This window comes from Mustela putorius, unplaced genomic scaffold (genome assembly GCF_011764305.1).
Source record: "Mustela putorius furo isolate JIRA1106 unplaced genomic scaffold, ASM1176430v1.1 tig00003834_pilon_pilon_pilon, whole genome shotgun sequence".
Taxonomy (NCBI): Eukaryota; Metazoa; Chordata; class Mammalia; order Carnivora; family Mustelidae; genus Mustela; species Mustela putorius.
This window is the reverse complement of record NW_025421987.1, coordinates 56396871-56457818: the sequence shown is the minus strand read 5'-3', so window position 1 is coordinate 56457818 and position 60948 is coordinate 56396871. Positions and strand designations below refer to the sequence as shown.

Here is a 60948-nt window from a genome sequence, read left to right as displayed (position 1 = left end):
TACATTTTACTACCCTTCTGGTCCATCAACTGGAAAAATAAGCAAATTATTCCAAAGATACTATTTGAAAACTATAATATACTTGAAATATCATTGCAAAAAATCTTACTCTCATCAGGGAGTAAAAATTGAATTACCATATTTCAACTTAAAGCTAAATTTTAAAATGTTCCATATCACTCTGTGGAATACATTTTGAAAAACATATTTAGATCTTACTATACTACTTAATTGTTGTTTTTTGCTCTAAATAATCTTCAGCCAAAAGCTTCAACTCCTATAAAACACAGTTAATAACACAGTAACTACAACATGTTTACCGTAACTTACAATCTTCTGAGATGATGTTTCACAACTCCTTCGGCTAGAGCTGGCAAATACGATTTCTGTTACTATTCTATTTTAGCTTTTCGGTAAGTGCCAGCAAACAAAATTATATTCCTTCCCTTTTATGGCTTTCTACAAGGCCCTGGCTTGTAGAGAAGGCATTTGGGAGGTTGCTTAACATTAATGTTAAACAGCTTATATTTTAACTACAGCTATTTCGCAGGTTGGATATATGCATGTTTTGATTCTTTGCCACACATTTTGGTAGTTGGAACTAGTAAATGATCATGCTTTTTTATTTAGTGAAATAAATGGCCTCTTTATACCTCCAGAAACATTAGTTCCTATAAAAAGTTCAGAAATACCAATTGACATGAAAATGAAAGTTCAAGCAGTCAACGTTTTTGTTTATTTTAAATAATTTAGAAGCCAAAAGATAAAATTAGCTCCCTTTGCCAAAATGTAAGGCATTTTAGGCTCTTATGAAAAAAAAAAGTAAACACTTACATGGAAGTCAGCAAACTGCTTAGAAAAAAAAAATGTGAAAGGGTGGTTTTTGTTGGAGGACAGGGTTGCTTGCCATTAAAAATGGTCACTGTTCCAAGAAGCCTGTTTGGCTAACGCCAGAGAGTCTTTATCAGCAAAATAAGAGAAGCACGCTGCGCCTCACACATGTTTCTACACATTTCTTTAAAAAGTCTGAGCAATCTTTAAAACAGGAGTGAAGGGTAGAAGGCAACTGATCAGTCATGCTTGAAATGATTCTCCTGTAATCTCCGTCACTTCTCTGACCACGCCTCCGGGTCCCTGCTGCGGCCATGTGACAAAGGTAAGAAACACAGGAGGCATTCCTCTACAGAATGCCAACAAAAGCTTTGACTCTCTTATGCTCTGGTCAACTATATTGGCATAGTTTAGATATAATCAAAGAAAATGAAAATTGATTGATTTTTATTCTTTTTTTTTAAATTTTTTTAAAATTTTTTATTTTTTATAAACATATATTTTTATCCCCAGGGGTACAGGTCTGTGAATCACCAGGTTTACACACTTCACAGAACCTAGATGTCCATCAACAGATGAATGGATCAAGAAGATGTGTCATATTCATTTATTTTTTTAATTGATTTTGGTGAGAGTCAAAAAGAAGCCAGAGAGGCACTGCGAACAAGTACCCACTCTACTGTCTGCCTTCGTATCATAAGATATTTTGAGGAGTACTTTAAGATTGCAACTCTTAAAGTACTCCTCAAAAATAACTTTGTGTAGAATCTATTTATTGAGCCAACTCAAAACTCTATACTATCAAATACTGTAAACAATTAAAATTCTGGGATAATGAAAACTTTCCTATGTAACCCTGTATCTTACGAGATATAGGAATATTTCCATTTGTTCTCCTTTACTGAAATAGCTGTTTTATTAAAGCTAATAGTGCTCTGATAATAGGATTCTTTTTTAACTAAAGTCTTTTTTTTTTAAATGCATGTTTTATGCTTATACCTGATCGACTATATATTAGATTAGAGCTATTTAATTAGTCTTTGGTCACTGGCCAGTTGGATTTATACGCTCTCTGGAGCTTTTTGTTAGAACTCAATAAATATTTACTAATGATCACTATAATGAAATGTGGAAACACCCACAATATAGTTCTATATAATCAGTGGCTATAGTTAGCCATGATACTTTATGTGTTTTTTTTAAAATTTCTAAAGTTTTAATATAACTAATATATAACAATATGATTGGAAAAAAACTGACAAATCTTTTAAAGCATATTCTTTCCCATTCACAAAAACAAAACACCTAATATAATTTTATTATGCTTTGATATTAAAAATCATATTAACCTTTCAGAACACAGAGATTCATATAAGGGCTATTATGGGCCTAAGAAATCATCTAGTTCAACTGTCTTTGCAGATTAAAAAACTGAGAGTCGCTGAATGAAAAATTGCCTGGATTCACATAGCAGGTGTGAACAAAGAGTCCATAGAGCAATTGGACTATAATAAAATAATAAAAAAATTACAATCTAAAATCTGAAATTTTCTTTCAGTTAGTATATAAACCTCTATCCATCTATCATTTGTATTAGTTTGTGTAAGATTAGGAACTGGTATTTCCCTTTATGAAAAAATACTTTTTATATCATAGAAATATAAAGACACAAAAGTCATCTGTACTCTCAGTTGCCTCAACAGGTATTAATAGAAGCTGATTGCCTTCCAAAGAATAACAAAAATGGTATGTCAGTGAACATTTTCATAATAACAAAATATAACATGAATTTACAAAACTATTTCTGAGTCACTGAATGATACTGAATTTTTGATATTTTAATTAATCATTCTGTTGCCAAATCCATAGCTGTACACTCTATACTTTTTCCAAATTACTAAGTAAACAATTATGAGATTGGACATGCATTCTACCATGTCTTTTCCCATTAGTCCTATTTTTCAAGCAATGGTAACTTAAATAGATATTTATATTGTGGCTTCTTTCATGGGGGGATTATAAACAAACAGATTAGAAGGCAGGGCTAGCTATATGATAAACACTACTCAGCCATTAAAAACTATGTTATTAAATCATAATGGCCAGGGGAAAGAATATGATAAAATTTCAAGTGAAATAAACCACAGGAACTCAATTATAAACACACACACATACAGACACATACAGGGTGAATACAAATCTGTAAGAAAATATTTGAGAATATTAACAACGCAGGCTTTTATCCTGGGTTGCAGGATTTTGGAGGATTTTTCCTTTTAAAAATAAATGTCTGTATTTTTAGTATATGCTACAATTAGCACATTTACTTTTATGATCAGGACAGATTAAAACCAATTTTGTAGAAATATACACATAAAAACTAAATTGTGGAATATGAGTATGCATGTGCAATTCCAGGCTGCTTAAACTTTGCATTCAGATGGCATCTTTTCTCCAGAGATTGTTACAATCTCGGCTGGTGTGTATTTTCTAAGGAGGTAATGAGACAAAAGGCATTTTTGCTCACTGGAAGATTAGAAGCACTGCAAAGCGGAAGAGACCAGCAGAACAGGAAACAAAAGTAAAAGAGTTAAGATAAGAGACTGCTGAGAAAAACAAGAGAGCTGCGAAGGAGTAGTAAAAACAGTTTCTGAGTGTTTGGGCTTATAATATCACTCAGAGAAAAGCAAAAGAAACCAGTATTTCTGTAAACTCTGAAAGATGGCAGGATTGATGCCTCTGTCACCTGGTTCTCAGCTGTGTCACTTGGTTTGATTATTCTATATAAATTAGATATGATTAGCCTCACCCTGGGTATGCCACTCAGAAAAACAGAGTGACAGCAAGTAATGAAACCAGGCTGTACACTGAGGTTAGCCGGCCCTAAAACTTCTGCCCTTTGCATTTCACAGGACTTTCTCCACAGTAATTTCCATGACATAACTAAACATACAGTCTCTCTGTTAGGATCTTCTGTCTTTGAGGATGGTAGTGGCTGTGTTATTTGTAAGAAAAAAAGGGGAGTTTGGTCATTTAGTTGCAGGTAGACCCGAAACTATAGAGGCAGACCTCTCAGAATTCTCAACTCTCCAGCTGAGGGAAAGGCAGTGATAGAATAAAAAACAAAATGTTCATCAGAGGAAAAGAGGACACAGTTCCCAGATCTCACATTTACTAAATATGTGACATCTGGCATGTTTCGTAAACTTTCTGAGTCTCAGAGTTATCGCTAAAATGTTTTAATAATACCACCTTACCGTGGTTGTAGGATAAATGAAAAAAACATTCAAGGGTACCTGGAGGAGATCACAGCACACACTAGGCTTCCAATAAATGTCGGTTCCCTTTTCCTTGCGACTGAGCCGTTGGCCACACATTACAAGGAGCTACTCATTGTCTCGGACTTTGATTAGTTGTTCCTGAGCTTCCAAGAGCAGGTGGTGCCCATCCTTAGATTCCTAAGTCTGTGTAACTATTTTTTAAAAAGTCCCTCTTGTTGAGATGTTTCACTGTGATTTTAGTCTTACCATTTTCTCATTTTCTCCATGAACTTCAGTTGTCTGCTATCAAAATACAGAGACCAAATTTAATGAAGTAATAATCAAGTTTGTCTTGAGAGTACTTAGAATCTCGGTAGTGTATAGAAGGACCCTAAAAGATCTAGGAGTTCAAGAAGCCAACAGGATGAATGAGGCTGATATCCTTTTAGTCGAGCTAGAGCAGCACTCATTACTTTCTTTCCCACGTGAATGTTTCAGAGAGGGTGTTATTTCTCTCCTGCGGGCTCCCTTACTTTCTATTGTGGCCACTTCCTACCTTTATTTTCCTTCCATGGCCCTGATTGCATTCAAACCCCTCTTTCAATGGTCTCCTTAGGAAAGGAAGGGTCACTCGAAGATTTGTTATTAATTCTTGGGCCCCACCCCAGACCGACTGAATCAGAAACTCTGCAAATGGCGCCCTGCAATCTGTGTTTGAACAGGTCATTCAGGATTACTTGCCACCATTTTGAGAGTCTGAACTAATGCTAGCCCTCAGCTTGCTTGACAATAACCCAACTCCTAAACCCCTACAGATCCAGCTTTTGTTTATAGTGATGTTTGACATCATTGCTTCGGTCAGGGCTTTTCAACAACCTTGTAATGTTTCAAGTTAGCCAATGGAGGGAGAGTTCATTTTTGCAATAATCTCGGAAAACTGACGCGCAAAGCGTGTCTTTATGCCTTTAAGACCTTCCCCTTAATCCGTTCCCTGTTCACCAAACCCTTAAGATTTCCAGAGCACATAACAACTTTTAAACATTAACAATTTAATCTCCTCTTTTGTTAGGAAGCTGTGACTCCCTTTAAAGATTAAAAAAATAAAAGGCAAACAAAAACAAAAGCCAAACCTAACCAAAACAACCAAAACAAACAGAAACCCCTAAAACCGAATCCTTAAAGTAACAGAGAATTTAAGCAGTATGTAAATGCCTAAGACCACTGATGGGTATGGGTATGCCTATATCACACAGGCATATTCGACGCCCACCACTTTTTGGTTTACAGAGCAGAATTTTGTCTCCTCTATACCTCTTTGTAACACCAACACAAAGAGCAAGTGCGGCCAAGCTTCTTCAACTGCCAACATGACTTGTCAATATGAAATAAATATAAATATGCTCCTAAAACAATAGAAAAGGAGAAGAGGGCTAAATTTCGTTTAGAATAATATTGGTAAATGTTGCTTTGTTCCACTGGGTTTTGTTTCTCTTCCACAGTTTTTTTCCAAGTCAGGGAAAATCCTGCTCAAAAATCCTACGAGCTTCTTTAAGACATGGGAAACAGTAGTCCAACTGTGGAGTAAAAGCAGTCAGACACTAAATTGCCTCACCTTGTCCAAAGATTGATGGTCCTATCATTGATGCTGGTGCTTGTTAAAATATCTGAGTTTTATTTATCCCACTTGGTAAAATTCCTTTCAACAAATTTTCTGCTTTATCTAACCACAACTATTTCTTCTAAGGTCAAGCAGATCTTACATCTTCTGTGCCTCATTGTTTTTACCAGAAACCAAGGGGGGATTTAGAAACATTTCACAAAATTTTTATGTATAAATTAACAACGATTTAATGGAAAAAAGTAAGCTCAATGCAATTACTACCATTTAGAGAATTTCTTTGCAGAAGGATATCTATTCTTCATCTCTCTGCTCACTAGCTTGTAGCAGAGCCAATCTTTTCCCTCCAGAGCTATGAGAAGATATTTAGGAATATTGTTTATATTAACTGTGGTATCTATTTTGCTTTATTCAAACCTCAGAATCTATCAGCTGCTTAGTGTGAGAAGCAAAATATTTATTGTTACTTATAAGGTGAGACCAACCAAATGTTTAATATTCTCCCAAATAATTATCAAAGTAGAAGACTGAACATTAGTTTTGGGCAACATTATCGTATTATTCTTTGTACCATCCTACTTGGCACAGTTCTTATCACATTATAGACAATTAATATGTGTTGAAATCATAAGTGAAAAATCACTAATATACATTGCCTTGATTAATAATTTGGGTGGTTTGAAAGAAAGTCTCAAAATGGATGAAAGATCTGAAGCAGGCTGTGATTCATCTTCATAGATTAACTAGTAGGAGTTTAAAAACTGAACAGCAACAAAAAAATAACCCTATTAGGAATGACGTCTGAGTCATAAGCCCGGTAATAGAAGCCTTGAGTTTTAAAGCATGTGTTGTAATCATTAAATTTCAACAATCCTTTTACTATCATCCAACTTCACGTGCCATGTTCAGTAGCAATATGTCAAGATGCGAAATGCCAGCCTGTCATGGATAGTACAGAGATATAATTCCTCTTCCACATTAATCTAGCATTTTGTTTCCTTTTAGCAGAGGTAGTGGCTGCACCTTTGCCTTACATCAACACTCGAAAGCACTATAATAAATATGTTTGAGAGATGCTGATTGAACACACAACATTTTTTGTGTATTTTAAAAATGGCTTTTTGGGTTTCTGTTTCATACATCTAGTTTAAATAAAAAGTCTTTTCCAAGAACTGACATATTTTATTTTTATAGTTTATTATTGGGTCCTGAATTTTTTTGGGGGGGGTGGGATTTTTTTTTTTCCCCCTGCTTAAACTTCCATGTCAGAATGTCTTTGGATGCTTCTGCATAATATGAATCCCTAGTAGATGATAGTTTTCTTCATAATTCATTTAAAGTTACCCCCAAAGTGACAGTATGAAGGATTTTGCCTCTCTTTGCAGTTCTGTAAGTTAAAATGACTAAAAATGAAACTTTTGTATGTGGTTATTGTAGACTGAACTTACACATGTTTCTCAACTTAAGTTCCTTATTTTAGGCAAATGTACTACAGCTAATAGTTTCTCTATTAATTCAACTAGGGGCTAGAAAAAAGGAAAATGCTCGTTTTAAAAAGTGCTTCTCAAGACTGACATGTAAGATGACTAAATTCACTCTATTAGAAAAATGTCAAATCTTCATATTTGTTTCCACATTTCCTACCCAAACCCTCTCCCTCCATCTGCATTCGTGCCTTAACGTTTTAAAAAATCGGCCCCTGAGACAATCACCTCTTCAAAAAACTCCACTCCAATAAGCGCATAATTTGCTTAGAAGCATTTGTGCTTCAACCACTACTCTGTTTTTTATTTTCTTATATTCCTCTAAACAAAGTTACTGGATTAAAAAATATCCAACAACAATCCTCATTACCTATAGTTACACTCAAAACTCCTCCATTAGGGTCTCAGGCTGTTCCATAATATGGCCCCACCCACCTCCCCAAGGGCTTCATTCCCTCTACTTCCTACCATAAATCAAGCCCACTCTGCAGCCAAAGTGGGCTCTTTGTTGTTTTCCGATGATAACTTGTAGTCTTGTTCAAACTTTTTTATTTAAATTTTCTCCCTCTCGGTTTATAATCTCTACCTCTGCCAGGATTGATATTTAACAGGTACTGATTTAACAAATACCTGCTAAGTGTGACCACGTTCCTGGCCCAAGCTAGGAAGGAGGATGATGCCAGTGAACAACTGAAGAAGAGCTTAGAGTAAATAAAAGTCATCAAATTAAATATAAGTTAAACATTTGTGACAGATGCTTAGAAGGAAAGATCCAGAAAGCCATGAGAGCAAGCAGGGGGACCTAATTTAAATCTGGGGATTTCTCAACTGGTAATACTGTGAGATCTAAAGTAAGAGGCAGGATTAGCCAAGCAAAGATTAGGTGGAAATTGGTTCAGTCAGAAGGAACAGTGCTTTCATCTGCACTGAAGAACTTCTGAAAGTGACAAGTGTGGCCATTGCATACCGCAAGAGAGGGAATTGCACCTAGAGAGTCACTCTTGCTGAGGAGCAAACACAGATATGCTCCTCCGCTCCCTCTTCTAATCGAAGCAGCAGACACATTTTAGGTAATTAGCTATCTTTGATATCCTTGACTTACGGATTTGGACATGTCTTTTATCCCCTACTAGATTTTAAGCTCTTTGAAGGCAAGAACTTTTTCTTATTCAGATCTTGTCTTCTGTATCATTTGGCACAATGCCCAGTAGGTAACTAGCACAAGTCCTGCTTCCTGAGTGCAGAACGTGTGCAACCATACAGGGGCCTGAACTTAGAAAGACTCACTCTTGTTTTAATGCGTTGCTGTCACCATCTTCAATTTCCTTAATATTTTTTTGAACATAAGGCCCCAGACTTTGATTTTTCACTGAAACCCCCAATTTAGGTAGCCAGTGTTGAATGAATAGAAACTCTGAGTGAATGAGTGATTCAAGGATTAAAGAGATCTAACTGGGACAATACCATAGGGCATTTCTCTCTTCTAGAGTCTACCTTATTCCAGGAACATCATATGATTCTCAGTTATGGGATGGATGGCTAAGGAATGGGCGGTTTTCCTTGAGGAGAAGTTTAGTCTTCTAGTGTACTGTTTCTTAAATACTAAGTTGAGTTTCATATTGACTTATTTAGATATTCCCAGAACCCTCTTCACTGAAGTGCATTCAGTTATCAAGGATTCATGACTGAACAACATTGAGTGAAACTGGACCTTCTGGGGCTGAACCTTGTGACTCTGGGGACCCGAAAAGCTAGTTTAGTTCTTACTCTAGACAAGTACAGTGCTGACAAGTATTTGTGAGAACCTGGGATAAATACTGAGTTATTTACTGACTTACTTTTCCCCACTGAGGAGCCCCTTAGAGAATTCAGAAGGATTTTTAGCTCATCCACTGGCTCACCAAGCTATAGTCCACACTTATTACTGAGCTTCCATAGGACAGGCTGAATTCTCACTATCTGTCTAGTCAATGATCCACAGATTATGGCCTCCTGCGTGCAGATGACAACTTAAACTACCGAAGCTCAAGAGTTTTATAGTTAGTTAAAGCAATGAGTCCAAAAGGTGCCTGCAGAGTAAATGGGACTTAAACATACCTGTCGATTCACCACCCAATGATACAGTGTGCAGATTCCAAGTTTATTTTACGTAAGCCTTTTAAGGACCTTGGTGGACAATCTCATGCATGCACTGAGTGTGGGCTTACGTTCTCTCTCTCTTAAATGAATAATAAAAGAAAACTCTTCATTAGTAATTACTACAGTGCTTTATCATCTTTCGGAAGAGCTAAGAACAGACTGGAAAATTAGTGATTAAAAATATTGTTTTGAAAGAAGGTGAAATTTGAACCTATGTAACCAAGCAGGACTGAATAAATCCAGGATTATGTCTCCTGGGTGATTGCTTAGAGACACGGAGTTATCCACTTGCTGAGGGATTGCATTCACGTTGTAATGGTGCAATGTAGCAAACCTATATTATTATTATTTTTAAATAAATAATTATTAAATTATTATTATTAATTAAATTATCAATTATTTTAAAATAAGTAATTATTTAAAAATAATAAGTAATTTAATTATTAAATAATTCCATTTATCTAATTGAATAAATAATTTATTTGAGAGAGAGCTTGAGAAGGGAGAGGAAGAGGGAAAGCATCTCAAGCAGACTGTACATGTTAAGTGTGGAGCCAGACCTGGGGCTTGATCCCATGACCCAAAGATCACAGCCTGAGCCAAAGCCAAGATTTGGATGCTTACCTGATTGAACCATCCAGCTGCCCTGATGAACCTATATTACTTATGAACAAAATATCATCCCCCAATGTTTTATTTTCTGACCACGCTCAGAGAATCCTCCTTGGTAGTCTACTCATACACCGTAGATATTTTGTGGCACCTCTTAATCTTCCTGTACTACTTTTTTTTTTTTTTTAAAGATTTTATTTATTTATTTGACAGACAGAGATCACAAGTAGGCAGAGGGGCAGGCAGAGAGATAAGAGGAAGCGGGCTCCCTGCTGAGCAGAAAGCCCAATGCGGGGCTGGATCCTAGGACCCTAAGACCATGACCCTAGGACCCTGAGACCATAACCCGAGCCGAAGGCAGAGGCTTTAACCCATTGTGCCATCCAGGCGCCCCCTTCCTGTACTACTTTTTACCATTTTATTTCTTTCTTGCTAGCTGAAAGTTCTCAAGAGCAGGGACCACTTTGCAAGTGTAGACATACTCTTGATATTTTTATCCACAGCTCCTGGTAGATAATAAAAATCTTATGAAATTAATAATGAAAGAATGCATGGGTCATTCTTCTTTTAAATTATACTATGGCTCTCTGTATCTCCTTAGCCCTGACACCTAACTAGCAAGCCTATGAAAGGCAGTCTGAACTGATGGGAAATTTATACCAGGCCTAGAAGTTGTAAAGACGTAGGAGAATGTGCCCATGTGGAATGGTGGAGTGAACTCTGGAAAGCAGACTGATTTCTGTCCTGGAGGCTAGACTATCTGGCTCATGTGGCAGGGGGAGGCAGAGTTTCAGGAGAGCATACAGCACAGGACTGCTTTGATGCCTCTGCTCACTGTGAACCACATCCTCCCCCGTGGGGTGACGTTCTCTCTGAAGTGCCTGGCTTGTGCTTTAACATCTGAAAGGAGGCACTCCTTTTTAACTTCCGCCCCCAAAAACTGAGCCTGGAGAGGGCATGGCGGAGAACAATTAGAGCCCCTATCAAACAGTTCTTTGTCAGATGATAGAAACATCTGATTTAATGAAAGGGATTAGGAAGGATTCATTTCCACTCTTACATTTCAAATTTACTACCTTCTGTGGGGCAGAGTGCCAACACATTCATTTATAGGGAGATAAATATTTCACAGGTGTGTATAAAAGGCATCTTGTAAAGTATGTTTTTTATAAACAAGATCAATCTAGATTGGGCTCTGCTTCTCTTCTGATTCTTTAAGAGCCAGAATTAGTTCTTTAAAAAAAAGTTTCTATACACACATGCATTATGTATATGTGTGTGTGTGTGTATATATATATATATATATATATAATCTACACATAAAGTAACCAAATTAACTAGAAAACTTTAATCTGTGAGTCTGATCAAGTCTATTGTCTGGATGCTAATTGAGGACCAATTTCAAAAGTCAGGATAGAAGAATTTCAACAAAATCGTGATAATTTTTATAGCTCGCTCTTTCCCCCTAATATGGCTACAGAAAGTTTTTTTTTCCAAGTATTTCCTTTTTATTTTAAGTTGTATACATTTTCTCTCAACATAATTTCTGGTAGCAACATAAAATGCAATCTTATTTATTTATTGACAATTTTTAAAGTAATTTTTAATTTTAATTTTCCTCAGATTATTTTAAATTTGTTTTATTTTTTATTTTTTTAAAGATTTTATTTATTTGTTTGACAGACAGAGATCACAAGTAGGCAGAGAGGCAGGCAGAGAGAGAGGAGGAAGCAGGCTCCCCTGCTGAGCAGAGAGACCGATGTGGGGCTCGATCCCAGAACCCTGAGATCATGACCTGAGCCAAAGGCAGAGGCCTTAACCCACTAAGCCACCCAGGCGCACCTATTTTAAATTTATTTTAAATTGTCCTTTTCTTTTTGTAATTGGTATTTTTAAGGGACTTGTGGTAAACACTGCTGTTCCCTACTCCCACTCCTTCCATGTCCACACAGAAGCATGGTTTTATTGAGATATCAGGAGATTACCCTGTCCACCAAAGGAAGGTAAATACTGGTTAACTTAAGACATCTATTCATCTTTCCAGTAATAGAAAAGGAGCTGACCGTGTGATGTGACTCCAGCCAAGGGAAGGCCTGTCACAAGGCACCTGGGAAAATTGTTATAACCATGAATAAGAGGTACCAGGAAAAGACATGGCCTTTTGTAGTCCTTTTTGAGTATGTGTGTGTGGTAGGGGGAGGGGGATGCAGTTTTGGGGCTGGTGTAGCCAATTTGCAATTAGGTGGAAGCAATAAGCCCGAGGACAAAGCTGAGGAATTAGAAAGAAAAGATGGACGGATCCTGGGTCAATGAGAAAATCTATGTGAGTCACTGTATCGTCTTATGTTTAAGCCACTTTCAGTAGCATCCTCTGTTACTTTCATTGAAAGCATGTTAACATATATTTACCATCTTGGGAGGCTCATGGTTTTTGTTGAGAGTGAGGCTGCAAGTCAGAAGCAGAAGGTGTTATTTAATTCAGTATCTTCTACTGAATGTGTGGACTCAGCCAATTAAGATGAAGGCCATGTTAGGCTGAGGCTGAAACTTCACCATTCCAAACATCTGTATTTCCAAAAATATTTCAGTGTTTTAAAATTACATATTCATAGGGTTAAGCCACTGTAGTCTTACCCTTAGAACATCATTCACATTTTGAAAGCTTCCTTTCTCTGTCTTTCTTTCTTTTCCCAGTAGATTATTATAAAGTGAATCTGCAGTGTTTCAATCCATTATAATATTGAGACCACAAAATCACCATGGTGTGATGGCTGACAAATTGATCAAAAAGACGTAGGTTTTGGGGAACTTCACACAATCCTGGACATTTTGTCAGTCCTTGCTTATACAGAAAATGCAACTGATAGTTGCATATCAATGATCTGCTGAGAATATCGTCAAGAGAATCAATAAAAGGATTATTGGGTAGAACATCTGGAGAAAAAATTCCTCAGAATATCAAAATTTAAAAAAATATTATAAACTACTTTGTTAATTTCTTTTTTAAAAGATTTGTCTTTATTTTAGAGAAAGATAGAAAGGGAGGGGCAGAGGGAGAGGGAAAGAATCTCAAGCAGACTCCCTGCTGAATGTGGAACCTGACATTGGACTCGGTTTCATGACCCTGAGATCATGAATGACTTGAGCAGAAACCAAGAGTCGGACACTTAACTGACTGAGCCACCCAGCGCCCCTCAATTTCTTTGTTAATGCTTAATTTCTCTCTTCAACATCATTATAAATAATTCTATCCCAGGAATTCTCCTACTGGAATATCACATTTTATTGGTATGTGACATTTTTTTTTTTTTGTGGTTTCTTGGTGTCTATGGCTCAAGTTAATAAAAATAGAAAAATTAACTTCATATGCTTGATTTTTAAACCATGCTTCATTGAAATCTGCCTGTACTTTCTAGTATTTTTCATAGGAAATCTGTGAAGAGTATATTAAACAGAACTCCAAATCAAAGGACCCTAAAAGGGAGTTTAATTGTGTTGTCTCTACTACAGGTTGATCTTACTGTGGGGCAGGCCATGGCTGCCAGCAGGTCTGGGTTCACATCCTGGGACCTTGCTAAGCCACAAATCTTACAGTGACTAAAATGTTCCAGAGCAGAAGGTGGTGTGCCCTGCTGTCATCCCTGGGTGAATAGCAGCTTTACCAGCTGCACGTGGAGTGGGAGGAGGAGTAATGCCCCACAGCGTGGATCCCGTTACCAGAAAAGGATGGCAGAGAGTCTGAATAAGACAACACATGTCCTCTACACAGGGGATATTTACGGCAGTGTGCTGAGCTTCCCAAACTAATTTGCCCGGAAACTCTTTCCACTTAGAACATCTGTTACCATTTCTGGGAAGTAAATTCTTGATTTAACACTTTGAAGAATTAGAGTATGTGGAACATTTCAATACAGATTGACTCCCCGGACCTTCATAACAATCCTACTGGATTTGTCAGCCAGGTATAACCAATTTACCTTAGGAAACCTGGATTCAGAGAGATTTAGAGACTTGTGAAAAGTCACATAGATTACTAGGATAAAAATTCAATACCAGTTCCTTGTCAAATGTGAGATGACCTCTGGACTGTAAGGTTGCCTGTTTTGTAAGTTGTTTCTAATTTTGAAAGTACCGCATGTAAGCCTGTGCACACAGCACTATTAATGCCACATGTTGGCTTGGCTACAATGGCATTTTATAATTCATTAGTGCAGTTATACAGTGTTGGTTTGGGTATCAGACCACTTAGGTAAGAATCCTGGCTATTACTTTTGCTAGGGTTGTGTCCTTGGGCAAGTAAATTCTACCTTGGAAAACTGTGTCAATGCAAAGGTTGGCCCTATATGGTGGTTGTTGTGATTAGTAAGGATAATGAATGTAATTGCTTAACGTAATGACTAGGACATGCTAATTACTCAATAGGTCTTATTTACGCTTTTAGGGACACTTACCACAACTGAGCCATCGTGGAGTACAAGATTCCAGAAAGTTTTGTATTAATTGTTTATTTCTCTCTTAAAACACGTGTTTAAATACAAAGTCTGATCTCTGATATGCAAATGTGTTCCTTCTCACCCTCTGATCTGTATGTTCTAATTTATTTTGGACCCCCCCCAAAAAGCTGGAGAGACACCCACACAAATGGAAATCAATTAACCCTAACTTGAAACAGATGTCACTAAAATGTGCTATATGTACTCTTACCCATGAACAGTTAACACATCAATTATGGAAAGGGAGAAGTGTCCAAAGCCAGATGTTTTGTACGTCTTTGGAATTTATACACTTTCTTAACTATGGCCAGTTGAGTTATTGTATGTTGATAACTGAAATAGCTTCTCCTTAATTGTACACCATTGTAATTTCAAAGGCAGCTCCTGGTCTTTTAATAGTCACAGAGGGGCTTCTGCTCTCTGTGAAGCAAATGCCAAGGTCAGGTGCAGAACATATAGATGATATTTTTCTAAATTATTCCATCCGAGAAGGGATTCAAACACATTTCCTTGTGCCAGTCTTACTTTATACCTTGGTGCAGCTGACAAGTCTCAAAGGAGCTCACAACCCTTCCACAGAGAGACTTGTTCCAAGGCAGAAAGAAGCAGATACAGTGTATTATGATTTAGCGTCTGTTGCTCAAAATAGGATATTGTGGCTTAAAGAAATATTTAGACATTACTTAAGCTAACTATTACAGGATTGAAATGAAGGTCCAAATGTTATGACTGGAACAGCTCTCGTGTTTTCAAAGCTTTTTAACCAAGCTGGTAGCTTGCAGAACAGACTTCACTCTTGGGTAGAAAAAAAAAATGGGTACACACACACACAAACACATGTATGCAAAATCAGGCCCAAATAATAACATTAATTTATATGAGTCTGATTTCTTAATCTTCTTTCAAAACCTAATTGGTACTGTTTAGCTCATTAAATATGGATAATTCATATCTAAATATTCAAGAACTCTGATTGCCTCTGAGAATTTGAATCATGAATCTGCAGGTCGGGTTGTCTGGAATGTACACCTATGATCATATACTGCTTCAAATTCTGACTTATTTCATCACTGTATTATTCTCGTAGAAAATTTTCATAGAGGAACTCTATTCTTAAATAGGGTCCCTCTTGAGTTTGGACTCAAACTCCAAAGCTTCCAATCTCTAAGAAACAAGATTTGGCAGTGGCTGGAGGCAGCATGTGTCTCTGAGGAATGGAGAGCAGTGGCAGGATGGAGAGTGTGGGGTGATTTGGGACCATAGCTTGAAGTTGCCTGCTTCATGTATAAAATTACTTTGAAGTCTTGCTTTAGCATAAATTCATATGAATTTAATAGTGATTTTTAGTTCAGTCTTTTTAAGTATTTGATTTTGGGGGGAAAATGTTAGTGGGTGATTTCTCACACTTATTGACCCACTCCCACATATGTAAAAACTCATATCATATCCCAATTGAGAAGTATGGGGAAAAGTGGGAAGATGTTTACTTGACAGAAAAATCTTTTGGGGCGCCTGGGTGGCTCAGTGGGTTAAGCCTCTGCCTTCGGCTCAGGTCATGATCTCAGGGTCCTGGGATGGAGCTCCACATTGGGCTCTCTGCTCAGCAGGGAGCCTGCTTCCCCCTCTCTCTCTGCCTACTTATGATCTCTCTCTCTCTCTGTCAAATAAATAAATAAAATCTTAAAAAAAAAAAAAAAGAAAATCTTTTATGAATCTGAAATAAAATCATATGCAGGATTCAACTCTCATGCAATTTTCCTGCAAATATTCTTAGGTAGTGAGCAGAGGACCATGTTACCTTACTGCTCTTAAGAACCAAAACCTTTAGGGAGGGCTCTTGGTTATGTCTCAGAGACAAGGTGGAAGTAGGGGAAGGAAGTGGGACCATTGCTGTCTATCATACAAGATAATGCCCTCGGGCCCTTTTAAGGATTTGGGGGCCAAAATACATTGAGTCCTTAATAGGAGGAATAAATACAATATAGTTAGACCTACATGAGTACCTTTCTTTTCTTTCTGCTAACAGAGTTTGGGTTGTTTCATATGTACCTATACAGGCTTACATAGTCCATCTCTTAGGAGACATAAGTAGGGCAAGGAGTGAGGAGGCTGTAAAGATAAAAACAAAACAACAACAACAACAACAAACAAAAAACAGGAAAAGTGTTGGCCTAGTGGGCCTCAGGCTAAATGTAGCTGTGAAAATTTCTTCATTGCTTGGGCTCAGTTCATCAATATAGCTAATGAGGATTTGGAGGCAGATTTGGTTATTCCTAAGTATTAGTCCAAAGTAGTTTTATTGCAGAATACGTAGTATTTTATTTCTTTTTCCAGGATGTTGAAATGGAAGAGCAAGTGATTGGATGGGATTTTGCATCTAATAATGAGAGTCAAAACCTATTTCCTACTATAACTCAGATAGGTAAAGACAGCCCCCACCCACCAAGGATTGGGAAAAGAAATGACTAAATACCAATCCAATTTAAAACTTAACCCAGTTAGATTTATATAATTCCTTTAGGTAATTAATATTCAGTTTCTCTGGAAAAAGGAATAGCTCAGTTTGAGTCACCCCTTTTCTTTTGCTTTTCTTCTTAAGTGACAAATAAGTATCTGGGGTGAAGGGTGAGACAGGAAGGCATTGTTATCCTTGAGCACAGCCTGCAAACCCCGCCCCCGCAATCTCTAGGCAATGTCCTCTTTCTACCCACTGTTGCTTATCCACTTAGCATTCTGTACCAGTTTGAGGATGGAGTGAGGTGATGCACACCCTAGTCTTTCTGATCATTAGGTAAGAGTCTAGTGGATGGAATAAAGAAATGGATGACTTGGCCCCACCCCAGTCTCTGATGGTGCCAGAGACACCTCTAATGTCATGCTGTGATGCTTACTAGGACTCCAAATGGTGGTCTATTCTGTAGTTCTTTCTATAAAGTCACCTGTCCTGCCAAAGCCATCCCATTTGCCAAACCCCACAGCAGATTCTCAACCATGTCAATGTCCTTTTCATGTCATATAGAAATCAAATGTGGTGAGGAAAACTACATCTCAGGGCCTCACTTGACATGCCAAGATTCCAGTAAGTATGGATGATCAAGGCTCCAGGCTTAGTAACATGTCTGATAGTCTTGCTTGAAAGTCAATCCTTATCGCCTTTCTTTCCTCTTCTGTTATCTTTCACCTGTCCTTCCTGTGAGCTTTCCCCTCTAAATGCACCCTTTCTTATGACTATACCTCCTTTCAAACCTTAATAATACAGGGGTGTATTCTCTACACTGGGTGAAAACAGAGCCTCCAGGTGAAGCTGATTCTCTAAGCTTGGTTATTGCAATGCAGAAGGATAAGGAAAACAGATGAAAAAAATTTAGGAGATCATTTTTCAAGACGATATCCTGCCCTGCAAGGCACTTTTCTACAGCATTATCCTATTTGCATATCAGAAGCAGAATATCTCCTTCCTTTTTTCATTCTCACTGTAATAAATGGTTTCCTCTTGTAATAAATTCTAATCTTCCTTCAGCAGATGGATACTTGAGGTCTATTAGTGCCAAGCTTATGAGTTCAAGTATTTAGAAAGGCAAAAGTGGAAACTACATTAATGTTTCCAAGAGGTCAGATGCTATATCCAAACTTCTCTCTCTCAGCTTTGACCCAGAGAGAAGCAGTATATTTGATAAATGAAGGTAATACCAAGGTATTACCATATTTCCCTTCTTGGTGCCTAAGGAGGAGATTGCTCTGTAGGATTATGGGACAATGGGACCATGGGACAGCCTAATTCATTTAAGAAGGCAGAAGGTCATGGTCAGACACATAGAATTTCAGGGTCGTTCCAGAGCCTCTTTCATTTCTTGTGTAGTGTGGACATTGAGTTGAGAGCAGAGGCAATTCATGGGTTGCCAATTAGGAAGCTATATTTGGGATAGGGAGATGGTGCATTGGTCTATATCGAGTCAGAGCTAGAGGTATACCAAGAAGGCAGAGATATACCATGCTTCACTGTAGCCAAAAAATGTGCTATCAGTTCAATAGCTACAAGCTTTGGCTCTGAGAGCCAGCAAGATATCTAAGTAGCAGGATGTCAGGGACTGGGTATGGGAGATGTGTGGGTGTCGGCAAAGACCCACAAAGTTAGGGGATTGCACTCCCCTGTCAGAGACAACGACTCACTCAAGCCACACACTTTTTCCACCAGATTACATATCACCTTAGAGATAGAAGCAGAGGGAGAAATCAAATGTAGAAGAAACTGAGCATTTTTTTCCCAAGAGAAGACTGAACATTAGCAAAAATGATTGTTTAGCGAACAGCCACATTAGACAAAGGGTTAAGAGGGATTGGTTATTTACTTATTATGTCCTATTCTGCTTATCAGAGGAAACTCAATTCCAGAAAGGGCCCTACTTTTTATTTCTTCCATGAGCCATCTTTTGACCTTGAAAATTGAAGCCTTATATTAAAGATGGTGAAGCAAAAAACAGAGGAGCCTGGGCTGGCTCTTGATGACATCATGGAAATATCATACTTATTCTAGAGGGTCTTCTTCTAAACTTCCTCTACTGAAAGAATAAAACCTCCACATTTAAGTCACTCGAGTATGTTCTTTGTTCCTAGCAGCCGAACAATTCCTAACTGAAACAATTAATTTGTTTTTTCTCATTGAAAATATTCTGGTATGAATTTATATTTTCCCCCACACATATGTTATATACTCAGCGCAAAGGTTATTACTCTTTCTGAGATGTAAAAGAACACATTTGAAAATTTTAAAACATTACCTGAGTAACCAGTATGTAAGATTGATACTCAAAATTAATAGTCTTTATTTGTTTGTTTGTTTTGAAAACCCTTATGTCTAAAGGGCATAGAGATAAGGTGTATGTGTGCACAGATATGTGCTTCTGTTTTCTTGGTTCAATGAAATGGAAAAAAAATAACAACAACTGTGGGAGATTATGGCAATATTATGAGTTCACAGAGAAAGTTACTGCATGTACTTTATAAAAAAAAATGTTTAGGCAGTGGCACCCTCATCAAGGGAAAAAGAAAGGTACTCTGTGACTCTGAAATCTGATCATATTAGAATATAAAATAAAGTTTGGAGAGGGGCGGGTACCCAAATCCTAGCACATAAGCTGTTTAAAGAGATAGACTCTATCCGGGTCTGCCTCCTAAGTCCTGAAGACAAAGCCCCAGGACAGGGCCTTACCCTGTGAAGCTGCAGGGGTCGCACTTCGCAAAGCAGGAAATGGAATAAGAAAGCTACAGCAGGCAGGGAGCTATGTTGAGACCCTACTGAAAACCTCTATACCTGAAATCAAAAGCTAGAAGCCCCATTTTTTTTTTTTTTAGCAGAATATATGAAAGTTTTCCTGTCCCAAATATCTACTCTGTATTACTTAAAATTTTTACTTGCCCTGTTATTGCCATTTCTTTTAAATAGTACATTTCATAATTGCACAAACCTCTTTTAAAATGAAAATGTTCCTGGGGGACAGCTAAAGTGCCTATATTATTAGGGAACATTAATCTCGTTTGAGGAAATAGAAAGTAGATGGTAAAATGGGAAGCATGTTGATGAATGGAAAGGTAATTTTAAGAATATAAGACCGGGCAAGGGTGGTCTAGTCACTTAAGAAGCATGAAAGCCCAGCTTAGCAGAAGTATTTGGGGGCAACTTGTAACCTTTGTGTTGTTGAAGAAGAAGTCTGTGTTTTTTTTTTGTTGTTGTTGTTGTTTTTTACCTTGGATCTTACTTAGGGTGACTATATTTTCCAGGTTGCATGCAGCAGTTCCAGCTTAGATCAGTTGATTTGCAGTAATATTTTACTTTTTCTTTTCATTTTTTATGGAGAAATTTTATTTTCTTAATTGTCCAGAATGTATGATAAATCTTACGGAAAGTCTATTCTTATCCCATTTTCCTCCTTTAGATGAGAGGGGAAAAGCCTCTAATACTCAGAGATACAAGGTAACTCTGTGATTTCTTTCTCTAGGAGAGCTACCTGTCTCATTCCTCTGTTCTGGTATCTCTGCCAAGGCTAGCAAGGCTTTGGGAGATAGAACAACGTGTTGTCTTAGGACACTGTCCTCCCGTGTTTTGAGTGGTTGAGAGCCTCAGAACTGAAAAAGAATACAACTAAGGATGACCTCTCTCCCTTTCACCTGTTCCAGCAAGGTGGAACAGGGGAATTGATAGTTGAGGTGATTTTGAAAACCTGGGAGTACTGAGGTCTGTCCATGTACATTCATAGATATAATCACCATTGCACACATAAGTATGTTGGAGGGCATATAGTCAATGCAGAGTATCTTAAACTGGGTTTCCCCAACAGCAGAGTACCCCTACCCGAGTACGGGTAGTTTACTTGATGAAAATGGTGAATTAGGATAGGGAAGGAAGCCAATAAATGTCTATTATTGTTTATTATTGAACAGGCTACCTTTGTGGATATAGTAGCTCAGTCTTACTAGGGACCTCTGATAGGCTATGTGTCATCTCAAATAAGGTATGAGGGAACTAAGGTATTTATTTACCAACTTCTGACAGCCATTAATTGAGACCTGTACCCAGAGGGCATTAAGTACCCAGATATTCTGGCCTACCAGCCCAGGAGCAGAAAAATCTTCAATAGCCTGAAGTCCTCAAAGAATCTCAGGTGATTAAATATGCAAGCCAGTGGTTCTGCACAATGTTACTACCAAATGCGGATCGGGCATTGACAGTGTCTGGGGCATAGGCAGGGAAATCAACTACATATGAAATATGACTTCAGAAGTATCAGGAAACTCAATCAAAACTGAGTGGTAACTCCCGTGAAAACTTCTTTTTTTTCCATAATGTTGAAAACAATACTCAATTATGATCTTTTATTTGCAAATAAAAGATAAATTAATATATAAGTGAATTTATTAGTTCAATATAATGGAAAATTTCAAGGCTTTGGTTTCAGACAATATGCCATCATGATTTATTCTCCTTTTTTTGGACTATTTTCATGTGTTTTGGCTTTATGCTTAGGTAGGTTATCTCCACCGGTGGCAAAGTGAACTACCAATTGGATTCAACCTATTTGGTAAGTCCAAAATAAATAAATCACCTATTTCCCAAAAGTTCCAGAATGCATGTAAGGAGGCATTCACCATACTAAACCACATCACTTGCACATCTCCACCAGTTATTACGTATGGGCAGAGAAATGAGATTTGATGATTGGCTGGACTTAGGTCATAAATCCTCCCTAGAACTATGGGAACTGGTTTGCCTGCATCACATAGCATGAGGTATGGGCAGAGTAGCTTCTTAGAAGGAAATCAGGTTGCTGTTATTAGAGAAGGGAAAGTGGGTTGTAGACAGATTACAGACACACACACACACACACACACACACACACTACTACACATGCACTACAGATATCCATATCTGTTGTCATTTTACCCTTTATATCTCTGAAAAAAATGCAAATTTCTCTGGAGATTTATTAACTTAATTTTTCCAGCCAGGTGACAGTTTTCTTTTTCTTCTTCCTCTTCTTCTTCTTCTTTTTTTTTTTTTGAAAGATTTTACTTACTTATTTGACAGACAGAGATCACAAGTAGGCAGAGAGGCAGGCAGAGAGAGAGGGGGAAGCAGGCTCCCTGCCAAGCAGAGAGCCCGATGCGGGGCTCGATCCCAGAACCCTGGGAAGGCAGAGGCTTTAACCCACTGAGCCACCCAGACGCCCCTCAGGTGACAGTTTTCTTTCTAGTCTTGCAACTGGGTATTTTTGTGATACTGCAAAATTCACTAAATAGAATGTTCAATTGGGATATTTCCTCTCTTGGAAGTTTTCAGGTGAGACCTTTAAGCTGAAAGTACCAGGTACCAAGTCCCCCTATGTTCTAATTGGAGGTTCTAGGCCATCCGAATAGGAATTACAAATAAGGGGATTCCAATATTTGTTCTTTGAATTTTACTCCAACAAACCATGTGGACTCTATTAGAGTTCATTAATGAGAATTTCTTTAAAGGCATTAGGATCCTGCTTATTCTCCTCCTCTTCGTGGGGGAACACAAGTGGTATTTTCCACTTCCACACTAATGGGTGCGGCAGGCCCACGTGAGGTCGTTGTAGAGCCTAGTATGTGCTTCTTGGTTGGGTTTCCTGATTTACACTTGGAAAAGACTGGAACTGCCTCACTGAAGGGTGAGGAGACAGACTGAGAGGGAAGGAAGCATTCTAGGCTATTCCCTCAATGTGCCATAGTGATGAAGTACGTGGGCTCTGAAGCGTTCCTGCTTTAGTTCAGATCTCATCTCTACCAGGTATTAACCGAGTGTTTGTGGTTGTGTAACTAATTTTTTCTGTGGCTTTGTGGAAATAATTCAAAGGAGTATTGTGAGAATGAAATGAACTGAAATACATTAAGTGCTTGGCACATAGTAAGAGTTAGCTTTGATTATTCTTTCTCATAGGCTGAGGTAGATATTTCTGAGGCCCCACAGAAGGAAGCAGGATTTGAGTTATCTGGAAAGGGAGCCCAAATAAGAAGGTCACTAGAGGTGACACAACAGGGAGAGTCTCTGTGGGACATATGAACCTGGGACAGAGGGAGATGTCATACACAGTCAGCTGGAGGAGACATGCAATATGGAGTCTTCAGCAGGATCTCTGATAATAACAGGTATCTTTGAAGAGCCCCAAGGATACCCTAAAGTTACTAACTTTTACAGATCTGCCCATAGGCATGGACAGCTAAGAGAACTATGTGGTACCACTTCTTTTTTTCCCCATCCTTCCTCCACACCACGGACAAGAGCAACAGCTTTGTGAATAGAGGAGGAATGCCAAAGCCAAGAAGAAGGATAAAATAAACCCAAACAAAGCTAATCCCTTCCAAAAACTTTAGCTCCAGGAAGTAGATAAGAGTGTGAAGCTTTGATATTGCCATGGACTGAACTGTGTTCCCCTGCCCCCCACATTCATATGTTGAAGCACTAACTCCCCCCCCCCCCCACGGTGACTATAGTTGAAGAGAGTCCTTTTAGGAGGTAATTAAGGCTAAATAAGGTTATAAGTTTGGGGCCCTAATCTGACAGGACTGATGATTTTATAAGAAGAGGAAGAGAGAGAAGCTATCTCTCTCTATGCCATAGCAGGACACTTCAAGAAGGTAACCATCTGCAAACCAAGAAGGGAGTCCTAATCAGGAACAAAACTGACTAGCACTCTGATCTCAGAATTTCTAGCCTCTGAAACTGTAAGAAAACAATTTCTGCTGTTTAAACCGCCCAATCCATCTTGTACTCCAATTTGACTAATACAGATACTAAGCTGTACAATGCCTGAAAAATTAGACTACTCAGTTACACTATTCATTGTTTGTTTATAGTGACTGGAAAAGCAATGCTTTCAGCCTAAGATTTCATCCCAGAGCAGGGAAGGATACTTCCTATAGTAGACTTCAAAGGGCAGTGACGAGGAGGAATGGACACACTTTCATGAATCCAGATTTTAATAATTTGGTTGCATACTTAATTTCTTTGGACTACATTTCATTTCTTTGGAATTATAAAGGAGTTGGTTTAGATGAGATTCAAGTCCTGAGTGCAACTCAGCTATGTTACATTCAATGATTCATTTCCATTTATGTGAAAGAGCTTTAGATATTTTCCTGAAAGAAGTTGCTAAAAGGTAAATAAGTTCAGACACTTCAAAAGGAAGATGGGGAGAAAAGGAGCACCTTTTAGAGAACTAGAAGTCGTAAGGTTTCCAACCACAAACCACACTTCTCTGAGGCCTGACACTGTCAAACGGTACTAGCCATTTCATTAAAAGGCCCTTTTTAAGAATGAATGTCATTTAGTGAAATTCCAACAATGCTTGACTAACAAGGAGACACTTAGTGTTCTCAAAAATTTTCTTGATAGCCTAAAACTAATTTGAGTGAATGTAATTTAAATGATAATGAATGTATGCACGCATACGCTTAAACACACACACAACAATCACAATGGATCTAGAACTCTAGGACGTCTGGTTAATAAAATTAAACTCCTGATTTCAAGCAAAATACAGCTAACTGTCCAAGTTTTAAAAAGTTGCCGTGGTATTCTAAAACATGTGCCGAGAATTCCATATTCACTCTCAGGCAACTCATCCTAGTAGCATTTCCTTAAAGATAATTACTCCTTTCCCATACCACACATGTCCATATGCTTGGGGAAACTGCAATGACAATTTTAAAGGTCTGCCATGCACTGGTGGCAGGTTTAAAGACATTTCCTTCCAATGTGTCAAAATCTTAGGTCTCTGAGGAGGAGAATCCAATGAAAATGTACATTGAAAATTCCCAGTTAAAAAGAGCCTGCTGCATGAGGGCATTTTTACATTTAAATGTTGCCAATGATACGTAATTTGCAGCCTGCATGTATAGAAATTTTCCCTTGTAGGCCTGCCCATACCAAGAGCCAGGGTTACTAAAAAGTCTTTGTACCTTTTTCACATAAATCCAGTGCTTCTTATAAAAACATTTTTCTCATGTTGGAGTGATTCATAAAGCCTCTAATCCCATGGGTGTAATAGGACACCTCTCAATTATGCATCCCAGGGATGAGTAATTTCACAAGCTGAGCGAAAGAGATAAATGCATTAAAGTGTTCTTGCAAAACAAATTCCAGGGAGAGAAAAAGATGAAAAAGGAAGTGAATGTAGAAAATGAAGACTGACTTCATTGTGCAGAAAAGACTATGAGATTTACCATGGCAGAACTGCTTAATTCATAATTCTGCAGGGACAATCCTGGTAAAGCACTGCCAAAAGCCTTCCTAATCTGCAGGTACCTACCAAAGCTCATCTTTGTCTCTGGTAACTGCAGAGTATGAGAACTGTATAATAATTACATTTTGTAGTGAGTCATGGGGCAGAGAATCTGTGAGGAATTATCTCATTATATTATTTCATTCAGGATTGGTTCTATTCAGAGGCAGAACAGTTGGTCACTCCTGGACTTTTTGGCCTTATCAGAAGCTATATATTGAGCCTCTGGTCTGTGGGAAGGCACAAGGTAGGTAGATATAACCCATGTTATGACCATCATAAGAATCAGGGCTGGAGTGCCTGAGTGGCTCAGTTGGTTGGGCAACTGCCTTCAGCTCAGGTCATGAACTCAGGGTTGGGATGGGGTCCCACATTGGGCTCCCTGCTCAGCAGGAGTCTGCTTTTCCCTCTGCCTCTCTCCTCACTCATGCCCTCTCTCTTTCTCTCTCAAATAAATAAATAAAATCTTAAAAAAAAAAAAAAAAGAAGAGTCAGCGCTGATAAAAATCACCATACAAAGCAATATCATTTGTCCTGGGTGAGAAATATTAAAGATACATGGAGGTAGATATAATCACTGTTGGAATCATTTAAGAAGCCTTCATGGATGAGTAGAACCTTTAAAGAAAGGTATTCTTTAGATAAGCAGTGGACAGAGGGTGTCCTGGAGAGTCACTTCGTGTTGGAGAGATGGAACCATATATGCCTATAGGTTGGAAGGTTTAAAACATGCTTAGAGAACATTTATATTATTAGATAAAGCAGGAGGAAATTCTTCTTGTAGGTAATAAATGATCAAGTATCCCCAGTTTTGTAAGACACAAACCTGGCCTAGTGGAAGACAAAGGTGGATATGTGGGTGGGAGCCAGGAATCAGGAATTGGGACTGTCCTGGCAAGGTCCTTTCCAGTGAGGCATTTCCCTTAAGCCTCATCAACTACATGGCATCTGAAACCTAAAGAATTATGAATCTGAGAAATTTCTAAGGAGAGGACTTAGGAAATACTTAGTTTAGCTTCCAAACCCTGAATGACCCTTCTTTTTCTGCTTTTATCACCCCAGTGTCCATGAATGTACACCTAATTCAGTTAATTGTCTTTTGAGACAATTGTAATGGGTTTATTTGTGTCTTTATTCCTGTGGGGTGTGTGTGTGTGTGTGTGTGTTTATTTAATGTTGAACCAAAGATTAGTGCTATAGGCAAGGTTAAAACTTCAGGGCATGCCTTTAAACATCTGAATACACCAGATCAAATACAGATCTTCCTCAGTTTATAATGGGGTTATGTCTAATAAACCCGTTGTAAATGGAAAATATCCTTTCAAAAATGCACTTAATACACAATATCTACTGAATATCATAGCTTACCCTCACTGAAATTAAATGAGTTCAGAATACATACATAGACTAGAGTTGGGCTAAATCATCTAATACAAAGCTTATTTTATAATTAAGTATTGACTGTTTCATGTAATTTATTGAATACTGAAAGTGAAAAACAGAATGGTCACATGGGTGCAGAATGGTTGTTAAGTTATTGCCCTCCTGATGGTGGGGCTGACCGTGACCTGTGGCTCACAGCCCAGTATTGTGAGAGCGTATTCTGTGAATAACACTAGCCCAGGAAAGGACCCAACTTAAAAAATCAAAGTACAGTTTCTGCTGATTGTGCATTGCTTTTGCACCATCACACAGTAAAATAAATAAATAAATAAATAAATAAATCTGTTAAATCTAACCACCTTATTAAGTCTGGGACTATCCGCGCTCCCTTTCTGACTGATTTTATTTTTATGACTCAATTTCAGGCTCCTCACCTGGCTGGTCTCCTTTCAACATGCTCCCATTTGTAAAGTTTCTTTGAAAGTTCAACATTTAACACAACACAACACACTATCTGGAAATTGTATGCCTATATCCACCCACCTTCTAGACATGTTTTAATATAATATAATTAAAATTTAATATAATATAAATATAAATAATATAATATAATTAAATTTTCTTGGCAGTCGCAATGCAAAGCAGAATCATACTGAGTTTACTGTCTGCTAAATCCTAATGTATTTCCTATCCAGGCTACTAAGCCATGAAACTCCTATTTTATAGCTGTACAAATGGTTTTGTATACCACAATTAAGATTTTTCATTAAATTCCTGTTAGGTGACACGTAGGCATAGTTAGCTCCTGTTTCAAGCTTTTAAGGTCACTATTCTTTCAGTCAACATATCCGTTGCTCTCTAATTTTTCATCTACAGGCTTAATCAGCATCTGACAAAGTCCTTACAGCAGTCTTTAGTAAAATTATTTAATAAGGTGGGGCTCTAACATACACAACCAGATCAGTAGCTGGGTTCACATAAACTATTTAGAAAATAATATTTGTGGAAGTCACCTAATTTTGCTGTACTTTAGCCAATATGTCTCGCTCTCAGTTATAGGTATAAAGTGACCTATTTGTCAGATAATCTTGCTGAAATACCTGTGCTTTCAGCATGCTGCATTTTAAAAGTTTTCTCTCAAAATTATTATCACAACTTTCGCTTCATGGGTTGTTTCTACAATGCTTTTGTAAAATAAAAGTGAAGAGGAATACAGTGGTTACCTCCTGTTACGTAGTAGGACCCTTTCAAATCCATTACCACCTAAATGATGCCTATGTCCCAACACAATGATAGACCAAAACACAGGTCAGCAAACTTTATATAAAAGGCCAGATAGCCAATATTTTAGACTTTGTGGGCTACTTGCTCTCTGTTGCAAATACTCAACTTTGTCATTGAAGAGCAAAAGCTTCCAAAGACATTACTAAATACTAAACAAATGGGTATGGCTCGATCGAAAGAAACTATATTTACAAAAATAGGCAGGAGTTTATTTGGCCAAGACTGGAGTTTGCAGACCCCTGTGTTAATATATTAGTATTCATGCATTGTCAACGATCACATCTGTAATATCTGAAAGTACAGAGGAGTGTCTAAAAAAAATGGGAACTATAAATGGGAAAAGTCAGGAAAAGAATTTGAAGATTATAATCCCGCGGTGAGGAGAGTAGATGGAGCCACTAGGGAGAGCTGAGGGCTTTAAAGAGAAGAGGATGGGCGATAACATCCATCTGTAAGAGAGTATGCTTTGCAAAAGATGCAAATTTAATCTATTTTGCACTTTTGCTGAGGTTTGGCACAGGTTTCAGTATTGATATTACCCAAATATCACACTCCATTCTCTAGAGGCATGATATGAAACAAAAAAGTATGTAACATTCAGCTACCAGCAGCTTGGGGTATTTTTTAACTTGGCTGGTGACAGTTAGAAGGCCTTGAGTGTATGTATGTAAAACAGCATTTCAGCTTTCTTACTGTTTTACTTTACTGTTCAGTAAAGCTTGACCTATGAACTCACAAAGTACAATTGTGAATACAAAAATAAACAAATGAAACTTCCTCCTCGGGGAAGAGTTAGCCTGTCACATGAACTGAAATGGGAACTGAAAGATTCTTTTGGGAAGGACATTATTGTTCTGTACACTGTATGGAGTTCATATGCCATCTTTCTTCAATTATAAAATACCATAGATTGTAAGATGTGCAATAGATTTAATAATAGCCAAACAGGAAAGGAACCTAAGCAAACTAAACAAAATTCTACCATATTAAATGTTCCCATCAACTGTAGACAACATCCTGGCTTTAGAAATTTAAAAGTGAAAAAAGAGCATCATAAAATGGAAGAAATATTTCATATTATCTCCTCCACTGTCCCTCCTCTCCGCCCCCAAGACACACACACACACACACACACACACACACACACACACACCCTTGGCTTTAGGGAAAAATAAAACAAGCAAGAACCTATCACTCATGCTTCAGGAATAATGAAGCATAAATGAACTTCACTGCTTTGTCCCAACTTGTCTATACAAAGATGAGATGAAATCTTATATCTGGATTGTTTTAAAGTTGATATGAAGCTATGAAGAATTTTGTAAAAATAAACATTTATTTTAGAACAGTTTTAATTTTATAGAATTATTTCAAAGGTAATATAGAGTGTTTTAATGTTCCCCACACCTGATTTTTTTAATTTGCCTCTTGTTTTATGTTGTTGTTAAGTTTTAAGAGTTATTTGTACCTTTTAGATACAAAGTTCTAAAGCCAATGTGAGGATTGAACTCACAACCCTGAGATCAAGAATCTCATGCTCCACTGACGGAGCCAGGCAGGCGCCCCTACATACAGATTCTTTTTCAGGGATATGTTTTGCAAATATTTTTTCCCAGTTTGTGGTTTGTCTTTTCTTTTTCATAACTGTGTCCTAATTTCCTTTTTTTTTTGTTCTAGGATACCATCCAGGATACCACATTAAATTTAATAGTCAAGTCTCCTTAGGCAGCTGTTGGTTTTAACAGTTTCTCAGACTTCTCTTGTTTTAGATGACCTTGACAGTTTTGCAGATTATTGGTCAGATACTTTATACAATGTCCCCCAACTGGGATTTGTATTACATTTAAATTCTTTTGCCACTTTCTACATTCCATTCCAGGGTCCTCCAAACTCTGAAATTATTTCTTAAAAATTGCATACATTAAGATTTATTCTTTGTGCTATAAAAGTCAGTGGATTTTGACAAATGCTTAACATCTTATACTCACCACTGCAGTATCATACAAAGTAGCTTTACTACTCTAAAATCCCCTTGTCTTTTACCTATCAACCAGGCCTCCTTTGCCACCCACTGAACCCCTGGTAACCACTGGTAACCACTGATCTGTTTACCAGCACTACGGTTTTGCCTTTTCCAAACTGTCATACACTTGTGGAAGCATACAATAAGTAGCTTTTTCAGACTGGCTTCTTTTATTTTGTAATATGCATGTAAAGTTCCTCCATGTCTTTTCGTGGCTTGACAGCTCGTTTCTTTTCATTGCTGAATACTATTCCATTTAATCGTATACCAAGTTTGTTTATCCTGTCACCTGTTGAAGGAACTCATGATTGTAGTTTTTGAGGAGCATAAAGACCTTCTAAACATTTGTATGTATGTTTTCACCTGAACATAAGTTTTCAATTCATTTGGGTAAATATGTAGGCGTGCAATTGCTGGATCTTATGGCAAGCCTAAGTTTAGCTTTGCAAGAAACTGCCAAAGTATTTTCTGAAGTAGCTGTACCATTCTACATTCTCACCAGCAGTGAATGTGAATTCCTGTTGCTCCACACCCTCACAAACTGTTGTTGGTGGTGTTTTGAATTTTTGTCATTCTAGAAAGCTTGCAATGATGTCTCTTTTTTGTTTTAACTTGTAATTCCTTAGCAGTAAATAATACTGAGCGTATTTTCATATGCTTATTTCCATGTGTATATCTTCTTTGGTCCCATGTGTGTTCAGATATTTTTTTTATTTTTATTTTTTGCCTATTTTTAAACTGGGTTGTTTTCTTTTGGTTGAGTTTAAATTTTTATTTGTGTAGTTTGGATAGGCGTCCACTATCAGACGTATCTGTTTTAAAAATTCTCTACCAGTCTGTGGCTTGTCTTCACATGCACTTGACATTGCCATTCACAGAGCAGAATTTTTAATTTTAATGAAGTCCAGCTGGTCAATTATTTCTTTCATGGACTGTACTTTGGTGTTATATAAAAAATGTCATTGCCCTAAAGTTTCTTTTATGTTACCTTTTAGAAATTTTATAGTTTTGCATTTTATATTTAGATCTGTGTTATTTTGAGTTAATTTTCTTGAAGGATGTAAAGTCTGTATATGGATTTTTTTTTTCATGTCGATGCCCAGCTGGTTTTGTACCATTTGTTGAATGGACTGACTTTTCATTCTCTCCATGGTACCTTTCAATGAACCAAAGTTTTTAAAATTTTAATCAAGTCCAGTTTATTTTATCTTCTGTTGCCTATGCTTTTGATGTCATATTTAAGATTCTATTGCCAAATCCAAGGTCATGCATATGTTCTTTGAAGAGTTCTATAGTTACAGATTTTAAATTCATGTCTTTGATTAATGTCTTGTTAATTTTTGTATATTGTACATGATAAAGGTCCAATTTCATTCTTTTGTATGTTGATATACAGTTTTCCAGAATAATTTGCTCAAAAGACTGTTCTTTCCCCATCGAATGGTCTTTTCATTCTTGTAAAACATCAATTGATCATAGATTGATAGAACATTGAGTTTATTTCTATGTTTTTAATTCTATTCTACTGGATTTTTATATATTCTTAGGCCAAAACTATACAGTTTTGATTATTGTAACTTTGTAATAAATTTTGAAATCAGGAAGTATGAGTCCTTCAAATTTGTTCTTTTTCAAAAAAAATTTTCCCCCATTTTTACTGGAGAATGGGTCCATAATGCTCCTCACACTGTCATGTTGCAAGTGGAATTCTCTTTAAATATAATTTTAATATAATATTTATAATTTATTAAGCTCTCTAGAAAGACTCTTCTTTATTCATCAGTCAAAGGACATTTGGGCTCTTTTCATAGTTTGGCTAATGTTGATAATGCTACCATAAACATTGAGGTGCATGTACCCCTTTGAATCTGTATTTTTGTATCTTTTTAGTAAATTCCTAATAGTGCAATTGCTGGGTTATAGGGTAGTTCCATTTTTAACTTTCTGAGGAACCTCCATACTATTTTCACAGTGACTGTACAGTTTGCATTTACCTTGTTTTTTAAAATATTCTCCATTGATGAACATTTAGGTTTCTTAAAAAAAAAAAAACCCTTTTAATTATAATTATTGGAAATTAGAATTTATTAAACACTGCTCACCTCAGTGTGTATTTGGGTTCAGCTACATGTGACAGAAACTTTGAATAACAAGTTAAGTTCTAAATCCTTCCCCCTCCTTTACCTCCAATATGTGCTTACCAAGATGCTCAGAAGTAGGGTTAGTTGATGATATTCTTGCAGTTTGAATATGGCAGGATCAAAGATTCTGAGATCTCTTAGTTTTACCTTTAGGATCACAAAAAGGCTGTTCCAGCTTCAGACCTCTCATCTGCATCCCTGCCAGAACAAGGAATAAATACAACATGAAAATAGGGCTTATGCCCCTGTAAGGTGCTTTCCTGAAAACCCTGCTGTTGTTGGCTGAACTGTGCTTTCCCCTACAAATTCATATTTTGGATTCCTAACTCCCAGTGTCTCAGAATGTGACTGTATTTGGATATAGGGTCTTAAAAAGGTAATTAAGTTAAAATGAGGTCATTTTGTTTATTTTTATATGACTCATGTCCTTATATGAAGAGGAGACAAGGACAGACACGCACAGAGGGAAGACCATGTGAAGATACAAGGAGAAGGTTGCCATGTACAATCCAATGAAAGAAGAGGCTTTGGAAGAAACTAACACAACAGACACTTTGGTCTCAGACTTCTAACCTCTATAATTGTGAAAAAATAAATTTTTGTTATTTAAGCCACCAACTTTATAATCTTTTGTTATGGCACCCTAGGATCATATACCCAGTGATTTTTTTTTTTTCTTACATCACATTAACTAGAAGTGTGTCACACCTGGTTATCCTTAGACGGAAGGAAGACTTGCATCTAAGAAATATGTTTTTTTTTTAATTGATTACATTTCCCCCCCTAACAAAACCAAGATTCTAATACTAAAGGAAGAGAGCTTAGTAAATAATGAATATTCTCTGCTCTGAATTCTAAGCTCTTTACCTGTATATTCTTATTTAATCCTTATAAGTTTGAAATATTTCACAAATATATAAATCAAGAAGTCAAATAAAAAGTCACCTAGTTAGTATATAAAGCAATCTGACTGGACCATAAGCTATCTGACTCTAGAACCCGCAGTCTAAGTTATCTCAATATTTTGCTCTCTACTAAAAGTAATGCCATATTTAAGCTCCTAATACATGTAATACATGTAATACATACATGTTTTTGCATATGAGAAATAAAATATTTAGAAACTGGATTCCTAGAATTCCTAGGATCATAACTACTGGAATTCATGTTGTTATTAATGTTTAAATGAGAATGTGTTGGTTAAATTGCCTTCTAAAAAGGAATTATCAAATGACACTCCCACCAACAGTTTATATGTGTCCATTTTCTCTCTGGTGCTGGGTATAAACAATTTTGTAAGCATTTTGCTAATCTAATGGGTCAAAAAAGATAAAACATTATTTTTATTAAAGATTTCACTTATTTATTTGAGAGAGAGAGAGAGCACGAGCAAGTGCATGCGTAAGAGTGATAGTGAGAGAGCACCACCAGAAAGGGGACAGAGAGAGAGGGAGAAGCAAACTCTCCTCTGAGCAGGGAGCCCAATTTGGGGCTCAATCCCAGGACCCTGGGATCATGACCTGAGCCAAAGGCAGAGGCCCAACTGACTAAGCCACTCAGGTGCCCCTAACATAATTTTTTAATCTCCCTTAGTATCAGGGAGGTAAAACATCTTTTCATACATTTATTGGCCATTTGTATTTTTTGTTCTTATATTTTTCTATTTGGTTATTCTTTCATATTTATTTATAAGGGCTCTTTATATACTCTGGATATTAATCCTTTTTATATTTGTTTTATGGATTGTTACTCGATTTATAATTTATCAAAATTATGTTTAAGGAATCTTTTTCAAAACAAATAATAAATATTTTTATGATGGATTCTGATATTTCTGTTTTTTCTTAGGAAGAGCTTTTCCAGCCATAATTGCAGACATATATATGCCTATAGTTCATTTTACTTTTATAGTTGTTAGTTTGTGGTTTTTATCTGAGTTTAATATTCAGCTCTTTTATCTACTTGGAATTTTTTTATATGCATTGTGTGAGGCAGGAATCTAATTATTTTTTTTTCTTACAAACTTTTGGCTGGTTATCCTAGTGTTATTTTTGAAATTGTTAACTCCATAATTTTTTACAAAAATATAAAGATAATATTTTTGTCTACACAGCATACTTTTTTGGATCTTTTACACCAAAACCTCATAGCCATATTTCATTTATATGTAAACCTGAAGATGGGAAATATGTTTTGGTAGTTAACACTATGGTAGTTAACACTAACCATTTGTGCTCTTTCCTAAGTTTATAGCACAATTCTTTTTCACCAGTAGTTTTAATATTATAATTGTATTCTTTGTGAGATGTGTATTGCCTTTTGGGGATTCTCAAGTGGTTGGTGAATTTGACTCTTTATTTGGATTTTCTACTGAAACTTTTATGCCAGAGTTATATCTAGTTCTCATCTGTCAGCAGATAAAGATGTTTGATGGAAACTACTTTATCTCAAAGATTTATTCAATCCCTTTAGTCATCTGAAAAATTATGGTTAATCACAAAATACGAACAGTCAATATAGTCTTATTACTTAAGAGCATACCATTGGAAGGGTTAATATTTCCACATTACAGAATAGAAGAAAACTCATAATTTCCAGGGAATTAACTGAAAGAGAGGAGCAGCCTGACCCAGGGAAATTCCTCTAGGGTCCTATAAAAGGTTTATAAAAAATAAAAAAATAAAAAATTAAAAAGTAAAAAAAAAAAATTCCAAACATTTTGAAAATTGGTACTCAATATAGCCCATTTTCTTCTTTTCTTTTCTCTCTCTTTCTTTCTTTCTTTCTTTTTTTCTTTCTTTCTTTCTTCCTTTCTTCCTTTCTTTCTTCTCTTGTCTGTTTTTGGAGCCAGTCACTCTGTGGAAGAAAACATTTTCTCTGATCCTTTAAGATGGAAGAATCGGTATATATTTTAATGCTGCATATACAAAAAAACCTTTCAAGTTCACTTAGAAATTTAGGCAGGAGAATGGCTTTTTGGGAGTGGGCGATTAAGGAGAATTCTTTTAGAGCAATTTGAAAAATGAACAGTCAAGTATAAATGTTCTTCAAATTTAACACTCACTAGAACCTGGGAAATTGGACTGTAAATATCCTGCTTTCTTGATAACCTGAAATCTGTTTTAGCTGTATTATAGTGAATGCAACAGATGTTTGTATAATGAAAATAAAATATAATTTATCTGTATATAACTTGTATATTTAACATGTATATATTTGATTTTTCAAGATGATAATTGCTCATATATGTTTTTCTATAAACCTGGGGAAAATGATTCTGTTAACACTACTAGTTACAGACCTCACACTAGTCTATTTGTTTTAGAGTCAGGTATCTGATCAAAATATCATGTGCTAAAAAAAAAAAAGAAGTTATTAGAATGTTATTGGAATGTTATTCTAATGTTATTAGATTGATATGTTATCATATCAATGAAGGTTATTAGATTGATGAAGTAATCACATTATTTATTTATTTTTTAAAAAATACTTTATTTACTTGATAGAAAGATGGAGATAGAGAAAGCATGAGCTGGGGGTGGGGGAGGTTGGGAGTGAGGGACAGAAGGAGAGAGAGAAACAGACTCCCCACTGAGTGGGGAGCCTGACTTGGGGCTTGATTCCAGGACCCCGAGATAATGACCTGAGTGAGCCTAAGGCAGATGCTTAATGGACTGGGCCACCCAGGCACCCCAGTAATCATATATCTTAAAAGATGGATTATGAACTATTAGTGTGGACGTTAATACTATATTGTTTAGGTGAATTTGCATGAAGTTCTGAACAATTTCATTCAAGGGACAGATACCTATTTAAATTTTTAATGAGCATTTCCCACTCTGCCTTTTGAATTCCTTAACTTTCTTTATCCAGCAATTCATACTTTGCAAGCTCTTTCCTTATTGCTGGGGTTGCAAAAACTGTCATGAATTAAATATGTCTTCCATGAAGTGCAGCTAATCTATAAGCCAACATCATGTGATATAGCTTTATCTTGATTTTCTTTGACAGTTGTCATAAAAATTGCTTTTGATTTCAATGCCGTTCTCTCTGATAACCAAAGTTTGCACAGCTTCTCGGAGCAAATTCTTTCCTATGATCTGAGTAAGGAAGTTCTAAGCTCATTGTATCTATGACGTTTTCTACTTAAGTAAGTGAAGATAATAGCTATTATAAACTCCTAGCTAAAACAAAACAAAACAAAACACAGAAAAAAATAGATGTTCCTATACTTCTGAATGAAGGTCAACTTAACAATGCAACAACTTTCTTCAGAAAACCCACGTCTCAGAACAAGCACGCTTGCAAGCATTCTTCTAGAAAATGGTATAGTGGAAACATCCCAGACTTGAGGCTACAGGGATGTTGGGTTGAATCCCAGGCCCCCACCTCATATTAAGGGAATTTTGGCAGCAACAGATCTAACTTTTCCATATCTCAGTTTGTTCATCCTGAAGGGCAACTGCAAATGCTCAAATCATAGATTGTTACATGTAATAGAAGATTAAGTTAAAACCTAGGGAGGGAAAACTTGTCAGGGAATGGATTTTCTAGAATTTAAGGGCCCTCTATTACTAGGTAATAGACTGGTCCTTTAAAAACTCCAAGTTTTTCAGAGTTTTTAATACTGTGAGTTCCCCAAATCTACTGTAATAGGATTCAGGATAGAGGAACACTAAGTTCCCAAATTCTACTGAAATAGGATTCAGGAAAGAGAAACAAAGCCTAGGTAGGGAGAGTAGGGAGTGTTTAGCTATCTGGGGCAGAAACTGGGTTTTATGGAGTTTTCAAAAAAGTGAATTTCAGCATACTGTTAGCAATCATGAACAATGCTAAGAATACTGGTGTGATGGTTCATTTTATGTGTCAACTTGACTGGGCTAAAGGATACTAATATAGCTGGTAAACATTTCTGGGTGTGTCTTGGAGGGTGTCTCATGTGAAAATAATCATTTGAATTGGTAGACGGAGTAAAGATCACTCTCACCAATGTGGGTAGGCATCATCCAATCTTTTGGGGCCTGAATAGGACAAAAAGGTTGAGGAAGGATAAACTTCCTCTTTCTGAGATGAAACATCCATCTTCTGCTTTTGAATTTTGGTGTTCCTGGTCCTTGGGTCTTCTGTCTTCCACTGGGTCTTATACCATTGGCCTCCTCTATCCTCAGGCCTTTAGACAAGAACTAAATTATACCACTGGTTTTCTTGATTTTCCAGTTTGCAAATGGCAGATCGTAGAACTCCTAGGCCTCTATAACCATGTGAACAAAAACCTAGAATAAATTTCCTATTGTATAGATCTATGTATCCCCCCGTTGGTTCTGTTTGTCTGGAGACTCTTGACTAATACAACTGAGTTTTTGCTGTCTTATATATTCAGATTATATTCAAACATGAAATTTCCGGGCACCTGGGTGGCTCGGTGGGTTAAAGCCTCTGCCTTCAGCTCAGGTCATGATCTCAAAGTCCTGGGATCGAGCCCCGCATCGGGCTCTCTGCTCAGCAGAGAGCCTGCTTCCCCTCCTTCTCTCTCTGCCTGCCTCTCTGCCTGCTTGTGATCTCTGTCAAATAAATAAATAAATAAATAAATCTATCTATCTTAAAAAAAAAAAAACACATGAAATTTGGAGTAAGACGATATGGTTCTATGTCCTACCTCCACCTCTTACTACCTAGTGCTTAAATAAATATTTTCACCTATTTAGACCTCAGTTTTCCCATTGGTAAATTGGCAACCAAAATTATTCACACTGTGTCGAGTTCATTTAACTGGTTATTAGGAAAATCAGATGTATTAGTGTAGCAGATAGGGCTTTTAAAATATAAGGCACAAACAGTTGTATATATACAATATCTATATATGAATATCTATATCTACATATAACATGTATCAGAGGAGGTGTAAAAATTAAGGCAAAGTAATTATATTTAAAAATAGTACATAAACTCCAAGGGAAAATCCTCAAGGAGATAAGTATTTTCAATATATAAAACTAATTTATACAGATCATATAAAAATTCTCATAGCTTTGTAGCTCACATACACACACACACACACACACACACACAGACACACACAATATTTATTATGAAAAACTCAGGACTTCTTAGCAAATAAAACTAAACTGTATCACTAGAAAAACTAGTGACCTGGAGATTTCATTACTAGATTTTATACTTATTATTAATACAAAGTGTGATGTATTAGCAATTTGATAAAATTTTAAGCTATTTCAGAAATTTAGATAGATAATTCTTTTTATATAATCATTCAATCAACCTCTTAATATGGAAATAAATTTCAGAGATTTGGACTCTGGACCTTGATTCCCCCCAAAAAAAACAAATAGTTCCCTATACTTGATGGTATGATTTAGCCGCAGGAAACCTTTATGTGGTACAATGCAGAAAACACGCCCCAGTTAATGCAAGAATATAGGCAAGGACAGTGCGCATATGCATTTAACTGTCCAGAGGAGCTCCTTAACTTTAAAATTGTGTGTTGGAATCAGAACATTTTAAAACTTTTAATGGAACCCAAAGGAAAAAGAATGACAGAAATTAATTAGAGCTGGAGAAAGAATAATACCATTTACTCAAAAAGCATGTACTAAGAATCCAAGGGAATAGATAGGTTACACATTTAGGGTCATTTAATGAGGTTTCAAGAAATCACTCTAAAAATTAGTAGCATGCTTTGGTTACATTTGCAGAACGTAACTGCTTTTTTTTTTTTTTTTTCAATCCAACTAGAAGCCCATTTTTTTTTTTTTTTGTCAAAGAGACCCTCAAGTGTTTTGTAAGTCCTCTTATAAAAATATTTCTTCATTTGGTTCTAAATGTACAGTTGAACCTTGAACAATAGGGACCTGAATAGTGCAGATTCGGTTATATGCCTATTTCTGTGTTTTTTAAAATTAAGTATGCCACTCTTAATGTATTTTCCTTATGATTTTCTTAATAATATTTTACCTCTAGCCTACTTTATTGCAAGAATACAGTATAGAACACATATACAAAGAATGTGTTAATCAATTTTTTATGTTATTGTTAAGACTCCCAGTCGACAATAGGCTCTGAGTAAAGTGTTTGGTGAGTCAAAAGTTATACTTGGATTTTCAACGGTGTGGTGGTTGATATCTGTAACCCCAACATTATTCAATGGTCAATCCTGTTTCTAATCAACTCAAAGTACCTTGCATTTCGGGAAAAGAGAAATTGCTAGCACCAGGATCTATTATTTTAAACCTACTATATTTACCAAGTATTTTTGACTCCTTAATATGTTTTTATGCATCAGTATTTATTAATATGGAATTTTATGTATATACTATTGTTAAAATTTTTATATCATGTTGCAGTATGTATGCATATTATTTTAAGAACATGAAAAAAGATTAAGACAGGTGATTTACTGTAAGCAAGTTTTCTCATTTCATATAAAAGGGAACTTTATGGAGGTCAAGCTTTTTCAAAAATTTCTTCCTTTAAATAGATAATAGCTTTTCTGAAGTATGAACACAGGTATCAATACTTGAAAAAACAGCTCAAGACTGTTGGAGAGGAATTTATTATTTTTACAACCTCACCACATGGAGTTTTATAGTATAACTCCATTACTTGCCAATAACCATATAACATTAAAAGAAGAGAAGAAAACGGACTAACATCTTACAGATATTTTAATTAAAACTTAGCATGCTGATTTCTCACCGGAAGAATGAAAAATGTGAGTTAACAAGAGACTCTCAAGGAAGTGCAATTACCTCCTCCTCTATGTTCCCAGGGAATTATCTGTACTCTGTATCCAGAAATCATCTACATCATACTAAAATTGTGTCATACTGGTTTCTCTTAAAAGAATGCTACATTCTCAAAGAGAGAGGCAATTGTATTACTTTTTAATACTTCCGGTATACTCAACATATTGAATGAATTAATAACTCTACATATGAGTGAGTATAAACACAATTTCAGTAAATTTAAAAAAGCTTTTATGACTGTGATCCACAGTAAAAAATATATTTCACATCAGGATGCAAAATACAAATGTCTACATTGTTATATCTCTCTGTCTGTCTATCTGAAACAAGAGTTGCAAATCAATACTCCTCCTTACTTTGGGCACTACTCTCTGATATTTTCTATCCTATTTTATTTCATTTTTTAAAGAGGTTTGTCAATGAACTAAATTGATTTTATAAACCAAGTGAGTCATGACCTGAAGTTAAAAAAACTGATTTGTGGGGAAAGAAAGGGGATATAGGAATCAATCCATCCTTAATTTAACTTACATACAGGAAGCTAATAGAAAATAGGGATGTAGAGGTTGGGCACTTCATAAAATGTTCTGGAAATGCTGACAGTACAGAAAAGATACTTGAGGGTAAATTTCTGGAGAAGACTTCAGAGAAGTTTAACTGTACTTGAGCCTTAAATTTCTTAAATTTTGAAATTTAGATGTATAGAGAGAAGCTGAACATTCTAAGGCAAAGCAGGTAAGAACAAAAGCCGGAAAAGGCAGTGAGGAATAAACAGCTCTAACCTGAGCAGGTGTGACCCAAACACAGGGCTCTTGGAAAGATTGGCTAGGAGAGATAACATGGATTGAACACTGGAGTGAGGACTCTATCAGGATTTCAAACCATGTACTTTTTGTATGTACGTATCACTTATCTATTTATTTTTGAAAGATCCATGCACCATCAGCAAGCAATATTTTCCCTTTGGTGAAAAAGAATATATACAGGTAATGCAATTAGCCTATTAAAGTGCCATGAGAAAGGTGATAAAGATCAGGCTAGTTTGGAAAAATCTGGGGAAAAAAAGTCTGATTATTTCCAAAGCTGAGCAATGTATGAAGTTAACCCTTTTTGTTGTGAGACTGGCTAACAGGGGAAATACTGACAACAATGACAGGAATGGAGAAATTGGGAATGATGGTCTGTTTTAGTGGACTGATTGGAGTGTTTCTGAGATTCCTCCATTATTGAGTATTTCAATATCCAAGCTTATCTTTCTACACTGGAATGAGTAATACTTATTTTTAGCTAAAGGTTTTCAACCTCTCTGACAACTGGCAGTTTGTCTGTTCACCTCTGGCATGACATGACATAAATATGGAATTTTCAGGCTAAGAACGGTTTCTATTTGCATACTTGGAAGTAGGCTAAACTTTAGTATCTAGGTAGCCTGTTAGCAAATAGGCAAATGAGCTGAACCAGATTGTTCTTGACTTGGATCTCCAAATCTCATGGTTTACCATTGTGGAGATTCAGCATATAATTCTAGGTTCAAACAAACATATCAACTACAAAAAATTAAAATAAAACAACAAAAAAATTCCTCCAACAAACTACATCATGGACACATTTTGAATACTATACAAAATTTGGCTGAAGTTATTTCTTTCTATCACAATGAAAAAAAAAATGGCCTTGAGCAAGATTTCAAAAGACCATTAGGTTTCTATCTTTTAGACTTCAAACTTTCTCCATAAGGCTGTCCTCATGCCCCAGCACTTTCACCTCCTTTTTTCTCTGAGTCATTATACTAAGAAAACACAAGATTTCCCTCTAACAGATGCTTTTGGCAAAAACTAAATCCAGCAGATACAGAAATGTAAAATGGAGCACCATTTTATTTTAATTCTTTAAACACTCAAGTTAATTCTCATTGAGCCACAGAATATTTGACTGTTATTTTCATGACCAGTTTTAAAATTTAGGATCCATCCATCTGAACCCATCAGATGGTTTATAAATAATCTTTTCTATGACTGATTTACTTTAAAACCATGATTTACGTGAAATGACAATATCTATTTCGTTAGTTTGGTTTTCTCAGGGTGAAAAGATGCCCATGAGGAAGGTAATAGTCAAAATAGTAGAATAAAACATTAATATTTACAGGATTATTGTTAGTGGATAGTGGTATTGTACACAGAAGAAATGTACATCTTAAAGCCTTAGAATGTGTTCAAAAGTTCATAGCATACAATGTATCATAATATTTCATAATTATATAGCACCTTTCTTGATACTCTATTTCATAAGTTCTCATGGTTTCTTTGGTGTTGGTACATTATTTATGAGGTGATGTGTACTTCAAGCAAATTCCCACAAAAAATCCATTTGAGTTGAAGAAAAGAGAACAAAACTAAGCTAGTTGAGCAGATGTTTGTGTGTGAGAAGGCTTTTACTGTTGATGACCTACAGGACTGGTGTAAATAATTATTCCAAATCCTAGTGCAGTGTTGCAATAGATTCTGTCCCATTGCAGGAATTAACATTTCAAAATATCCTTATTGAATGTTGGGTGATGTTCTGCTAAGAGCCATTTTTGTCCCTAGATCCTCTGAATGTAATTGCTAACAATAATAACCTTTACAAAAAACTGAGACACCCGTCGTGGATGATTAAAAGATTGCAAGGACAATTTGTTCCTTTCAGGTAAAACAAAATGGGAGCTCAGTAAGCATTATTACTCCGGTAATCCCATTTAGAAGTAACGTTTTGTGGATTCGTAAGAACATCTAAAGCATTATTCTTCCCAGATGACAGTAAATCTTATAAAGAACTAATTATTCAGAATCTAGTCACTCTCAATGTAAGTTCTTCACAGTAAGTTTAAATGATAGAAAGAGAAAAGGTAGAGCCAGCTATGACAAATTCTAATACCATAACGTCATGGAAGTGGTTTAATTTTAGATAAGAGTCTGAAAAATGCATCGGAATCATGACAAGAGAAATAATTCCAAGGCGCTTGAAATGTGATACTACTGCTGATTGCTGAGAATGTAATTATTATAAAAAGTCAACAGTGAGTCTGCACAAAAATGTGATTTAGGTGATCTTTCCTTCTTAGTAACACAAGAAGGAGCATAATAAAAAATCAACTCTGCTAAGGCTTTTTGAGAAAATATTCAAATGAAGCAGCAACAGCAATGAGAAACCAAATAGCAAGAGAACAAATCACAAGAGTACTTTTTCAAGTCCTTAGACACTTGGGAATTGAAAGCATATGGAAACAACAAAGTGAGCAGAGTTTGGGAAATCCATCAGTGATGAAGTCCACATAAATCAGAGTTCGATAGCACCAGCTCTACATGAAATTGGGAAGTAGGTGCATTTTGGTTTTGGTACCACCCAATCATTTTTTGTCCAGAAATGGTTGGGATGTGTGTGGTAGAGCTGGGTTGAGGAAAGGGAGAAGGGGAGTAGGGTGTGTTTTCTCAAATTCCTTTAAAATTTTCTGTTTTGGGGCGCCTGGGTGGCTCAGTGGGTTAAGCCGCTGCCTTCGGCTCAGGTCATGATCTCAGGGTCCTGGGATCGAGGCCCGCATCGGGCTCTTTGCTCAGCAGGGAGCCTGCTTCCTCCTCTCTCTCTGCCTGCTTGTGATCTCTCTCTGTCAAATAAATAAATAAAATCTTTTAAAAAATTTTTTTTCTGTTTTGGGTTCCTTAAATTAAAAAAAAAAAAAAGATTTTGTTTATTTGAGGAAGAGAGAGCTCGAGAGAGGGAGAGCTAGAGCTGGGGGGAAGGAGCAGAGGGAGAAGCAGCCTCCCCGCCGAGCAGGGAGCCTGACATGGGGTTCAATCCCAGGACCTTGGGATGAGGACCTGACCTGAAGGCAGACACTTAACTGACTGAACCACCCAGACACCCTTTTGGGCACCTTTCTTCACCACCATCATCTGAGTATCCATTCTATAATGCCTCAACCCAGAAGGCTGCCATCAGGTCAGCTTCTACTTCCAAAGACTTTACGCTGTTCTTCTCAACTAAATACTCCTCCATCTATCTATCTATCTATCTTTCTTTTTTTAAAAAGATTTTATTTATTTATTTGACAGACAGAGATCACAAGCAGGCAGAGAGGCAGGCAGAGAGAGAGGGGGAAGCAGGCTCCCTGCAATACTCCTCTATATTTCTGTCTGATAGGCCTTATGAGTAATAGCAAAACACCATAAAGCCTTCTTTGTGGCTTAGCTGGACGATCCCTTTCTTTAAGCATCTCTCTGAGTTTTAGATATCTATCTCATTGGTAAAATGGAGCCAATATGCCAACAGTACAGGATTATGGTAAGGATTCAATGGAAGTGCTTCTATAGTAGCTTGTACCCAGGAGTTGGCACAAAGTTTGGGCTCAGATATACTTCACCTTCCACATCATGCTACTAAAGACAGCATTCGAAACAACCCGAAAATATGTTGTGTAGTAATTCTGCACTATTATTTTTCTTTCTTTCTTTCTTTTTAAAATCCCAGTTCATCTGAAATATAACATGATATTCTTTTATTTATTTATTTTTATTTTTTTATTGTTTTTTTAGAGAGAGAGAGCATGCACAAGCAGGAGCATGAGAGCAGAAGGAAGGGGAGAAGGGCAGAGAGAGTAGAAGAGAGAGAACCCCAAGCAGGCTCCATGGCCAGTGGGGAACCTACCACAGGGGTTGATCTCGAAATCAAGAGCCTGAAGCTTAGCGAACAGAGCTACTCGGATGCCCCTATAACACTTATCAGTCACAGATATGTTTTTCACAAAAAGAATCCTCAAGGTTGAGGTAATTAATTTCAAAATCTGGTGAGCATATTTCATAAGCAGATAGAAAAAAAACCTCACAGGTGGTATGGTACATCTGGAAGATGAATCTCTGCCCTGCAACTCCTATGTCACTGCTTTAAGGGGAGCACTTTATATCTGAAAACTCTCCTGGCACAGAGAAAAGTGGGGTGGCCTCGACCACAGAGAGCTTGAGAGGGATCTGGGGTCCTTCTGCTCTATTGTACCCAAGACAGCATCAAAGAACACATGCAACTTGGAAAACAAAAACAAAAATGAAAACAAAAAGATAAAACTGCTTTTGATGTTGATCTGGAAATAATCATTCCTTTCTGAAATTTGCCTATTTTTTCACAGAAATAAGATAAAAACGTATACATGAAGGCAGGATCTCAATAGTTGAGTTTCTAGTTATAAGAAACTCTCTAGCTTTTAATTGAATAAACAAAAGCTGGTTTTTCAAAAAACCATATGTATTCAACTTTCTAAAATTTTCCTAGAAAATAAGGCCTTTGCTTTTTTAAAAAATATAGCCTCATGTGACTACAAAGCCCATATATCTTTTATACATTTGATATTTATATCCACCTAGAGTCCAATGTACCTTAAATTACTCTAAAGTAAGATACAGGCATCATTTTTATTCAGAAAACACAGTGTTATACAAAGAGGTTGTGATATTAAAATCACAGATTTCTTCAATTTTCCCCCACAGGTACATGTTTTTATGAAGGGACACAATATTCTATTATAATTAAAAGGTACATCATAATTTTAGAGAAAAGCTTAAATATTCCCACATTTGTAGATTTCTAATATACATAATTTATTAGTGAAATTTAGAGCATATGCTACTTTGGATATCTAAAATGCTATAGTCAATAATAATGCTATTTGCCATAATAATAAAATCACAGAATCAGATCATTTTATAATTTAACAGGTGGCATTTCTGACAGTTATGTATGTCAGTTTATTTTTGGTAAGTTTTAATGGATTGCCTACAAATTTTGTGATTTCATATTATTTAAATTAGTATCCTTCAACATAATTATTTTCGGTTCATTTCTGTGCTTAGCACTTCTAACCAGTTTGATCCAGGACCAGGTAAGAAGGCTAGGAGACGAGGTCAGCCCTCCATCCTGCTGTGGGCCATGTCAGAAAAAAGACACAGGCAACTCATCTGGAGAGCGTGTGCTCAGGTTCCCGCATCCATAAAGATTGGTATAAGTCACTCCTCCTTTTATTTAGCAGACATCATAAGGATAAAGGACATAATTAAAGGAGCCTGAACATATGGGAATAAATATATGAACCTGAGGCAGGACTATTCTCACTATGATGATGATGATGAACAAAGATGATATTCCTACCTGAATAATTAATACAAACTATATAAGACCGTTTGTTACACTGCATGCATAGAGAAACTGTGAGGCCAGACAGGGGAGGAGTCATGAGTTGGGCGGTTGGGAAAGTCTGAGAGCCAGACTCCTGCCAGAGGCGCTTTGGGGTGTGTTCGCTTGCGACACTCTCCCCTGGCAACTCCCTGGTGAGTGCTTCATGGCTTTGAATCTTTCCCAACAGGCATGTTCCCTCTCACTTGCGGCCGGAGCTAAGGCCAGAGGCCTGGTGGAACACGCAACTTTTCTTCCATGATCCCAGAAAATGTCCATAGTGTTCGGAACTGAATATGGAAATGCAATCTCCTGTAGCATCTTTTTACCTTTTAGGGCTAAAATATGCAGCCTCTGGCTTCATTATCAGTCAGATGCCAAATGGAAAAGATAGGCTTGCTGGGTAGCCCCTGAAAAAAGGCTTCCTTTCTGAAGTGTTCTGCGACACAGTGAGCAGTCAGGCTTTCTACTGCTGGTACCATTAAAGTTAGATACATCCTGCTGTATATAAAATTGCCTTTTAAAGGTAACATTGTGAGAGCATCTCTCTTTCCTTCCACATAGTGCCTCAGGCCCATAGTCACTTCCACTTATCAAGTTTTACCTGCAATTATTCCTTGATGTCCCCTTCCCAGACAGGTTTCTCTCCCTTTATTTTCTCCTTCTTAGCTCTGTACTGGTCCTTGGAAACACTTACAGCAATTTTATTTTTTCATTCATCTACCAGCTTCTTTGATTAGCATCTGCCTTGCCCACCAGACTTCAGATGATAACAGGTCAGGAACGATATTTTTACTAGGGCTGTCATATTTAACATGTATGTAAAATAAATAACATAAAATGAAGATTACAAGATACCTGGTTATATTTAAACTTAAGATAAACAATAATTTTTACTATAAGTATCGAAAACTCAAATTTAACTGGAAATCCTATATTTTATCTGGCAACATTTTCTAGTTCCAATTTGGCCTTCAATGCCTACCATAGTGTTAGCAACACTGTAAGAGTATAATTAAAATTTCTTGAATGGATGAATGAAATGTAGGAAGTTAAAAAAGTACTATAAAATTTGAGATATATACTTCTACTCCATCCCCCCCAAATTTTCTTGAAGTAATATTTTGAAGATGAGGAATAACTCAGCAAATTCAAAGATAAATGAATTTACAGTTATTGATAAAAATGTCATATTAGAATTCTGTCCCTCTGAGTTTCAACCTGCTGAGTCCTCATATATCAGCAGTAACCAAAATCACATTTACACCATAGGATGCACTAAAGACTGAATTTGAGGCAAAAAGGTTCTTCTCATTTTTTTACAATGTTAATTTAAATATAGCAGATGAAACTTGCATATTAGACAGAGGTCATGGAACAATTCACTGAGAACAAGTGCTACAGAAATAGCAAAGGAAACAGGCAGAGAGCCTTAATGAAGTCTTGGGTGAGCTCAGTTATTGTCATTCCTCAATACTATAATTATTTGACCCAATTGTTTCTTATCAATTAGAGAGCAGATCATTGTCTTCTCAGACCTTTTTTTTTATACTCACCTTTGCTTTCATGAGTTTCAGCAAACAAATACTGAATGCCCATTGTATGCAAGACAGTGTCTACAACAAATGAAAAAAATCTGTTACTGTATAGAAGACATATACAGAAAGCATACTCAAGTAGAAATATGTACATTTTTCATAAAAAAGAAATTGCTACCTTCCATAAAGGTATGACAATGGCACAGGTTGTAAAGCACAGAAAGAATGAATTTCTGTGAATGCTAATTAAGGCATGTATTATGACAGTTAATTCCCTCTATTATACATACATACTCTTGTATTATGTATAATGTATTATGACAGAGTTAATTCCCTCTATTATACATACATACTCTTATCCTCCATGATCCATAGAGCACCAGCCATTTTGTTTGTTTCAATACTCTCTTCTAAGTTCTACTTATTTTGTTTGAATACTCTGTTTTAAGTTCTACTATAGGTTTAAATTGCTATTAATGTACGTAGGCACAATTCTGCTTTGTTGTTTCTCTGTGCCCATGTTATCAGCCTGAGCTCTGACAGCTGGGGCTGGAAATTGAGTGCAGCCGTGTGGGCACTCAACCAGTCAGGCCCAAGTAATGAAACCCCAATACAAAGTCTGGGCACCGAGGTTCATATGAGCTTCCTGGGTTGTCAGTACTCCACACATTGATGCCAGGAGGAAAATGTGTCCCAAGGATAAGGGAAGTCTTGTGTTTGAAGTCTTCCCAGATTCTGCTCTGTGCTTTCCCTTGACTGATTTTAATGTATCATTTCCGTGTAATAAACCATCACTGTGTGTATAATAGCTCCCAGAGACTTCTATGAGTCTTTTTAGCAAATTATGGAAACTGAGGGTGGTCTTTGGAGACATCAATTTGATGTCAAGCACATTCTGTTAAACCAAGGAACACACTTTATAACACGTTATGTCCAACAATGGGGTGCAGAGCTAGTATTCACAGAGTAGTGGTTCGACAGAGAGTTAGAATGGGTGATTAGAACATTTGTTGTTTAAAAATGTGGTAGATAAAAGCAGGAAGGGTTAGCTTATGCACCTTCCTAAGTGTGTTACGAAGTGTTCAACATAATGGATGCCAAGAGAGGGGCCCTTCATATAGATTCCCCCAATTTTCTGAGTTATCGGAGAAGAAGGAAGTGGGGAAATATTCTGGTATGACTACATAATTCTTCCCACAAAGGTGGAGGCTAGTATGACTACCTTATTTTCTTTTTTTCTATCACCTCAACTTTTTTTTACCTAATGTGGTTGGTCCTAAGACCAGACCTGTGACTTTTGGTGCCAGAAAAAACAGGGATGGTCCCTAAACAAAAAACTATATCTATATCTTTAAACCTTTATGTCAGAATTCCTAAGGACCTGGTAGTTTTCATTGTGCCTTCACCCCATCTGGCAAAACTGGGGTTGGTGGGAAACGTAACACACAAGTTGCTTAGTATTTGAGAGGCCACTAGCTATGTGCTACCTTGTATAATGAGAGTATGCTGAAGGGAAATACTTGCTGGACTAATATTACTCGTGGGAATCTGGACCTGTTCAGGGACCAAGCCTCATGTTGTTTCCAAAGGTGAAATATTTGGGTACTACTAGGCAGTTCATGTTGCTGGGAAAGTCAGTAGCTAACTGTCAGAGGGAATAAGTGGGTCATATAATGGGGGAAATTAAATATTACATTACTACTTTGAGAGAGGCTCAGAGAGATGATATAGTCTTATAGCTCAATTTTATACCAGATGCTGGAAGGGTGAAGAAGACGTCTGCTTTTGCAACCTGACAAGGTTGAAAGGAACCCTGCAAACTTGAGTAGCATTACTCTGGGTGACATTTTGGTTGTATGATATGGTGATGGATTGCACTGTTAATAACTGAGTTAAGGACTCTGGTAGTGTGCCAGTATGTTTTGATTCTTTTCTTTTATTTTAGTCATGTTTACCACCACAGTGTGATAGGGTGTAACACTGGCCTTGTTCTTAAGGTTATAAAATCGATATTGATAATCAAATGGGGAAAATGAGGTAAAGCCTCCTCAAAGTGTAATACTGATGGCAAATGACTGGCCTAAGGAAGAACTGAATTGAGTCAATCATCAAATAATTTCTATGCTAAGTAACATTGCATGAGTTTATCGTAAGGTACACATTATGGTAAATCAAGGAGCAAAAATATAAATGAAATATATGTGATGACTTTATAGGATAGATTAGTTTTATTCTTTAAAATGTCCCTTCCCCCAGAGTGGTTCCTCTGAGTGTGTAGCACATTCATATGATACTATCACGTGTCTACTATGTAAAAACTGTACTAAATATAGGTGTGTAGATAAATATGATTGTTTTGCTATAAGACAGACCTGGCCAAAAGCCAAAGGGTAGCCTTTATAGTAAATCATTTGTTTTGGCCAAAGGAAAGATCTGGCCTTTATCACCAGCCACTGGGAGGTAACTGTTAAACTCTTTGAATTTCTTCGATGATAGGAGTGTCTTTGTTCTTCTGGACCACATCTGATATTTTATGCTATTGAGGTAACTTAGGGCAGTCCCCTTGGGCCACATGGTATCAACCCAACTTCTGGGAAGTAAGGAACTAGGAACTGAGTGCAACCACATGGGCAGTAAATCAATCATGCTCACTTAATGAAGGCCCCATAAAGCTGTGGACACCAAAGGTTGGGTGAGCTTCCTGGCTGGCACCAGTGAATGCATATTATCAGACATCAATGCTGGAAACGCAATGCATTCTGAAGACAACAAAAACTTCACATTTGGAATTTTCCCTATTCTGTCCATCATTGGCTGATTTTAATTTATTCTTTCTCTGAAATAAACCATAACCATGTGTACATTAACTCTCAGTGAGTCCTGAGTCCTTCTAGTGAATTATCAAAACTTCTAGCGATTTTAGGAATGCCTCCAAACTTGTAGTTGGTGTTGAAATCCTGAAAACACTTGGCAGTTCAGAGGACAGTACCCTCACACTTTGGAAATCTCCCTTTTTAAAGTGGAGAAACTGGACCAAAGAAAATACTCTGCCCACTCTTTTCCTTTAGAACTAACTATTGAAGGAAGCCAAGACACATCAAATTATTTTTTTTTAAGATTTTATTTATTTATTTATCAGAGAGACGGAGAGAGAACACACAAATAGGCAGAGTGGCAGGCAGAGGCAGAGAGAGAAGCGGGCTCTCTGCTGAGCAAGGAGCCCGAAGTGGGACTTGATCCTTGATCCGAGGACCCTGGGATCATGACCTGAGCTGAAGGGAGTGGATTAACCAACTGAGCCACCCAGGCACCTCACATCAAATTATTTTTTAATAAATGCCACAAAACAAATAAGTCACACCAGATACTTGAGAAATAATAAAGTTTCTGTTATGTAGCATATTTAGGCAATGACTTCACTCTTCACTTCAAAAGAATTTACATGGTTTAAACGATCCCTGTGGCTGGGCCCCTACTTCCACCTCACCTGCAGAGGTTGGGTACTGCTGCTTTGTAGGCCCATAGTTCCCTAAAATGTCATGGTCTCTCTAAATATAGGGCATGGGTTTTCTTTTGCCCTGTATACTTTCCACCAAACCTTCACCTGATTTATTATTGAATATCCTTCAGCCCTCAGCTTAATTCTCATTTTCCAGAGGAGGCCTTTCCTGCTAGCCACAGAGTATTCTTACTCACACTTGTAGAACGTACAACTTCTGGGCGCCTGGGTGGCTCAGTTGGTTAAGCATCTGCCTTCTGCTCCCAGGGTCCTGGGAATGAGTCCTGCATTGGGAGCAGGGAGCCTGCTTCTCCCTCTGCCTCTGCCTGTCTCTCTCTGTCTCTCATGAATCAATAAATAAAATCTTAAAAATTAAAAAAAAAAAAGAAGATGCAATTTCTCCTTTACAACATTTGGGACAGTAGTGATAATTTGTGTCTATCTCCCTTTTTAGACTCTAAACTCCATGATAACAGGGTTGCCTGTTTTGTTCACCTTCGCTGAGTGGTTGCTATGAGCCAGGGTCTGTAAGGTGAAGTTATCCGTTTATTCCATCCATACTACGCTGAGTCAGATATCTTCCCTGTTGCCCCTCTTTACAGAAAAAGAACATTTGGCATGAAGACATAAATTAATATGGATAGTGTTATACTCTAAAATGCAGGGAAACCAGTATTGGAATCCATAAATTTTGACCTTAGGTCCTATGTTTTAAAAACATCATATTACAGTAGACAGTCAATAATACTTATTGAATAGACAACAAAAATTAATGAAGTATGTGGGTAGCAGAATGCTATGCTATGCTATGCTTTACAAATATTACCATTTCCAAAAATTCAGATGATAATCTTTCATACCATAATTGTATTTTATCCTTTATAATCAAGAATATACTCCAGGATCTTATAGAGCAGGAGAAATACTAGTGAGGGAATCACTTATTTCCAGGAAAACTATCAGGAATACATTAGATTGAATCATATAAAATTACAATTTTGAAGAAAAAAAAGCTCAGTGTCAGTAACTTTATATAGTTCAACTCAATAAAAACTTTTTTTGTTAATAAAAATCCAAACAATCATTTATTCTTTTTAAATCAACAACATATGAAGCTAGCCTGGGATTTCTACTAAGTGAAACAAGATGACAAGGTTTATGTCAATAGGAAATTTATTGCCAGATTAAAATACAAAGAAAACCTGCCAAAGAAATTTTACAAAATATCTGCAAGGAAGCTCTTCTCCTTGCTCCTTTGTGTTTGCAGAGACAATTGAGATACTGTTATTGGATACAGTTGCACACTCAAAATGCTAGCACATCTCCCTTCTCCAGCATCTCAGAAGAAATTTTACCAGAACATCTTTAAGCCCTGATCCCACTCACTTAACCTATTTGTATTTTCTGGTGATGGAAAATAGTAAAACAAACAAGTGAATAAACAACCTCTTCCAACTACAGTAACAACAACAAAACAAAACAAAACAAAACAAAAAAAAAACCCTCAAACCCTTTTACTGAAAAGCAAAACAAAAGAAAACTGAGATGCTTATCTGTATCATTCAGTCTACCTAAATTCAAAAATTGTTTCTTTCGTGGTTCATATCAGATTCTTTGTTGAAGCAGTTTTAATGCAAAACTAAACCAAAGTGGAGTGTGTTTTCATGATCATTATTTCCTTTGAAGTTACTGTTGGCTTCAAAGTTTTTACCACCTCATCTTTTTTGAGAACCTGAGTTCTAATGCCACTTTGCAGAACCTCTCATGCAGAGCTTCTGGAATCTGAAAGTGACTTGGACATCTGATGAGACAATATCATTATTACTATTTTCTCTGTTTTGTGGAATGCTACGAAGTTTTATCCCAATCATGAAGATACTTTTAGATGGGTGAAGACAATTGATGTTTCCTCTTCTGCTTTCACATAAATGAAATGACCAAGACCTGGTAGCCAAAGGCCTTCCCTTATCCTTGTGTGTTTTTACAAGTTCTTCAGTAGTTTACTCATAACATCTGGGTGTAGTTCCTAGCTTATGCTTAGGGATTGCATGACACCCTCCCACCTTTTAAATTGCATACAAAGAGCATGGATTTTGGAGTGAGGTAGATTAGCATGACTTAATGGATAATATTTTTCAAAATAGCATTGTGAGGATTAAATGGAAGTGCTTCTGAAACCTTTATTTTTTTATTTTTTTAAAAGATTTTATTTATTTATTTGACAGAGAGAGAGATTACAAATAGGCAGAGAGACAGACAGAGAGAGAGATGAGGAGAAGCAGGCTCCCCGCCGAGCAGAGACCCCCATGCGGGACCCGATCCCAGGCCCCTGGCATCATGACCTGAGCCGAAGGCAGAGGCCTAACCCACTGAGCCACCCAGGCGCCCCAACTTCTGAAACCTTTAAATGCAAGGTTTTGAGGCCCACCTGAGACATTCAGTAAGAATTCATTCTCTACCTCGTCTCCTTCTTCAGTGTATTCTACCCTCCATGATGGTCCATCATGGGTTCTAATTGCCTGCTGTGTGGAATACTCACTGTTTCTTCTCTCAATACTTACATATATTATTCTGTATTCTGTCTGTTCCATAGACATAACAAAAATTCCCTGACCTTTGTTTAGTATTCTGTTCCTTGGGGAATCTTCTGGAAATCTTCAATTTTAGCTTGGTTTCAAGTGGTACCATTCTTAACCACTGGCACAATCTCCTCCCATTTAGGGTTTCTTTAAGAATCAGCTGCCTAGACTTCAATTTTCTTCTGTTTTGCCAAGAAACTTCATTAATTTTATTTATAACTGAGCCTCCTATGAGATGTGAAAATTACCCAAGGGAATGTGGAAATTACTCAAGAAAATAGACTTGTGCAACTGTATTAGATTATATTTCAGATCCATCATGAAGGAAGCTTAATCACTGGCCCCACAGTAAACTCCATCTCAGGGTGATATTATACAAATCTTCTGGGTAGTCCTTAGAGGATATGGTTAGAAGGCACTAGTCTGCTTCTCCCTGTGATACACACTTGTAACACATCCAAGAAGTCTAGCAACAGCCAAAAAAAATTTTTTTTATCTACTCATTAAATAAACACTTATACAGCACTTACAACTATTGTCCAGCTCAGTGACAAGCACTGAAGATTCAATAAGAAATAGATTATGGTTTAGAGCAATACACTTATCTTATCTCAGACAACAATAAACTAACAAATAATTTTTACCATATGAAAAGCAGTATTCTAATTATTAGACATAATATCTCTGGTAATATATGATACAGTAAGCCTATGAAGTAGGTATGTACTATAATTATCTCCATTTTACAGATGAGGAATCTGAGACCCAGAGAGGCTAAGTAACTTATTCTAGGTGACACAGCTGGTAGATGAAAGACCTGGGATTCAAAACTTGGCTATCAGACACTGTTAATGTCCTACCCCATGGTCCCTTGGCCCATTTCTGAGTTCATCTGCAGGGGAAGTAGTCAGTTTCCACATACTTAGAGCTTCCTGCCACAGACATCTGGTATCTACACTTGTCAGCCTGAGACCTTCCACTGATTTGTGTCTGGGGCTTGCTCAGTTTTTGCAGGGGGAAGTTTAAAGGTGCCAGGTCTTTAATGCCTCCGGAGAAAATTCTCTGTGGGAGAAGGAGATGGTGGGTTCACCTTGTCTCTCATTTCTTGGAGGAAGGGGAGTATTCTGAGATATGCTCCATAAAGTACCTCAGGGGATCTTGAATGGAATGGAGCTCCTGCTGGTCTTAGGGGTGACCTGCTCACTGGCATGCTTTTATCTATTTCCCCGCCTTTCTTTCCCCATTCCTTCATCTGTGCTTCCTGGAATTGCCTCTCAAAACAAGTACCTGCCCCCAAATTTTACCTCTAACTTTACTTTAAAACTCTCAGTATACCATACCGCCTCGCTGCAATCTCTGCTTTCTTAGTCTCTGGTCTCTGCTCAGAAAGGCCTGCCTTGTCCATGTAACTTAAAATACTTATTTGTTAGGTTGCAGGCTTAGCTGCCAAAACAAAGAGACCCAATATTGAGATTTTTAAAAAATGAACTGTACTTATCTCTTGCATAACATTCCAGAAATACATAGACAGGGAGGCACCTCCTCTTCTGAACATCTTTCAGGAATATAGATTGCTTCTATTTGGAGGCTCTGCCATTCCCCAGGGTCCTTGTTCAAGCTGGTTCACATTCCTGCCAAGAGAGGAAAAAGAAACAAAAGTATCCTTTTCTAAGTATGTGACTTAGAATCTGCACACCTTGTTTCTCTTCTCGTTCTATTGTCCGAAACATTGTCAGATGGCCTAGCTACAAAGGAGCCTGAGAAGTACAGTTTCTACTCAGGGAGCCATGTTTCCTTCTATCATTCAGGATAATGGGTATTGAGAATAATTAAGAGTCTTAACCAAAAATAGCACCCCCCCCCAAATCATCTATGGATTCTTCCTCCTGCCTTATTTCCCATCAATTCACATCTCACTATTTGAGGATGGATATTTGTTTCTCATCTGTCTCCCCCACTAATATGTAAATGCCTTGAGGTGGAGACTTTGTTAGTTTTGCTCACCACTTTAAAGCCAGGGCCTAGAATGGTGCTAGAAGTCTGAAATTGCTAGGGCTAAACTCCCTCTGGGGGATTAAGAGGACAACTTGTTTCTTGTCTTCCAGCTTCTGGTGGCTGATGTGACATTCCTGGACTTGTGACGATGTCACTCCGGTTTCCAACTCTGTCTTCACATCATAACCTCTTCTCCTTTTCTGTCTGCCTCAAATATCCCTCTGCCTTTCTCCTTCCAGGAAACCTGTCATTGCATTTTGGCCCACCCAGATAACTCAGAACTACCTCAAGATCCTTAATTGAATCACAGCTGAAAAGGGCCTTTTCCTAAAAAAGGTAACATTCATAGTTTCCAGAGTTTTTCTGTAAATATTTTCTTTTGGAACTGGGGTGGGGAAATGGTGGGTTAGGGTATTGGTTGGGGTGGTGGTAGTGGTGCATTTCTCTGCCTGCTCTGTCCCTTCTCTGGCCCCAAATACTCATATCCATCCCACATGGAAAATATACTCACTCCATCCTAACATTCCCCAAAGTCTCAATGTATTATTACAGCATCAGCTGAAGTCCAAAATCTCATCTAACTCTCATTTACCCCCTAATCCCAAATATCTTCATCTAAATCAGATATGAATTAAGAGTCTGGGTAGGATCCACGCTAGAGCAAGATTTCTCTTCCATCTGGCCTATAAAACTAAAAAGTAAACTGCTTCTAAAGTACAATGATGACCCAGGCACAGGGGAAAACAAACAAACACAGACTCTGCAGACCAATAAAATATGTCTTTGCCTCAGATGAAATTCTTGGGCCACCTGGTTGTAGACCTTTGCTGGAGGAGGACTGCAGAGTTCCTCCAGGGAGAAATGTATATACATTTGCTGGTGATGGGGTGGAGATCTTAATGAGACATTTTGTTAGGGAAAGTAAGATTCTAGAGCCTGATTGAGAAATTTCAAGGAAAAGGATGGAATTAACTGAAAATAAGTCCTGCAATTCTTCTATAAATTTCAATAGATATATGGAAAAAATATTGTTCATGCATTCAGTCCTTTTATCTAGATCTATCTACTTACCTGAATTTATCTATCCATCTAACTAATAAAATTTATAGAAAAATTGAAAGTACGGTGCAAAGAATAGTTTCTTTTTTCCTGAACTACTTGAGAGTAAGTGGCCAAACCGATGAACCCATCACCCCGAATAATTTAGTATTTCCTATAAACCAGGACATTTTTAAAAGTAATTACAATAAAAACAAAACTAAGAAGTGAATTTTGACATATTACTACATCTAATCAGATTCTATTCAAGTATTTTCAGCAGTTCCAATAAGGTGCTTGAGTCCAATCTAATCCTCACACCACATTCAAACTTGCCAAGTGTCCCAGTGACGCCTTTGTAGCAAACATACTGAGGTCAGTGTCTTTCTTCATATTAAGTTGCCAAGTTTCTTCAGATTCCTAGACTAGTTCCTTGGTCTGTCTTTGCCTTTCATGGCACTCTTATAGGTCATGGGTCAATATTTTATAGAATAGATATATATAAGCCACCCTTTACAACCCCAGCATGGCAGCTCATTCTGCCCACAGGTCCTGTCCCTGTGCTTTAACAAACCACCATTTTGCACTAAAGATGTCTTAAGAATTCTTTCTTGGTCATTGGCTCCGGGCCTCACTCCACCAAACCTCACTTACATTCTAAAACTTCGTTATTTGGCACCCAAATGTGGGGCTTTGAGTCTTTACATCTGGTCTCTGAGCTTCGGTGCAGAATTGATATCAAACAAAATCTTCTGGCCAACTCTAACATAGAGCTCTAAAAGTAAGGAGATTTTGGAAACTGTTCTTAACAAAGATGGAGAGTACAAGATACTGAAATGAGTTTGTGCCATATTGGGGCTACTTCTACAGTTTTGATCAAATGAAGAATACATGAAATGGAACCACAGCTAAGACAGAGCTACAGCTAATTACCAACTCTTAGACAACATGAACAAGAAATAAGTATTTAATGTAGTAAGTCACTGCTGTTATTTTAGCTCACTTGGCAAATAATGATACTGATGCTGGAAGTGAGGGGTTGCCTAAACCAAAAGCCAAAACTATGTATCACTTCTTTTATTGTTGGCTATGGAGGAAACAGAGATCTAGAGAAGGAGTAACCAGTGCTTTTAATGGTATTTCATAAAATGCACAATGGATAACGTGGAAGACATATAATGACACAATAAAACTCAAGTTTTACATGAAAAAAAAAAAAGAATAGATATAGACAGATCCTTTGATGTTAGTTTGTATTTTCTAGAAATTTATATGAATAGGATAATACATTATGTATTCCTTTATATTTTTTTTTTGCCTGCTTTCTATTACTCACCATAACAATTTTGAGATTTAACCATTTCTATAATTCATTATTTTTTGTGGGGGGGTTTACTAAATTACTTTATTTGAAGACATGGTACAAATGAAAGAATTTAAGTAGATGTTCTGGTAATTCATTTTTTTTAAAGATTTTATTTGTTTATTTGACAGACAGAGATTACAAATAGACAGAGAAGCAGGCAGAGAAAGAGAGAGAGGGAAGCAGGCTCCCCGCTGAGCAGAGAGCCCATGCGGGACTCGATCCCAGGATCCTGGGATCACGACCCGAGCCGAAGGCAGCGGCTTAACCCACTGAGCCACCCAGGCGCCCCTAGTAATTCATTTTTATTTTATTGTCGAGCTTACTACATTATACAGTCATACCACAATTTATCTATTCACCAGCTGGAGAACATTTGGGTTGTTTCCAGTTTTAGGCTATTACAAGTAAACTTATGTGAAAATTTGTGTATACATATTTGTATGGACATATGCTTTCATTTTTCTTGGGTAAATACCTCAGAGTGAAATGGATCAGTCCTATTAACTTTTAAAAATGTGTTAAACTCATTTCCAAAGTAACTGTGCCATTTTCATTCCCACCAGGAGAGTATAAGAGTTCTGATTACTTATGTCCCACTGAGTATGGTCAGTATTTAAAGTTTTAGCCATTCCAGTGAGGGTGTAGTGTTATCCTGTTGTGACTTTGATTTACATCTCCTTAATGATGACTAATCATGTTGAGCATCTTTGCATGTACACATTTACCATCCATATATCCTCACTGGTGAAATGTCTGTTGACATTTTTTTTCCATTTGAGTTGCCTTCTTCTTATTAAGTTGTAAGAATGCTCAATATATCCTAGATGCCAAGTTCTCTTCAAAATTTTGAAGAAAATTGCTTATTTATAAAGTCCAAATTTTTCCAAAATTTTAAATGATCACTCTGCTTTGCTTTGTATTAAAAAAAAATCTTCACTAATCCAAAGTTCACTAAGAATTTACCCTATGTTTTTTCCTTGGAGTTTGATAGGTTTTGCTCAGACATTTAAGTATGGTCCATTTTGTACTGATTTTTAAAAATATGATGTGAAGATGTAAAGTAAGAGTTGAGTTTTTTTTTTTCCATGCAGCAAAAAAAACATTTTCGCATCATGACTGGAGAGGTTGTACTTTCCACCTTTCCACACTGAGATATCTTACATCATTGTTGAAAAACAATCAACCATGTATGTGAGTATTTCTGGGCTCTTTATTTGTTCCATTGGCCTGTACATCCACTTTTATGACAAAAGCACAGCTTTTCCTCAGTTGGGTTAACAAATATCTTTTAAATTACTACTGTGTTCTTGGATATGCTGCCATCACTCTTTGAGTAATTCTTTAGTTTCTGACACAAAGGCATAGTATATGTTCATCTTGTATTGCCTTCAGACCTAAAGTCAGGCTTTTCTCCAACAAGCCCTACTTCCTGTCAGTGAAGACTGGTGTTTAGAAGCCAGGATCTGAGTGTTAGTCATGGGCACTCCTGACTAGTAGAGTACTACTGCCCCCATACCACTCAGTGGACAAGTTAAGGCACAAGTGTATGTATGTACACACACATAATAGACACGTATACACAGGATACATACATCTATATTTCTCCATCTTTACCTACTTATTAAAAACCACTATTTCACACTGATACTACCAATTCCAAAATAAAGGTTAATTCTATTTTTTTTTCTTATTGTATTTGAACTGCCTTCTGTGATCATGAGAAAGCTGGATCCTAGTATCTTAAATATATTACTTGTTAATTATTTGATCAACCTCCCTTTATGTGATCTCTCTGCCATCACCACTGCCACTTCTTATGCTGCTTCTGCATAAATACCCTCTTTCCCTTGCTAGGCCTCTCAGGCCGGACTCTCCCCTGTGAAATCCTGTTTCACATTCTTGGGTGATGATGTCTTTTGCTTGACTGTTTTCACGGATGGATGCCCTCCTCACCCTGCTTAGACTCAGGTACCCCAAACTAGAACACTCTTCTTCAGGGAATCCCCCTTCTTCCCCACCCATGAAATCTGTGCAGGTATTTACCTAAATTAGTTACATTGAATGGCCTTATGACTGAACTGTATGGAAAGAAAAGAAGGAGAAGAGGAGGAAGAAGAAGAAAATTAAAAAGAAGAAGAATAGTGGGATTGATGAAAAGTAACTACATTTTGGGGTGCCTGGGTGGCTCAGTCAATTAAGTGTCTGACTCTTGATATTGGCTCAGGTCATGATCTCAGAGTCATGGGATCCAGCCCTGCATCAGGCTCCATGTTCCGTGGGGCATTTGCTTGGGATTCTCTCTCTCCCTCTCCCTCTGTGCCTCCTGCTGCGGCTGCTGCTCTCTTTCTCAGTGAATAAGCAAAATCTTTACTTAAAAAAAAAAAAAAAAGAAAACAAAACAAAACTAGTTATGGGGCACCTGGGTGGCTCAGTGGGTTCAAGCCTCTGCCTTCAGTTCAGGTCATGATCCCAGGGTGCTGGGATCGAGCCCTGCATGGGCTCTCTGCTCAGCAGAGAGCCTGCTTCCTCCTCTCTCTCTCTGCATACTGCCTGCCTCTCTGCATACTTATGATCTCTGTCAAATAAATAAACAAAATCTTAAAAAAAATATAGTTACATTTTGTCTTTGAGTGATGGTGCAACTTTACTATTGATATTACAAGAAAGAGTATCTTCAGACTTGAGAAGCCTTAGAGACATATAGATTATATGTAAATAATATTGATAATTTCTACTCTTAATTACATTGTATCTTTAAATGTAACTTTATGGAAGTCAAGGTTGCTATAGCTGTCATTTCACATATGTCTCTCTTCTCCTGCTACGGTAAGACAAATAGTGCACTCATTATTGTGATTATATTTTTTAAACTTCAACACAAGAGTAACGGTCAAGGAAATTTAGA

At 37.0% G+C, this 60948-nt stretch overlaps 1 long non-coding RNA gene across 1 annotated transcript; it reads left to right on the top strand.

The window, feature by feature from the left end:
- Positions 1-256: 256 nt before the first annotated feature.
- LOC101689616 lies at positions 257-32681 on the top strand. Its single transcript, XR_001179980.2, has 2 exons — positions 257-1156; positions 32506-32681. It is a non-coding gene; the product is annotated as an uncharacterized LOC101689616 (long non-coding RNA).
- Positions 32682-60948: the final 28267 nt, after the last annotated feature.